This window comes from Odontesthes bonariensis, chromosome 5, assembly GCF_027942865.1.
Source record: "Odontesthes bonariensis isolate fOdoBon6 chromosome 5, fOdoBon6.hap1, whole genome shotgun sequence".
Taxonomy (NCBI): Eukaryota; Metazoa; Chordata; class Actinopteri; order Atheriniformes; family Atherinopsidae; genus Odontesthes; species Odontesthes bonariensis.
This window is the reverse complement of record NC_134510.1, coordinates 38,850,669-38,912,289: the sequence shown is the minus strand read 5'-3', so window position 1 is coordinate 38,912,289 and position 61,621 is coordinate 38,850,669. Positions and strand designations below refer to the sequence as shown.

General features: G+C 45.3%; 2 protein-coding genes across 2 annotated transcripts; both read right to left on the bottom strand.

Moving 5' to 3' along the window:
- Nucleotides 1-1,239: 1,239 nt before the first annotated feature.
- Nucleotides 1,240-11,447, bottom strand: LOC142380614 (uncharacterized). Its single transcript, XM_075466527.1, has 8 exons — nt 10,959-11,447; nt 8,933-9,048; nt 8,607-8,842; nt 6,932-7,106; nt 6,097-6,202; nt 5,915-6,003; nt 5,053-5,126; nt 1,240-1,553 (listed from the first exon to the last, which is right to left on the bottom strand). The coding sequence occupies exons 1-8, from the start codon at nt 11,445-11,447 to the stop codon at nt 1,240-1,242; spliced, it is 1,599 nt and encodes a 532-aa protein (XP_075322642.1).
- Nucleotides 11,448-19,401: 7,954 nt separating this feature from the next.
- Nucleotides 19,402-38,990, bottom strand: tektl1 (tektin like 1). Its single transcript, XM_075466526.1, has 8 exons — nt 38,718-38,990; nt 36,522-36,806; nt 36,274-36,378; nt 31,050-31,200; nt 27,698-27,864; nt 23,326-23,421; nt 23,132-23,245; nt 19,402-19,647 (listed from the first exon to the last, which is right to left on the bottom strand). Exons 1-8 carry the CDS (start codon nt 38,988-38,990, stop codon nt 19,402-19,404), a joined length of 1,437 nt encoding a protein of 478 aa, XP_075322641.1.
- Between the last annotated feature and the right edge of the window lie 22,631 nt (nt 38,991-61,621).

Genomic DNA, 61,621 nt, shown 5'->3' with positions numbered 1-61,621 from the left:
AAGGTGACTTGACTTGACCAAGAAAAAATTACTTGGGACTTGAAAGCTAAGACTTGAGACTTACACATGTGTGACTTGGTCCCATCTCTGATATCAACACAGACGGAATCCAAGTGAAGCCGCTCTCATCAACGTATTTGCCCGTTTCTTTTGTCCGACGGTGAAACGCATTAGAAACTGGGACTGATAATCCGCCCGTTAAGGCCTGCGATGCTCAATGTGAGCATTTCCAGACCTTCGCTCTGCTCTAATAAAAACCTGATTTTATAACCGCAGCCTCACCTGACAGAATCACCGTTAAAGCGACTTAAAGACGGCGTCTGAGCAGCGAACTCAGCTGGACTCGCATGCACCGGGATCTCCCACAGTTAGAAGGTTAGCATGTTCTCACAGTAATAACTTCATTCTGCTCCTGTGCACGTAGACCAGAGATGCTCACTGCGCGGCTCGCACAGTAGCTTATAACAATATGGTAACAATAACAATATTTTTTTTCAAATAACACACAGCGAATACTGCACAGTATAAAGTATTTGTATTAAGTTTGTGTTTTTGTAGTATTAAGTATTTTTATTAAGTTTGTGTTTTTGTAGTATTAAGTATTTTTATTAAGTATTAATTAAGGCCTAATGGTGTTTCCTAAAGGGGGCTTTGTTAAACCTGGCAACGCAGCCCGCTTAAACCACCGTCACACTTCACCGCAGAGCACGCTAGCTCCTTTAGCCAGCGCGAGATGCAGGCACAATGGATCGGTTTTTAATTAAAAAAGGGCAAAAACCAGCACAGAAACCATGCTCATCCTGAATGTCCACTATGATTACAACAACAAACTACAAATACAACATGAAGAAAGTAAAGAGGACATGCATGCCAGCTTCCACTCATCCCAGTATTAAGGTAAATGTGGTCTGAATTGAAAATGTATTGGCTGCGTTGTTTCTTTTTTTGTGGGATGTTTTATATGTAGACATGCATATTTACAAAAGGGGACTTTAGTATGTTGTCATAAATGTGGCTCTTGTGAGAAAAATAGTGAGTATCTCTGACGTATACTGAAGGCGTTGGTCCAGTTAAATGACCTGTAGTCGTAGCTCGACTTCACTGTGCATGTAACCCAGCTGAGCGTTGGAAGTGAAACAACTTTCATGATGCAGAAAACGTGTGAAGACGCATTCGTCCTGGAATGAAACCTCCTGCAGTCACCGTCCATCCACCAACTTTATTAGTCAAAAAACATCCTCACATACTCCATGGTTCTGCACCAGTCTCCTCTTCATCCTCCACAACAGCAGAGCCCTTCACCCGCCTCTCCTCACCTTCGTCCTCAACCCACGTCACTCCTCCGCCTCTGAACGGCCACTCCGTCTCGCTCTTCTCCACCTTCCCCTTGAGGATCTCTGCCGCCGCTTCAGGCAAAGACTTCCACATCCACTCCGTCCTCTCCGGCTGCAGTGCTGCCGCTGTGGGCAGGACGGCCTTCCTCTGCAGGGTGGATGTGCCAGGTTTCAGTTTGGACTCGATTTTCCAAGGTCTGCTGCTGACCATTTGTGTCTCTAGGAGAAAATCAAAGTAAAGCAAAAATCATTCATCAATAACAGATCGAATAAGTTAAAATAAGACAAATAACTCCCAACAATATTTATACAGCTGCATTTATATTGATCAGTTTTATCCATTTAATTCATGTTAAATGGATAAAAATCTTTACTCTGGCTTCCAGTCAGCCACATAATAGATTTTAAAAGCCTGCTGATGGTTTACATCTGTGATCTGTTCAGAGAATATAAAGCCAGCAGAGCTCTTAGATCCAAGGACTCAGGTCAGCTGGTCCAGTCCAGAGTCCAGACTAAACATGGAGAAGCAGCATTTAGCTGTTATGCTGCAAACAAGTGGAACAAACTGCCAGTGGAGATTAAACTTTCACCAAATGGAGACATTTTTAAATCCAGGTTAAAAACATTTCTGTTCTCATGTGTCTATGCATGAAATCTGCACGCTATCTTTAAACTTATCTGGACTGTTGCTGGTTTTTAAACTCATTTAAATGATTTTATTTGTTTCTCTTTATATTCTTTTATGTATTTTTAATGCTTCTTCCACTCCCTGCTGCAATGCTTTTATTTTATGTAAAGCACTTTGAATTGTTTTGTGCATGAAATGTGCTACAAATAAATTTGATTTGATTAAAACAAACAGTAAAAACAACACCTGCACAAAGAGGAAGCAGACCCACTGTTTCTGCTTATACCTTATTTTGTCTTAACATTCAGTTTCCATTATTTCCCACCAGCATTGAAACAAATCATTAAAAATGAGTGAAAAATATTTCATTTTTTAAAGTTTGTTACCGGAATATCACGTCAGACGATGTGAAAAGCATAAACACCTGTGGTACAAAGCAACTCGAGTTAGGAGCCGTTTCTCTGCTCAGGTAAAAGAACTGAAGAATACCAGTAAACCAAAAATCATCAACTGGGTTAAGGAAATATCCACAACTTTACCTATGGAGAAGAAAGCTTACATTATAAAACGGGGGGAAAAAAAAAAAAAAAAAAACTATTTCAAAAAATTTGGGGTCCTTTTATAGAATATATGGAGAGTGTAGATTTAAGTAATGTGAGTGACGAAGAGGCGTAGTTGTTGGTAGTCCTTTCTGTGATCCATTTTCTTTTGATATTTTATTATTATTTTTTTTTCTGTATAGATTGTACATCTGAATCTGTATTTTTTAACCATATAGGTACAATAGCGAAATAATATGGGCTTATTCTTGACAAGATAGAGAAACGTTTATTGTTCTGGTTGTTGTTGTTGTTGTTTCTTTTCTTTTTCTTTTTTGTACTAAGTGTTGCTCTGTATTATCTCATAAATATCTGACTTGCAAGGAAGTACAATTTGAATGTTGGATAATAACTTTGCCCCTGATGTCTCCTTGGATATGAGAGCACTCTTATTTCTGAATATATGTGTGTTTTGGAATTGCGTTTAAAACTCAATAAAGATAATGTTGGGAAAAAAAATAAATAAATAAAAAAAAAAAAAAAAGGACTGAAGAAGAGGGAAACAGCAGAAAATGTCCAAAGAGAAACTCTGAAAGAGCTTCAGAAAGCTAAAGAACTGTTGATCAGGACACTTTAAAGACTACAGGAAAGTCTGGCTGCTTGGAGGGAAACGGAAGGAAAGGAGGGCTGGACCGACACGTTTGCACTCTACACCAACTCAAATGCTCGTCATCAGGAGCTTGGAGCAGATCAGTTGTGTAGGCTCAGAGGCAGCTTCATGGAGGACAGGGCTGTGGCTTCATTAAAAAAAAAAAAACAAAACACTGTTCATAAGAGAAGGAGGAAGCATCCAGGTCTGAAAGGGCAAAGTTACATTCTCCACAGTCACCAGCAGGGGGCAACACCTCCTACAAACAGAGTCTCAGTGCATTTGCATCCTAGATGCAGGCAGAATATATGTGAGGTTTAATATAGCTGCAAAATATGTCCATTCTTTTTAGAAAGCTGTATTATAAAAGGTGTTTATTAGCAAGTGTCCATTTGGATTTAATTCAATTTCAGTGTGGGATAATGTGGCACTCGTCCTTTTCATGTCACAAAACCCAGAAAGACTCCCACAGAGGATACATCTGTGTGTCCTCACCTCGAGCTCCTTTCTTTTTCAGGTGCTTTTCAGGAACCGAGACATCGGCTGTGTTCGAAACCGCCTACTTCTCCCACTACTCCCACTACCTTTAACTTGTTTTAAGTTCCCGGATGCATACTAGATTCTCCTAAATGTTGGGTATGCATCATGAGGTTACTACTCGTACTCAAACTACCCAAGATGCAACGTAACGTGACGTCGCCGATCGTCATTTCCTGTCAAAACGGCAGTTTCAAGCTAGCTACAACGAGGGTAGGTTCACTTCCTGCTTTCAAAACAAAAGCACCAATTGTATGGTAATGGCTTTCCCTATGATAAAAGGCAACGGGTATTTTATTTGTGAAAATAACCGGAAGTGCATTAGCTCACTGCGGCTAGCTCTAGTAGCACCGAATTCGTGGGAACAAAATTGTAAACAGCCGGTATTTTGTCAGATTTCCATCCTCTTTGTTCAAAACCGCCTACTACATACTCCATTCTGCATACTCATCGATCAGACAGTATGCAGAGCGTTTACCCACAATGCATTTCGCTCCTGCCCGAGTCGAAATCAGCCGGCCTGAAGCTGATTTCGCTTAAGCTCTAAACTCTGTAAACTTTAGCAACATTTGAAACATTTTCAGGTGAGAAAGTAGTCGTTTAGATCCCCAACGTGTTAAAAACCTGACAAAATACCGGCTATTTATAATTTTGTTCCCACGAATTCGGCGCTACTGAAGCTAGCCGCAGTGAGCAACGCACTTCCGGTTATTTTCACAAAATAAAATACCCGTTGCCTTTTATCATAGGGAAAGCCATTACCATACAATTGGTGCTTTTGTTTTGAAAACAGGAAGTGAACCTACCCTCGTTGTAGCTAGCTTGAAACTGCCGTTTTGACAGGAAATGACGATTGGCGACGTCACGTTACGTTGCATCTTGGGTAGTTTGAGTATGAGTAGTAACCTCATGATGCATACCCAACATTTCGGAGAATCTAGTATGCATCCGGGAACTTCTCGCTCACTCAAACTCGCATACTAACTCAAACAGTTAGTAGGAGTAGTGGGAGAAGTAGGAGGTTTCGAACACAGCCATCCTCCGTGGAATGGATTTCTTATTCAGAGGCAGGTCAACCAATATCGCCGCCTGAGCCCATGCCATTCATGCTGCTAATACAGCCATTTGGGTGCATGCAGCGTCGTCAGCCGGTCAGTCGTAACGCCGCGTTATAAAGCGAATGGCAGCCAAAATGCTAAACTCGTGGCTTTAAAATTGGCAGAAAAATAACAAGCTTGGCAACAAACGCACGCAATATTTAGTCGGTTCTCCTCCTTATTTTGGCTGATGCTAATAATACGCCTCAGAATGATCCTTCTATCATTAAAAAACTACAAAGTGAAAACGAAGGAGGAGAGGACTCACCTGTGGGTGAAGCAGAGCTACACCTGGACTCACAGCAGTCACACACCGAGTCCGACCCAAACAGCTCCACCCATCTGAAGGAAACAGTAAAGAGAGCCCACAGGGTTCCAGATCAACTCATTAAGATTATTCTACGACCCCAGAAAGACGATATGAACCAAAAAAATCTTCTTTTTTTAATATATTTCCACATTTAAGACCTGTAGCACTTCTCCCACTTTGTGACGTTTCCTTCTCCCACTCTGTGACGCAGCACAGGGCATACGGAACTTGAACCGGGGCCAGCTGCAGCGAGGACTATAGCCTCTGTACATGGGGCGCCTGCTCAACCCACTACACCACGGACCACCCCTGTTTTATTATTTATGTTATTATTGTAAAAGTTTGTTGCTCACAGGCGTTTTATTTTGTAAAAGTCTGTTGCCGTCTGCTGTGGAAACGGAAAAGAAAGTAATTTGGCGGATCCACCAAACATGGAGAAGGGTACGGAACTTTTACAGACAGTGGAGCGAGGCTTCTACATAAAAACTACAGAAAGATGCTGATGTTAAAAGTGTGTTTGCACAACAAATGTTATGGCACTTTCATTCATATGGCAGCACATTTAAAATAAAGCTAAATGCTAAAAGCTATACACTACTTTTGGATTCATTTTTGGATTCTGCGTGCAAATGCGATTAATCAGGGAAATCATGTGATTAATTAGATTAAACATTTTAATCGTTGCCCTCCCCTAGTTTAAACACATTTGTGGACAAATCCTCAAATTTCTCCCCCAGCTTTTTTTCTTTTAAATGTGGTGTGGGGTTGAATGCAGGAATAGATGCAGCATCCTTTCTTTTCTTCCCCGTGAAAAACTCACCTTCTGAACTTAGTGTCGTAGCAGCAGGACTTAGCCGTTGGCGAGGGGACCAAACCTCCAACCGACATGGTGCAGTGCATGTAGAGCTGCTGCAGAGGGTTAAAGTCAGCGGTTTCCATCAGTTAAACGTTAAATAAGAGCTGCAGGAATACTTTTTAAAACCTCATAAGGACTCTGCTCACCTGACCGGTCATTCCTTTGAACAGGAAGCCATCCACAGAAAACCTCACAGCATTGTTTTTGTAGGGAAAGAATCTGGAGCAGCTCTCCTCGCTTTGAACCAAACATCTGTATCATCAGGAGGAGAGAAAAGCTGAGCGTGACACACGCCGGTTCAGGAATATTTTCCTCCTACTCGAGACTATGGCTGTGTTCGAAACTGCATACTACATACTTCCATTCTACATACTGATCGATCAGACAGTATGCAGAGCGTTTACCCACAATGCATTTCGCTCCTGCCCGAGCCGAAATCAGCCGGCCTGAAGCTGATTTCCCTTAAGCTCTAAACTCTGTAAACTTTAGCAACATTTGAAACATTTTCAGGTGAGAAAGTAGTCGTTTAGATCCCCATCGTGTTGAAAACCTGACAAAATACCGGCTGTTTACTATTTAGTTCCCACGAATTCGGCGCTACTAAAGCTAGCCGCAGTGAGCTAACGCACTTCCGGTTATTTTCACAAAATAAAATACCCGTTGCCTTTTATCATAGGGAAAGCCATTACGATACAATTGGGGCTTTTGTTTTGAAAGCAGGAAGTGAACCTACCCTCGTTGTAGCTAGCTTGAAACTGTCGTTTTGACAGGAAATGGCGATCGGCGACGTCACGTTACGTTGCATCTTGGGTAGTTTGAGTATGAGTAGTAACCTCATGATGCATACCCAACATTTCAGAGAATCTAGTATGCATCCGGGAACTTCTGCTTACTCAAACTCGCATACTAACTCAAAAAGTTAGTAGGAGTAGTAGGAGAAGTATGCGGCTTCGAACACAGCATATGTAACATCTTTATTACCCAGAATTCTTTATAACTGAAATCTGAGGCGTGGAGGTGTGGGACTTGTCAGGTGTCACATGACACGTGTGGACATACAGCCTCTCATCGTGGGACACACCCGGGATCTCTGCCTCGAAGTGTACGAGCTCCCCGGGCACGTAGTGGTCTGACAGAGCGAGCTTCTCCCACCGAGCTGAAACAAAAGGAAGCAGTCGGGCTACAGGAAACAGCTGCAACGCTCATTCATAGTTTGTGTGTTCACAAGAAATCCTGCTTTCCCACACGCATACAATTAAACTGGGATTTACTTTGATATAGCGTCATTAAAGCAGATTAAAACCTTATTTTGGAGCTATAATTTATTACATTTCTCAATGAATACATTGAGACATCTGAAGCTGTGTTTGGTTGTGTTTAAAACAAAAAAATAAAACTTTTTAAAGACATTTAACAGTAAATATTCATGACCTGAACGGGCTGCAACTTGAGAAAACACGTGAGCATAGGGCAGGGCTGCCTTCATGCACCGCACTGCTTTCCCATGAATCCCCAAAGTGTGGCTCATTGAGGCGGAACCGGATCCGTTCTGCTGCCAGTTGCTCTCGGGGGGCGAGCTCCACCGAATGCTTCATGCCGTTCTTTTCTGGTCCCAGAGGCGTTGCACGATGGCCTCGGCTCTGGTTGTGAACGGGATAAGGATCCCAAGCGGGCCGTACAACTGGCAGAGCAGCCGATGGTCGGCTCTGGGCTGCTGGTACTGCAGTGGATCGGTCTGTTGATCAGTCAGTGGGAGAACCAGAGTAAACTGCTCTCCGACTGGGACTCTACCAGCAGGTGACTAATGACTGTGGGAACATTACAAGCCCATTCCCATAGTTCGAATCCCCCGTCCACGAGGAGGGACTGCAGGCGGTCCACCAACCTTTTGGTTTGCACTTCACCGTATAAATTACGTTCAACGCACAGTGATGTGAGGTCTGACTTTTTCCTGGAGAATGATTTTGTGATCCAAATGTATTACTCGTTTGAACGCATATTGTTTTGAGAAGCAAGACGCTTTATTTTTTAAACCCCAGCCAACGAGCCGGACTACTTTTGTCAACACCAAAACGAGGCTGGAACTCTGCTCACAGGACGCAGCAGGGGGTAAGAAGATGTTCATAAATGATGTTGCTGATATGGGATGTCATACAGCTTCATGTCAAAAGAGGCGAACTGTCCCTTTAAGATCCTGTTCATCCTGTAGATAGTTCTTTAGGCCTGACATTGGAATCAATGAAATCAATGAAATCTTGGAATAAATGCAGAATATGGCTCCAAGATCTTAAAAAAATGTAAATGGCCTTGAAAGTAAATGCAGACCGCTGCATCATCTTAACATCGTTTAGCATCGGTCATGACAATACATAGGTGCTGTTTTTATGTCACAGATGCTGAGAAGAGAGAACACACATGTATGTATTTCTATCGTTCATAAAATATACAAAACGTCCTAAAAAGCAAACTGATGAACAGTGAAAAGGACTTAAAATGCATATTCTACCGCTAATATTCACCTTTAATGTTCACATTGTGTGTAAAAAGAACAATAAAGTAACTTTAAGATTATTAGAACTTTAAATTCTAAGAACCATTTAAAAATAAAAAATAGAAACCAGTTGTGGGTTAATGAGGAATAATCGTACAGGTTTACCATTCCGTGGAGTCAAAATGAATTTGGCTGCGTTCATCTGTCTGGAGACCTTTGGCGTCTGGACCTTTGGCGTCTGGACCTTTGGCGTCTGGACCTTTGGCGTCTGGACCTTTGGCGTCTGGACCTTTGGCGTCTGGACCTTTGGCGTCTGGACCTTTGGCGTCTGGACCTTTGGCGTCTGGACCTTTGGCGTCTGGACCTTTGGCGTGTAGCCAACCGTGTACGAATAAATGTACCTAAACAATAAAAACACATTATCCACAGTTTTAAGAATGTTAAAAACAAGACTTCGGTGCCATAAAGAATTGGTCTGGATCCAGTCTCACCTGTTAAAGTAACACGCAACAGGGAGGCTGAAAGGTGCAGTTCGCCTGATTGGTCCTTTAGGAGTTGGTGGGTCATAAAGCAGCATGTTAAAGTAGATAATCCGGTTGGAAATCATCTGTAAACATCCAACGAATTATCAGTTTATCCATGAGTCAGTGCACGGAGTTAAATTCAAACATCAGCGCGATGACGCAGCTGAAATGACGGCACTGACATGTTTGCAGGTTTGTTTACCACGAGACTGTTAGGAGGCCAACGTTTGCATACTCCTTCATACTCAACGTCGTCATCCACGCCATTAAAATCTGATAAATATCCCGCCATGTTACACAAAACTAGCAGCAGCAAACTCCGGCTGTGTTGAAGCCGCATACTTCTCCTACTACTCATACTAACTTTCTGAGTTAGTATGCGAGTTTGAGTAAGCGAGAAGTTCCCGGATGCATACTAGATTCTCCGAAATGTTGGGTATGCATCATGAGGTTACTACTCATACTCAAACTACCCAAGATGCAACGTAACGTGACGTCGCCGATCGTCATTTCCTGTCAAAACGGCAGTTTCAAGCTAGCTACAACGATGGTAGGTTCACTTCCTGTTTTCAAAACAAAAGCACCAATTGTATGGTAATGGCTTTCACTATGATAAAAGGCAACGGGTATTTTATTTTGTGAAAATAACCGGAAGTGCGTTGCTCACTGCGGCTAGCTTTAGTAGTGCCGAATTCGTGGCAAAAAAAATTGTAAATAGCCGGTATTTTGTCAGGTTTTCAACACGTTGGGGATCTAAACGACTACTTTCTCACCTGAAAATGTTTCAAATGTTGCTAAAGTTTACAGAGTTTAGAGCTTAAGAGAAATCAGCTTCAGGCCGGCTGATTTCGGCTCGGGTAGGAGCGAAATGCATTGTGGGTAAACGCTCTGCATACTGTCTGATCGATCAGTATGTAGTATGCAGTTTCGAACACAGCCTCCATGTGAAGTTAGCCAACTGTCACAGAGCAGCGGCGCGCGTTGATGACATCACCACAGTGTGTAGAGAGCCCTGGATAACAACAACACAGTAGCTCTGAGCTAACAGTGCAATAGTACGCGTTCATTCATTCATAGGTCGCAAAGTATAGGTGAAATAAAGACAGATAATGCCTTATTTAGAGGCTGTGTTGTCTCTGCCCTGTTCTCTCCCGTTATATGGATATATGCTACAGAAGCCCAGAGCGGACGTGGTACATATAAACTTTTTTTTGATGGTTTTATCGAGATAACAAGTTAATTTACTTACTGTGGCCACTTTTTGTCCCCAGTCCGACCCTGTTTATATGTGTTTTATGTGTTCGCAATTTGTTTGTCTTGTAGAGATAACTTTCATATCAGCCCGCCTCATTTAAGGAGACGGCCGGCTCGCCTGCAGCTCAACAGGCGTTTACACCTCAGTGATCCTGCTGATACAGTCGACTTCATCAGTGACCAGCTGAGGGGACCAGGCCGTCTCCATGGTTACCGAATGATGCACGAGAGGTGCCGTGAAATGCTTGTCACACCAGCGAGATTTTCACAAATGCTCCACATTCCATGTTTGATTCATAGGCTACTTTATTCAGTTTTCAATTTAAGGGGGTAAAAATGGGTAAAAACCTTTGCCAGAAATACAAATAAAACACATATAAACAGGGGCGGACTGGGGAGAAAAAGTGGCCTCGAAAACCATCGTTAAATTAACTCGTTATCTCGAGAAAACCATCAAAAAAAAGTTTATACGTACCTCGTCGGGCTTCCGTAATACGCGGATCTTAATCTAAATAATTTCCGAAGGACGCCGACTTTCAAACTGTTATCGGTGAGTAGATGAATTAATGCCAGAAATAAGGTCCAGGTTTAAAAAAAAACAAAAAAAACTAACTTCCCCTTTAATATAACTGTGCAATCAACCTCCAGAAGATGGTTGCAGCAGGTTTACAGGACTCAGTGAACACTGGACCGCCTGAAGATGGCGCTGCAGCGCCTGCTCTGACGGGTCAGGACTCACCGCGCGTTTGGTTCCACACAAGCTGAGGTCATATTCAAAGTAAAGATAGTCCTCTGTAGCTCTGCTGACTGGACATGTCCCCAGTTTGAGATGAGAGTCGGGCTCCCCGGCGCCTAAAATCCCCCTCTCCACCTGCAGCTGCAGCTTGTTGAGCTCGCATGAAGTCCTCAGGGTGACCCCCGAGCCGCCGGGGGGGCTGCCGCCGCTGGCCCGAGCCGGGAGCAGGAGCTGCCGGACGGGCTGGAGTAAAGGCTCCTGCCCGGTGCTTCTGGCCGGCGAGAAATACTCCTTCTCCCCCGGCGACAGAACCGAGTCCACAAACATGGGGAGGCTGAGGTGCCTCTCCTGCAGCAGGGTCGGTGTCTCATCCCGGGGAACTTTTCTCATCATCACCTGAGAGGTTTCATTCAAAGCCTTGGCCGACATCAGTGTGGCTCTGTCGGCCAAGGACAGGAGCAGAGGCAGCATCAGAGGCAGCAGCAGGGGCATCATGCTCAGACCTGGAACACAACCGAAACCGAGTCCACTCTCATGGTGTTAAAACTGCTGATGTTCTCTGTTGTTTGGATCAAATTAAGAGCACCTGGTGCCGAGGAGGAAGCCACCAGGCGCAGAACAGCGCCACTCACAGGCTGATAGGTGAACTACAACCAACCGACGAGTCCTGCTGTTTTAATCACCACAGAATGCGACAGTCACGCGCTTCAGTTTTAGAGTGTGTGTAAACATGTTTGAATAAAAACTATTTCAAGTCCATTTACATTTTTTAAGATCTTGGAGCCACATTCCGCATTTATTCCAAGAGTTTCCAAACATTTTACAATGTCAGGCCTAAAGAACTATCTACAGAAGATGAACAGGATCTTAAAGGGATAGTTCGCCTCTTTTGACATGAAGCTGTATGACATCCCATATCAGCAACATCATTTATGAACATCTTCTTACCCCCTGCTGCGTCCTGTGAGCAGAGTTCCAGCCTCGTTTTGGTGTTGATGAAGGTAGTCCGGCTAGTTGGCTGGGGTTTAAAAAATAAAGCGTTTTGCTTCTCAAAACAATATGCGTTCAAAAGAGTAAAACATTTGTATCAAAATCCTTCTCCAGGAAAAAGTCAGACCTCTTTGGGATGCCCTTCATGAAGCCTGGAGAACTATTCCTGAAGACTCATTAAAGAAAGGACAGAAAGCTGCTCAGAACTGAACTAACTCTGGTTCTGACTCAGATTCTGGGTTTATATCCATGTTTGAACACGTTTCCATGGAAACAGCTGCAGCTGTTTCCTGCTTTAATGTCAGCTTATAAAGAAATGAGGGCTGATCAATACTTCTGCACAGTTCTGCACTTAAAATATAACTTAACTTACTCCCACTGATTGCTGCTTTCATTACAGAAAACAAAGAAATTCTGAACCTGATATCATTTGTGATTCAAAACAAATCCAGAGTAAAGTGATCTTTTCTGTTTTCTTCTCACACTTTTGGACCCTTCTGTACATATTCAGAAAATTCCTTAAATTTTTCAGAAAGCCTCAAATAAAACAAAGCAAACTTGTCTTTATGTTGCACATAATCTGTTATTTATTTATTGATTTATCGGATTATTCATCATACATTGTTGTTAGGAGCAAACACAAAAACTTCACATTAACAAGTCAAACGTTAGACTCCAGCAACACAAATGATTAAAATTAGAAGAATTCCAGCCTTTTCATGCATTTATCCATCAGAAAACTCTGATTTAAATCTACGTCATGAGTAAAAAATCATGTTTGACTTGATTATTTTTCTCTCTCTGTGTGTCAGAGTCAAATGAAACCAGACCTGGATGTTGATGGTTCAGCATTAATGGGTTATCTCTTCATAAAGATGCAAATAAATTCATGATAATTGGAGATTTTATGGCCAATTTAGACACAAAACTAAAGTTAAACGTGTTTAAATTGAAAGAGTGAATGACACAAACATTTCTGGGGTCCAAATCTGTGGGTGTTCTTTATAAAATGTCTGAATAATTGGATGAGGAGTGTTTGTGTTTATTTTACACATATTTTACACATATTTTATGTGTCTAAAAATCATGAAAGCTGTGGTTTTTGTCATGAAAAACATCCTTTCTGTTTGTATCCAAAAGGTTCTTACATTAAGAAATAAAGAGGCTCGTTTGTGTTTGATAGATGTAAAGTTAGAACGAGTTTAGGGAGGTTAAACTGTGGAATGTGGCTCAGAGATGAGCTACAGTTAATTAGTTTACCATCAGAAAAGTGTATAAATCTAAGATAATTAAGCATTTTAACACAGACTGATAAAACCAGTGCAAACAGTGAGGATTTTAAGGTGCTGCAGATTGTAACTTCTTCTTAGTTTAGCAGATTTTCTGTTTAACTCTTTGTTTTCTCAGGATAAAAAAAAAGCACAAATGAGCTTCAGGTTCAACCTTTTCCTGTTTCAGTTATTTACTGCCATGGCATCTAAGCTGAAAGCTGATCATTAAGAGTTAAATATGAACCAAAATAAATGTTAATGTAGAATATATAGAGTTCTAAAATGTTTGCAGGGATAATTGGGCTCATACCTGTACTGATATGATGTTTTACTTCCATTGATCTGTCTCTGTGATATTTTTAATCGGTCTGATTACAGCTGATTTATACACCAACAAAGCTGCAAAATGAACCTTCAGCCTTCAGATCAGTGAGACTTTACCCACCACATCCTCTAACCCCGATCACATGCTTCCAACAGAAAGCATTTCATCTCATTTGCTAAATTAATGGGGGGTCTCTTTGATTGTTACAGGAAGCCCTAAACGGCCATAGATACATATATTTTATTCCAATCCGTTTTCCTGTGATAACGACATAATTTTCCTCCGTTTTCTTGTGATAACGAGATAATTAATTCGAGATCTCGAGAGAACCATCATTGTTTTCTATAACGAGTTAATTTAACGATGGCTTTCGAGGCCACTTTTTCTCCCCAGTCCGCCCCTGTTTATATATGTTTATATGTATTTCTGGCAAAGGTTTTTACCCATTTTTACCCCCTTTCATTGAAAACTGAATAAAGTCGCCTATGACTCAAACATGGAATGTGGAGCGTTTGTGTAACAATTCTGCTTGTGAAAATGCGCAAAGCAAATCCCGCTGGTGTGACGAGCATTTGAAGAATGGAATCAGGTTTAACACACACCAATCATGCCAATAACGGCACCTCTGGTGCATCATTTGGTAACCATGGAGACGGCCTGGTCCCCTCAGCTGGTCACTGATGAAGTCGACTACATCAGCAGGATCACTGTGTAAACGCCTGCTGAGCTGCAGTCGAGCCGGCCGTCTCCGGCTACTTTATTCAGTTTGCAATGAAAGGGGGTAAAAATGGGTAAAAAACCTTTGCCAGAAATACATAGGTTGTGTTCGAAACCGCATACTTCTCCTACTACTCCCACTACTCCTAACTTTTTAAGCGAGAAGTTCCCGGATGCACACTAGATTCTCCGAAATGTTGGGTATGCATCATGAGGTTACTACTCATACTCAAACTACCCAAGATGCAACGTAACGTGACGTCGCCGATCGTCATTTCCTGTCAAAACGGCAGTTTCAAGCTAGCTACAACGAGGGTAGGTTCACTTCCTGTTTTCAAAACAAAAGCACCAATTGTATGGTAATGGCTTTCCCTATGATAAAAGGCAACGGGTATTTTATTTTGTGAAAATAACCGGAAGTGCGTTGCTCACTGCGGCTAGCTTTAGTAGCGCCGAATTCGTGGGAACAAAATTGTAAATAGCCGGTATTTTGTCAGATTTTCAACACGTTGGGGATCTAAACGACTACTTTCTCACCTGAAAATGTTTCAAATGTTGCTAAATTTTACAGAGTTTAGAGCTTAAGAGAAATCAGCTTCAGGCCGGCTGATTTCGGCTCGAGCAGGAGTGAAATGCATTGTGGGTAAACGCTCTGCATACTGTCAGATCGATGAGTATGTAGTATGTAGTATGTAGTATGCAGTATGTAGTATGTAGTATGTAGTATGTAGTATGTAGTATGCAGTATGTAGTATGCAGTATGTAGTATGTAGTATGTAGTATGCGGTTTCGAACACAGCCATAAACACATATAAACAGGGGCGGACTGGGGAGAAAAAGTGGCCTCGAAAACCATCGGTAAATTAACTCGTTATCTCGAGAAAACCATCAAAAAAAAGTTTATACGTACCACTTGGGCTTCCGTAGATTTTACTTAATGAAAACCCTTATGATTTCAGATTAGTGCACGGTAACTTAAAGGGAGTTTAGAACAGCATCACTGCGTTAGCTGGAAGAAAACACCCTCACAACGCTTTAATGTTCTCTCTTTACCAAGCAGCGTGCACGGTAAGCAGGGTTAGTACTGCTGCAGTCCAGCAGGGGGCGCCAGCTGCTGCAGCTCTGTTGCACAGGTGCGTGTTGCAGCACTCATTGGTGAAGGTGAAGTTGAGTCCCATGGTGTATTTTTCCCCTGTGATGCCGCACAAGGCAGGCAGGACGCAGCTCTTCTCGTACAGCACCACACGGAAGTCTCCTGAAAGTTCACGAGAAACATCAGTTACACACCGACACACCGACTGAGCCTCTCTCAGTTCTGTTTCTCAGTTTTGGTTCGTTTAAATCTGGGCATGCTCACCTTTCTGGCCCACGGCTCGGCTGGACAGGCAGAGCTGCCCGGGCGGACACTTGAGAGGGAATCTGATGCAGTCCAGAGGTGAGATGGCGGGGAACACACAGGTGTAACAGAAGAGGGGAACTGCAGGACAGGCAGGCTGATTAAAACCCTCAAAATGGCTTTAAAGGGTACGGAAGCGTATTGCATTCACTTAAAAAACAAAACAAAAAAACTCTTTCTAATTTATTTTTTGGTTTGTTTTTCGGGGTAATTTTTTCTGCCTTCAGTTATCAGGCCCCTCTCTGTGGAACCAGCTGCCAGTTTGGGAGGCAGAGCCTTCAGTTATCAGGCCCCTCTCTGTGGAACCAGCTGCCAGTTTGGGAGGCAGAGCCTTCAGTTATCAGGCCCCTCTCTGTGGAACCAGCTGCCAGTTTGGGAGGCAGAGCCTTAAGTTATCAGGCCCCTCTCTGTGGAACCAGCTGCCAGTTTGGGAGGCAGAGCCTTCAGTTATCAGGCCCCTCTCTGTGGAACCAGCTGCCAGTTTGGGAGGCAGAGCCTTAAGTTATCAGGCCCCTCTCTGTGGAACCAGCTGCCAGTTTGGGAGGCAGAGCCTTCAGTTATCAGGCCCCTCTCTGTGGAACCAGCTGCCAGTTTGGGAGGCAGAGCCTTCAGTTATCAGGCCCCTCTCTATGGAACCAGCTGCCAGTTTGGGAGGCAGAGCCTTCAGTTATCAGGCCCCTCTCTGTGGAACCAGCTGCCAGTAAATGTCCAGGAAGCAGACACCCTTTCCACTTTTAAAACCAGGCTTAAAACTTTCCTTTCTGATAAAACTTATAGTTAGGGATGGCTCAGGTAATCCTGAAACATCCCATAGTTAAGCTGCTATAGGCCCAGACTGCTGGGGGAGCTCATCTGTCACACCTTTCCTCACTTTACTCTCTTTTTCCCCGTTTAATTTCTCAAATGATATTATGTACATGTGACATTATTGTGGTCATTAACTCGTGTTTCCCTGTTCTAACAGGTATCCTTTGAATGGTGTTACAGTGTTTTTTTCCCTCTTTTCTGTCTTCTCAAACCCCAGCTGGTCGAGGCGGATGGCCACCCTTCCTGGTTCTGGTTCTGGACTTTATTATTTAAGTGCCTTGAGATGACATTTGTTGTATTTGGCGCTATATAAATAAAACTGAATTGAATTGAAATTGAAATTGATTTGGAGCTGCGGACCAACGTCGGTTTTACACATTCTGGTGTCAGGCTCAGTTCAGCCAAACCGTGTTGATCAAAAACTACCTATTGTCCACTGATTGTTAATTCTAAGCCAAAATGGCAAATATTCACCAGTCTCTCCGTCTTTTTTTGAATTTCCCCCGTTGGGGGATGAATAAAGTATTTTTCTGTTCTATTCTATTGTATCACAGTCACATCATTATCTTTGGGTTTGGGACCACCAGAGATTCAAGAAAACCTGAACAGTTTCTAACATTTTAACCATTAAAACCATTAACCATTTAGGCCATGGATCAGTTAACTCAGAAAAGATGAATCATTTGTTTGGAACAAGTGTCTTAACACCAACTCCTGCTGTTAAACTCAGAATATTTGCTCACTTACCCACAGCTGGCAGTAAACACAGGAGGAGCACGGGATAAAGAAGCTTCGACATATCTGAGCGCTTCTGTCTCACAGGGAGAAAACCTTCCTGCTGCTCTGCTCTTCGGCCCTTAACGCTGACTTTTTTTTTTAGTGTTTACAAGAGCCAGTGGGCTGTTTTCATTTTGAATGCACAAAACCAGCAGCACGGCCTCTAAAATCTGCTGCAAATTCTTCTTCCAGTCGTCCTCCGCCGGCCCATCTGCAGAGATCTGAAGGTGAACCTCTGCTCGTCTCCCTTGATATTCTGTTGATTACATCCAAGAATCTCCACACCCCAGTGCATATGATTCAATTAGGCTGCTGGTGTCCTGCTCTTAGCCGTGACTTTGCAGAACTAACAGCTGTCACTTGTATCTCCACTCAAGAGAGAGTCAACATGGCTTTGTTTGGACCTTAGCGCCAGTTTAGATTAAAATCTATAAACATAAGGTCCCGTTTTGCCTTTTTCTTTTTGCAAAGAATGACATCACAAGTGTTTAGGTCCTAAAAATGGGGCAGGTTTATTGAATCATGCCTTATTTCTTAATGAAAGACGTTGAGTGAGGTGGGAGGGCTGTCAAGTGACCTGCGGTCCCATGACTCGCTGAGCAGGAGCCAAGAACAGTGCCACTGTTGATGGAAAACACGGTAAATTCACTGATTTTAAAGATGTGTCTCCATAAAAAGGCACTTTGTGAAAACACGTCGAAAAAACCCACAAATAATTAAGATTTCAGAGTAAAAATTACGATTATTTCTGTGATAAACTGTATAATCTGATTAAGGAAGATAAACATCATTCAATCTCTCTGTTTAACCACAGTTTCTGTACATATAGAAGATGATTGTTTCATGTCTCAAGCTCACGTCTGTTAGCCCCATCGTATAAGTTGGCTTGTTTTGTACAGAAAACACTCCACACTGTGGGATTTCTATCAGAAACCACACTGAAAAAAACAACTCAACAGTTTTAAAGATATTAAGTAACATTTACTTAATTACATCTAAGTTTTAAGTTGTATTTATTTAAACAAATAAAGTCTACTTGTTTTTCATAGGCAGGAACATCATTTTACTCAAAATTTTAAGTAAATTGTATATATATGTAGTATTTGCTGTTATGAAGTAACTTTTTTTTAACGATTTTAACGATACACTTTCAGAGTAAAGTTTATGTAGTATTTCTAGGTTTATGTACATACAACTATTAAACATTTAAATTGTATGAGGAAACCTAAGTAAAACTTACTCTTCCCCCATAATTCATGTTATTACGTTAATAAAATGTTTAATTTTACTTAAGAAGCTCGAGTTCTTACTGAATCTTAAAAATACAAGTTAGAAACTAGAAAGCTGCAAGCAGCTGTATGCGGGACCGAGATGTGCGTACGTTGGGGCATGCGCGGGACACCGTAGTCGCACAGCTCTGCCCACGCGCACGATACCCTCTGCGTACGTACGAAGACATAATAACCCCAATGCAGAGGGGTTTTTGAAAATTGAGCCACTGAGCCATTTATCTCTGCCCACACACGATACCCTTTACATACGTACGAGGTCGTCAGGGTGGACGTGTGTGCCAAGTTTCATGACTTTGCGTTTATGATAAGGCTTTCAAATCACAAACGCTATCACACGATTTTCACCGCCTGGCCACGCCCACACCGTTCAGAGTTTGGAAATGTTTTTCCATGTTTTTTCCCCCCATGGTGAGTCATCGAACTTTGAGTCGTTGCCACGCCCACGCCCTTTAAGTTTTGAAAAAGTTTCCCCATGAATCTTTCCCCCCATGTCCTAAGAGTAACCCGGCCAAGTTTGAAGTCTGTAGCATTAAATCTGTAGGACTAATTCGATCATATGCAAGGCGTGGAATCGGTCAAAAATGGCACCAAAACGCACTTTCCATCCAAAATGGCCGCCTTCCTGTGGACGTGGGACCAGATGGAATAATAAGAATCCTTACAAATACAATAGGGTCCTTGCAGTTTCACTGCTCGGTGATGAGCAGTGAGGAAAATGAGGAAACCACTTTTTTATAGACTTTGCTTTATATCTGGGGGGGATAACTTGTGCACAAAATGTGAATTACAGTCCAAACAAACAAAGAAAAACAAACAGTGAATATGCTTGTACACAAATGAGGGTCTGAACCCGTGCACTGTTCTCATTAAACTATCGCCTCTCTGCGCATGCTGCAGCTGTGCTGAGCTCCGAGCAGAGGCCTGTCGCCCCCTGCTGGAGGACAGAAGGCACGGCCCGCCTGTCCTCCAGCTGGCGCCTCATGCGGACCACGCCTGCATCCACCTGCGCTGCGGCCGTCTTGCCGCGCAGGTCGTCCAGCAGCTGCAGACATGCGCGCTGCAGCCTCTGCTGCTCGCCCTCAGAGGAGCTCAGACACCTCCTCAGCACCGCGCTGCCCTGAGACACACACAGGAAACACATGTCAGCCCGTTTCTTTGTGTGTGTGAGACGCTCTGAATGCAAACAACACGAGGTGTTAAAGCAGCCGGGCTTTCTTAAAACGTGTGAACATCTGCCATCATGAGAAAATCTGCAGACTGCAGCGTGTTGTATCTGTCCTATTTTCAGACTGAGATTGGACTTATTTAGTAAAAGGATAAACCTGTGCTCCAAATCTCCCTTTATGTATATAAATATTTATATATATAAATATACAAATATTAGGGCTGGGCAACGATTAAAATCTAATTAATCACATGATTTCCCTGATTAATCACGATTAATCGCATTTTTTACGCAAAATCCAAAAATGAATCCAAAAGTAGCGTATAGCTTTTAGCATTTAGTTTTATTTTAAATGTGCTGCCATATGAATGAAAGTGCCATAACATTTGTTGTGCAAACACACTTTTAACATCAGCATCTTTCTGTAGTTTTTATGTAGAAGCCTCGCTCCACTGTCTGTTTCCTTGAATGACTTGCTGCTATCAGTTGTGTGTTTTGCCTTTAAGTGATATTTTAGACTGGAACTACTACGCTGAGAAGACAATTCAACTTGGCAGTGTTTACAGATGACTTTGGTTCTGTCGACTCCGCCGTCTGGAAGAACTTTAAAATGAAAATGGCCGAGTAAAAGTTCCGTACCCTTCTCCCTGTTTGGTGGATCCACCGATTACTTTCTTTTCCTGTTCCACAGCAGACAGCAGCAGACTTTTACAAAATAAAAGCCTGTGAGCAGCAGACTTTTACAAAATAAAAGCCTCTGAGCATCAGACTTTTACAGAATAAAAGCCTGTGAGCAACAGACTTTGCTCAGGCGCCCCATGTACAGAGGCTATAGTCCTAGCTGCAGCTGGCCCCGGTTCGAGTCCTGCATCGGACGGCCCTGTGCTGCGTGTTGTTCCCCCTCTCTCTGCCCCCTGCTTCCTGTCTCTCTGAACTTTCCTATCCATTAAAGGCACAAAAGTCCCCCAAAATTAAAAAAATTAAAAAAATTCCCAAAAATAAATTACTAAAACCTGCGTTAATGCAAGATAAAATAATTATTAATGAGTTAACGCGATAATAACGAGTTAACTCGCCCAGCCCTAATATATATATATATATGTGTGTGTATGAATGAATGAACACAGGCTCCCTGTACATTTTAGAATAGATTTGAAGAATTTACTGATAAAGCTGATGTGTGTCGGGCCCCTTTCTACATATCAGAAATGCTGACCCTATATGAGACAGGGTGGGGCGCCCTTAAAGTGATACTCCGGAGTAGATTCACCCTGGGGTCATTTGAACGGTGATATCCAGCCAAGTAGCCCACCCGCAGTTTTTCTGATATTGGCTGAACATCAGCTGAGTTACTGAGTTATCCCGAATAGCTTAGTACAAGCGCTAACGGACCCTGGTCCGTATCTCCAAAATTACCACACTGAAATCACATGCCATGACACCAAACTTCTACAGTAGTACAAATATGGTCTGTACTCACAAAACGATGCATTTGGAAGTTTGTACATAGTCCAGGAGTTTATTATTATCAACACAAGCCTGATAGCTTCTCTGCAGCTAAAGCTGCGTCGACATCACTTCAGGGAGCTGGGAGCTTCAAAGTAAGATGAGGGTTGATCTACTACTGTAGACAACAAAGTATATGTTATATTCTACATGAATTTTTATGTTGTAGAGTTGTGAAATTATTTTATCAATGGAGAAACTGAGCAGCCTTGCTTTGTTGTCTACAGTAGTAGATCAACCCTCATCTTATTTTGAAGCTCCCAGATCCCTGAAGTGACGTCGACGCAGCTTTAGCTGCAGAGAAGCTATCAGGCTTGTGTTGATAATAATAAACTCCTGGACTATTTTCAAACTTCCAAATGCATCGTTTTGTGAGTACAGACCATATTTGTACTACTGTAGAAGTTTGGTGTCATGGCATGTGATTTCAGTGTGGTAATTTTGGAGATAATGCCAGGATCCATTAACCCTTGTACGAAGCTATTCGGGATAACTCAGTAACTCAGCTGATGTTCAGCCATCCATCCATCCATCCATCATCTTCCGCTGGTCCGGGGATCGGGTCGCGGGGGCAGCAGCTTGAGCAAAGAGACCCAGACGTCCCTGTCCCTGGCCACTTCCTCCAGCTCTTCTGGGGGGACCCCGAGGCGTTCCCAGGCCAGCCGAGAGACATAGTCTCTCCAACGTGTCCTGGGTCTTCCCCGGGGCCTCCTCCCAGTGGGACGGGCCCCGAACACCTCACCGGGGAGGCGTCCCGGAGGCATCCTAACCAGATGCCCGAGCCACCTCATCTGACTCCTCTGGATGCGGAGGAGCAGCGGTTCTACTCCGAGCCCCTCCCGGATGACCGAGCTTCTCACCCTATCTCTAAGGGAGAGCCCAGACACCCTGCGGAGGAAACTCATTTCGGCCGCTTGTATTCGCGATCTCGTTCTTTCGGTCACTACCCACAGCTCGTGACCATAGGTGAGGGTAGGAACATAGATTGACCGGTAAATCGAGAGCTTCGCCTTCTGGCTCAGCTCCTTCTTCACCACGACGGGCCGGTGCAGAGCCCGCATCACTGCAGACACCGCACCGATCCGTCTGTCAATCTCCTGCTCCATTCGTCCCTCACTCGTGAACAAGACCCCGAGATACTTGAACTCCTCCATTTGGGGAAGGATCTCATTCCCGACCCGGAGAGGGCATTCCAGCCTTCCTCCCCGTGAGCTGTCACCTTATCGTGGTGGGGGGGTTTGCGTGCCCCAATGAGTCTGGGAGCTATGTTGTCTGGGGCTTTAAGCCCCTGGTAGGGTCACCCATGGCAAACAGATCCTAGATGAGGGACCAGACAAAGAACAGCTCACAAAACCCCTATGATGAATAAAATAATTGGACACCGTGTTCCTTCGCCAGGACGCGGGTCACCGGGGCCCCCCCCTGGAGCCAGGCCCAGTTGTCGGGCCCAGGGGTCGGGCCCGCCGGCGAGCGCCTGGTGGCCGGGTCTGTGCCCGTGGGGCTCGGTCGGGCACAGCCTGAAGAAACGGCACGGGTCCCCCTTCCCACGGGCTCACCACCCGTGGGAGGGGCCATGGCGGTCGGGTACAGTGTGAGCTGGGCGGCAGCCGAAGGCGGGGACCTTGGCGGTCTGATCCTCGGCTACTGAAGCTGATGTTCAGCCAATATCGAAAAAACTGCGGGTGGGCTACTTGGCTGGATATCACGGTTCAAATGACCCCAGGTTGAATCTACTCCGGAGTATCACTTTAACCCACCAATAAGGATGCAGGTTGTTGCTGGATTGTGGGTCACCTTTTTGTATGGCTGCCATCTCTGACTTGCCCACTAGATGTCAGTAATAGTTACACAGTGTTCCGTTAAATGCACGGCAGAAGGACGATGGTATGAAAGATGAGTTTCAGTTGGTGCCCCGGCAGCAGGAGGTCACCTGAATGAGCCGGGCCGCCTCAGGCAGCTGGGTGCCCGGGTGTCTCTGGTAAACCTGCACCAGAGGCCTGTGGAGCTTCTCTCTGGACAGCATGTCACCGCTGTACTCTGGACCCTGGAAAAAAACACCAACCTATTACTCACATCGTCGCCGAGCCTGTGCTGCAGCGTCGGCCGTGCACTCTGACCTCTGACCTGTGCCCTGTCGTGGCTGTGGCGGATGCAGTCGATTTCCCTCTGCTTGCGAAACACGGCCTGCCTGGTGGCTGCGGACGTCACAGTCAGGCTCTGCTGCAGAAGTCCCAAATAAAGAAATATCACGTGTCACTAATGCATATTTAATGTACAAAGCAAGAAATAATCTGTCGCCAAAAAACATACAAGGAATGTTTGGTGATAGGGAGGAGGGATATAATCTAATTTAAAAAAACAAAGGTCCGAACACATATGAAAAGCATGTGCGTATGGAGCTGTGGGAGACAGAAATAAAACAAAGTGCAAATATAATTCTGTTTAAAATAAAGGTACAAAAAATATTTTTAAACAAGTACATGGAAGAGGAAGGACGATGAGGGATATATTTATGAATAGAATAAGGTTAATTGTTATATTGTAATTTAATTAGTATATAGTATATATTTATTTATGGGGATAGTTATATATATATATATATATCCCAGCCGAATGTGAAGCGGCTGGGATGAGAATCAGCACCTCCAAATCCGAGACCATGGTCTTCGGCCGGAAAAGGGTGGAATGCCCTCTCCGTGGTCTCCGGGTCGGGAATGAGATCCTTCCCCAAGTGGAGGAGTTCAAGTATCTCGGGGTCTTGTTCACGAGTGAGGGACGAATGGAGCAGGAGATTGACAGACGGATCGGTGCGGCGGCTGCAGTGATGCGGGCTCTGCACCGGCCCGTCGTGGTGAAGAAGGAGCTGAGCCAGAAGGCCAAGCTCTCCATTTACCGGTCGATCTATGTTCCTACCCTCACCTATGGTCACGAGCTGTGGGTAGTGACCGAAAGAACGAGATCGCGAATACAAGCGGCCGAAATGAGTTTCCTCCGCAGGGTGTCTGGGCTCTCCCTTAGAGATAGGGTGAGAAGCTCGGTCATCCGGGAGAGGCTCGGAGTAGAACCGCTGCTCCTCCGCATCCAGAGGAGTCAGATGAGGTGGCTCGGGCATCTAGTCTCCCCGGTGAGGTGTTCCGGGCCCGTCCCACTGGGAGGAGGCCCCGGGGAAGACCCAGGACACGTTGGAGAGACTATGTCTCTCGGCTGGCCTGGGAACGCCTCGGGGTCCCCCCAGAAGAGCTGGAGGAAGTGGCCGGGGACAGGGACGTCTGGGTCTCTTTGCCCAAGCTGCTGCCCCCGCGACCCGATCCCCGGCCCAGCGGAAGATGATGGATGGATGGATGGATGGATATATATATATATATTCATATTTACATTTATATTTACAAGGATATGTGTGTAGTATATGTTTATTTTTGTGATTATATATTTATTAATGAAGTGTATATATGGCATATTTATATAGTTAGGATATTTACAAACTGAAGAGTAGTTAAAAAGTTGTGGGAAACTAAAAAAGTATTGTACTTCTTCCCATTCCTTTTTCGAACAATGTGTGGTGTTTTGTTATGTATTAGCACTTTATGTGATTGAATTTTAATTTTTTTTTTTAAATGATGTGTACAAATAGTTACATACATTTTCTTTTTTATACATGTTCGAAAATAAAAATCTACCAATCATATTACGTACATCTCATACTCAGCAAGAATATCGGGAATGTAGCATTATGTGTTTTACTGAGACATGGCTGCAGGATCATATCCCCGACTCCAGCGTCTCTCTGCCGGGCTTCCTGACTGTACGAGCAGATCGACATTTAAAGAGTAGCAGGAAAAGGAAACGGGGTGGATTGGCAGTGCTTGTCAACAACAGATGGTGTCACCCAGGACATGTTACTGTGAAGAGTCGTCTCTGCAGTCCTGACATTGAACTATTGGCAGTAGGTTTTCGTCCATATTATTTGCCAAGAGAGTTCACCAGTGTTGTTTTGGTGGCTGTTTACATTCCACCCTCAGCTGTTGCCGACACTGCATGTGATGTCATCAGTTCCGTTGTTGCTAAGATACAGACACAACACCCCAATTCTTTTGTGGCAATATCTGGTGATTTTAATCATGGCTCACTCTCTGCTACACTGCCAACTTTTCAACAGTTTGTCAGCTGCTCTACCAGAGAAAACAAGACATTGGATTTGTTTTACACAAATGTCAAGGATTCATACATTTCCAAATCAAGACCTCCCCTGGGAAAATCAGATCACAACCTTGTTTTTCTCTGTTCAGCATATAAACCCCTTGTCCAGAGACTACCTGTCACAAAAAAGACTGTTAGAAAGTGGTCACAAGAAGCTGAAGAAGCCTTACAGGGTTGTTTTGATGCAACCGATTGGATTTCTCTTTGTAAGCCACATGGAGAGGACATTAATGCCATGACTGAGTGTGTGACTGACTATATAAACTTCTGTGTGGACAACACCATCCCCACCAGAACAGTGAGATGCTTCCCTAAAAACAAACCCTGGATCACCAGTGAGCTAAAGGAACTATTGAACAGGAAAAAAGAGCCTTTAGGGAGCGAGACAGAGTTACTGAGGAGTATACAGAAGCAGCTCAAAGTCAAGATCAGAGAGAGCAAGGAGGTGTATAGAAAGAAGCTTGAGAGTAAACTGCAGAGGAACAATATCAGAAATGTGTGGTCAGGAATGAAGAAGATCACAGGCCTCAAGCAGAGGGAGGATCGGATGGATGGAAGTCTGGACAGAGCAAATGAGCTGAACACATTCTTCAACAGGTTCAGTTCAGGAACAAGCTCACCATCCTCCCCTCCTGTTCCCAGCCAAAGAGACATCCCATCCTCCTCTGACCCACAGCTTTCCTGTAACATCTCCACCTCCACCTCAGTCATGGATTCTTCTGCTTCCACTAGTTTGTCTTCAACCCAATGAGGAGATGCTGCTGTCCCCTTTGCCTCCCCCTCCCACTTTTCTGTTTCTAGAAGTCAGGTGAAGAGGCAGTTGGAGAGACTGAACCGGAACAAGGCTGCAGGTCCAGATGGTGTCAGCCCCCGAGTCCTGAAGGCCTGTGCAGAGCAGCTCTGTGGGATTCTGCAACACCTTTTAAACCTTAGCTTGACCCAAGAGAAGGTACCACTGTTGTGGAAGACATCCTGTCTGGTTCCGGTACCAAAGAAAATTCACCCTTCAGATATCAATGACTACAGACCTGTTGCCCTGACATCCCACATCATGAAGGTCCTGGAGAGACTCCTGTTGACCCACCTGTGTAAGCAAACCAGCACATATCAGGACCCCCTGCAGTTTGCTTATCGCCATGGAGTTGGAGTTGAAGACGCTATCATACACCTGCTTCAACAAACCCACTGTCATCTGGACAAAGCAGGCAGCACTGTGAGGATCATGTTCTTTGATTTCTCCAGTGAATTTAACACAATCCAGCCTGATCTGCTTAGTCTGAAACTCCAGAAGACTCAGGTGGAGGCCTCAACAATCACCTGGATTAATGACTACCTGACAAACAGACCACAGTTTGTCAGACTGAAGAATTGTGTGTCTAACCAGGTGATCAGCAGCACAGGAGCACCACAGGGGACTGTACTCTCACCATTCCTTTTCACTCTGTACACTTCAGACTTCCAGTACAAGTCAGACTCCTGTCATCTACAGAAATATTCAGATGACTCTGCAGTTGTTGGGTGTATCAGAGATGGACAAGAAGCTGAGTACAGAGAGCTGGTGGACCGCTTTGTTGCATGGTCTGGGAACAATCATCTCATCTTGAATGTTAACAAAACAAAGGAGATGATTGTAGATTTCAGGAGAAACAGGGTCAGATCAAACCCTGTTTCCATCATGGGAGAAGAAGTGGAGGTGGTTGAGGAATATAAATACCTTGGTGTTCACGTGGACAACAGACTGGACTGGAGACACAACAGTGAAGCCATCTACAAGAAAGGACAGAGCAGACTGTACTTCTTGAGGAAGCTAAGGTCCTTCAAGGTTTGCAACAAGATGTTGCAGATCTTCTACAAGTCTGTTGTTGAGAGCGTCATTTCCTCTTGTGTCATCTGTTGGGGCAGCAGCATCAGAACCAGGGACCTAAAAAGACTCAACAACCTGATAAAGAAGGCTGGTTCTGTTCTGGGGACGACTGTGGAACCTCTGGAGACAATAATGCAAAGAAGGATTTTGCATAAAATCAAGAGAATTATGGACAACCCTGAACATCCTCTCCATGAGACTGTTATCAGAAAACAGAGTCTCTTCAGTCAAAGGCTTCTTCAGTTTGGATGCAAAACGGACCGCTACAGGAAATCTTTCCTGCCCACAGCCATCAGCATCTATAATAACTCCTTGATTTAATTGAGCTACATCAACATTTAATTTCCCTCTGGGATAAATAAAGTATTTTTGAATTTGAATTGAATTTGAATTTGAATCTAGCAGCCATTTTTACCGCAGTGTGTGGGTTTCTACCTGCAGACCGACGGTCTCTGCGATCTTCTTGACGAGGCCATCGTTGACGGTGCGGTGAGCCGCGTTCTGCCTGCTGATGGCGCTGCCGAGCGTCCGTCTGATGCTTTCCCTCAGCAGCTGGGACTGGCTGACAGTCAGAGAGGAGGACTCCAAAAGCCGTTTACACTCTGCACAAAAACACAAGAGACCGCTGAGTTTTCAACCAGCGGGAACACCGCGAGTGGAACCCAAACTGCTGACTCTCATCACGGCTGCTGCTTCAAAAGTAGAGTTATGTGACCTTGCTGTATATTTACGGTGGATTTACAACAGTATCCGACTGTATTTTACAATAATTGTAAAATACTGTTGAATATTCATCCCTCACATAAAAATTAACAGTTAAATCAGTCATTTAACAACACCAGTATCCATCCATCCATCCATTATCTTCCGCTGGTCCGGGGATCGGGTCGCGGGGGCAGCAGCTTGAGCAAAGAGACCCAGACGTCCCTGTCCCCGGCCACTTCCTCCAGCTCTTCTGGGGGGACCCCGAGGCGTTCCCAGGCCAGCCGAGAGACATAGTCTCTCCAACGTGTCCTGGGTCTTCCTAGCACCTACCTTAGTACCTTAGTACTTTAGCACTTACCTTAGTACCTTAGTACCTTAGTACCTACCTTAGTACCTTAGTACTTTAGCACTTACCTTAGTACCTTAGTACCTTAGTACCTTAGTACTTTAGCACTTACCTTAGTACTTTAGCACTAATACCTTAGTACCTTAGTACTTTAGCACTTACCTTAGTACCTTAGTACTTTAGCACTAGTACCTTAGTACCTTAGCACTTACCTTAGTACCTTAGTACTTTAGCACTTACCTTATTACCTTAGTACCTTAGCACTTACCTTATTACCTTAGCACTTTAGCACTTACCTTAGTACCTTAGCACTTACTTTAGTACCTTAGTACCTTAGCACTTACCTTAGTACCTTTGTACTTTAGCACTTACCTTAGTACCTTAGTACCTTAGCACTTACCTTAGTACTTTAGCACTTACCTTAGTATCTTAGTACTTTAGCACTTACCTTAGTACCTTAGTACTTTAGCACATACCTTAGTACTTTAGCACTTACCTTAGTACCTTAGCACTTACCTTAGTACCTCAGTACTTTAGCATTTACCTTAGTACCTAAGTACTTTAGCACTTACCTTAGTACTTACCTTAGTACCTTAGTACCTTAGCACTTACCTTAGTACCTTAGTACTTACTTTAGCACTTACCTTAGTACCTTAGCACTTACTTTAGCACTAGTACCTTAGTACTTTAGCACTAGTACCTTAGTACCTTAGCACTTACCTTAGTACCTTGGCACTTACCTTAGTACCTTAGTACCTTAATACCTTAGCACCTACCTTAGTACCTTAGTACCTTAGTAGTTTAGCACTTACCTTAGTACTTTAGCACTAGTACCTTAGTACTTTAGCACTTACCTTAGTACCTTAGTACTTTAGCACTTACCTTAGTACCTTAGCACTTTAGCACTTAACTTAGTACCTTAGCACTTTAGCACTTACCTTAGTACCTTAGCACTTACCTTAGTACTTACCTTAGTACCTTAGTACCTTAGCACTTACCTTAGTACCTTAGTACTTTAGCACTTACCTTAGTACCTTAGTACTTTAGCACTTACCTTAGTACTTTAGCACTAGTACCTTAGTACCTTAGCACTTACCTTAGTACCTTAGTACTTTAGCACTTACCTTAGTACCTTACTACCTTAGCACTTACCTTATTACCTTAGTACTTTAGCACTTACCTTAGTACCTTAGTACCTTTGAACTTTCCTTAGTACCTTAGTACTTTAGCACTTACCTTAGTACCTTAGTACTTTAGCACTTACCTTATTACCTTAGTACTTTAGCACTTACCTTAGTACCTTAGCACTTTCCTTAGTACCTTAGCACTTTAGCACTTACCTTAGTACCTTAGTACTTTAGCACTTACTTAAGTACCTTAGTACTTTAGCACTAGTACCTTAGTACCTTAGCACTTACCTTAGTACCTTAGTACTTTAGCACTTACCTTAGTACCTTACTACCTTAGCACTTACCTTATTACCTTAGTACTTTAGCACTTACCTTAGTACCTTAGTACCTTAGCACTTTCCTTAGTACCTTAGTACTTTAGCACTTACCTTAGTACCTTAGTACTTTAGCACTTACCTTAGTACCTTAGTACCTTAGCACTTACCTTATTACCTTAGTACTTTAGCACTTACTTTAGTACCTTAGTACCTTAGCACTTACCTTAGTACCTTAGTACTTACCTTAGTACCTTAGCACTTACCTTAGTACCTTAGTACTTTAGCACTAGTACCTTAGTACCTTAGCACTTACCTTAGTACCTTAGTACTTTAGCACTTACCTTAGTACCTTAGTACCTTAGCACTTACCTTAGTATCTTAGTACTTTAGCACTTACCTTAGTACCTTAGCACTTACTTTAGCACTTACCTTAGTACCTTAGTACCTTAGCACTTACCTTAGTATCTTAGTACTTTAGCACTTACCTTAGTACCTTAGCACTTACTTTAGCACTAGTACCTTAGTACTTTAGCACTAGTACCTTAGTACCTTAGCACTTACCTTAGTACCTTGGCACTTACCTTAGTACCTTAGTACTTTAGCACTTACCTTAGTACCTTGGTACTTTAGCACTAGTACCTTAGTACTTTAGCACTAGTACCTTAGTACCTTAGCGCTTACCTTAGTACCTTGGCACTTACCTTAGTACCTTAGTACTTTAGCACTTACCTTAGTATCTTAGTACTTTAGCATATACCTTAGTACTTTAGCACTTACCTCAGTACCTTAGCACTTACCTTAGTACCTTAGTACTTTAGCATTTACCTTAGTACCTTAGTACTTTAGCACTTACTTTAGTACTTTAGTACCTTAGCACTTACCTTAGTACCTTAGTACCTTAGTACTTTAGCATTTACCTTAGTACCTTAGCACTTACCTTAGTACCTTAGCACTTACCTTAGTACCTTAGTACTTTAGCACTTACTTTAGTACTTTAGTACCTTAGCACTTACCTTAGTACCTTAGTACCTTAGTACTTTAGCATTTACCTTAGTACCTTAGCACATACCTTAGTACTTTAGCCTTTACCTTAGTACCTTAGTACTTTAGCACTTACCTTAGTACCTTAGCACTTACCTTAGTACCTTAGCACTTACCTTAGTACCTTAGTACCTTAGCACTTACCTTAGTACCTTAGTACTTTAGCACTTTGAGATTTTGTTGTAAATGTAAAGTGCGTTATAACTAAAATGTATTATTATTATTATTATTATTATTATTGTTATTACCTGGTGTAAAGGGGCTGATGGGATCCGCCTGGCGGACGGTCTGAGCTACGCTGTCGCGCCCTCCTGCAGAAGCGCTGTGAGGCAGCAGCTCCAGCACACGAGCCCTCTCACATGCACAGTCCTGCAGCCTCCTGCTGCTCTGCCCCAGAGCCTGGAGGACGCAGCAAAGCAGGAGACACAACACGGTTCCAAAGGGTCACATGTCAAACAGGGTTTTTTTTGTGTTGTTTTAACTGGTCATTAGTTCCAAGTGATTTACACTGAGGCCACAGTTGTAAGCATCCTGGGAGCCATTTGGGTCGGCATCATGCACTGGAAAAAATCAAAGTCTTACCAAGTATATTTGTCTCATTTCTAGTCAAAATATCTCATTACACTTAATATAAGACCCAACTGCCTAACAAGTACTATTTCAGCCAGATATAGGGACTTGTTTGAAGACAATACATCTGGAATATCTTGTTAAGTGAAAAAGTCTTGAAAACAAATTGTTTTGAGTCACATATCATATGAAACAAGCTTTTTTTTTTCATTTGAAGAGGTTTTTAAGCTAATTTCAAGATCACTTTTATCTCAAAAGTCCTAAATATCACATCTTATTTCAAGAAATCTTGACAAGCCGATTTTCATTTGTTCCATTTTCAGATTTTTTTTTGCTTATTTCAAGCAAAAACGTCTTTTATTTGTTGTTTTTTTAACTTATTTTTGGAGGGGCATTTTTTCCAGTGTGTTGGGGTTGTTACCAGGGGCGTTGCTGGGCATACAGCTGTACAGGGGCCCAGGCCCCCAGCCAGAACCCCACCACCAACACTGCCTTACTGTATACAGAAAATGAGCCTGTACTGGATGTATAAGAACGTTTATTCAAATTTGCATGAACCTCAACAGGTTTAACAGGGCTACAGGCTATCTAAGCAAATAAAAACACTTTTGAGTTCAGCCATTTATCTTTTCAATTCCTCCTTCTGAAGCTCATCAAACATAATCAAGTTAGCCTTTAACAAGAGGAAATATTACTAAAAAACACAGTATGCCCAGTGTTACAGTTTTCAACAGGTGAACAGATACTAAATAATGAACAATATTTCAGTTCAGGTGCTGAACATGTTTTAATCTTAAAGTGATACTCCGGAGTAGATTCACCCTGGGGTCATTTGAACCGTGATATCCAGCCAAGTAGCCCACCCGCAGTTTTTTCAATATTAGCTGAACATCAGCTGAGTTACTGAGTTATCCCGAATAGCTTTGTACAAGGGTTAATGGATCCTGGTCCGTATCTCCAAAATGACCACACTAAAATCACATGCCATGACACCAAACTTCTACAGTAGTACAAATATGGTCTGTACTCACCAAACGATGCATTTGGAAGTTTGAAAATAGTCCAGGAGTTTATTATTATCATCAACACAAGCCTGATAGCTTCTCTGCAGCTAAAGCTGCGTCGACGTCACTTCTGGGAGCTTCAAAGTAAGATGAGGGTTGATCTACTACTGTAGACAACAAAGCAAGGCTGCTCAATTTCTCCATTATCAAAATAAATTCACAACTCTACAACATAAAAATTCATAAAAAAACATATAGAATATAGCATATACTTTGTTGTCTACAGTAGTAGATCAACCCTCATCTTACTTTGAAGCTCCCGGCTCCCTGAAGTGACGTCGACGCAGCTTTAGCTGCAGAGAAGCTATCAGGCTTGTGTTGATGCTAATAAACTCCTGGACTATTTTCAAACTTCCAAATGCATCGCTTTGTGAGTACAGACCATATTTGTACTACTGTAGAAGTTTGGTGTCATGGCATGTGATTTTAGTGTGGTAATTTTGGAGATACGGACCAGGATCCATTAACCCTTGTACTAAGCTATTCGGGATAACTCAGTAACTCAGCTGATGTTCAGCCAAGATCGAAAAAACTGCGGGTGGGCTACTTGGCTGGATATCACCGTTCAAATGACCCCAGGTTGAATCTACTCCGGAGTATCACTTTAATGCAGCACAGTCAATAAATACTTCTACAAGAGGGAATATTGCAAAATAAAAAGTCAGAATCTTAAATTAAGAGTCCCTGATATGGTCTGATAAGTTATTCCCCTGATTGAGTAGCCTTTTAAACTAGCCTACCCACATTTTACCCATTTATAATGCCTAAGGTAGTTTAGTAAATAGGCTATAAAAGGCAGAATAGGATATTGTTTCGCGTTTTTCATCTGCCATGGAACCCAACACTATTTATTTCCATCCATCCATCCATCATCTTCCGCTGGTCCGGGGATCGGGTCGCGGGGGCAGCAGCTTGAGCAAAGAGACCCAGACGTCCCTGTCCCCGGCCACTTCCTCCAGCTCTTCTGGGGGGACCCCGAGGCGTTCCCAGGCCAGCCGAGAGACATAGTCTCTCCAACGTGTCCTGGGTCTTCCCCGGGGCCTCCTCCCAGTGGGACGGGCCCGGAACACCTCACCGGGGAGGCGTCCAGGAGGCATTCTCACCAGATGCCCGAGCCACCTCATCTGACTCCTCTCGATGCGGAGGAGCAGCGGTTCTACTCCGAGCCTCTCCCGGATGACCGAGCTTCTCACCCTATCTCTAAGGGAGAGCCCAGCCACCCTGCGGAGGAAACTCATTTCGGCCGCTTGTATTCGCGATCTCGTTCTTTCGGTCACTACCCACAGCTCGTGACCATAGGTGAGGGTAGGAACATAGATTGACCGGTAAATCGAGAGCTTCGCCTTCTGGCTCAGCTCCTTCTTCGTGAACAAGACCCCGAGATACTTGAACTCCTCCACTTGGGGAAGGATCTCATTCCCGACCCGGAGAGGGCATTCCACCCTTTTCCTGTCGAAGACCATGGTCTCGGATTTGGAGGTGCTGATTCTCATCCCAGCCGCTTCACATTCGGCTGCGAACCGCTCCAGTGAGAGCTGAAGGTCACGGCCTGAGGACGCCAACAGAACCACATCGTCCGCAAAGAGCAGAGACCCGATTCTGAGATCGCCAAACCGGACCCCCTCAACGCCCTGGCTGCGCCTAGAAATTCTGTCCATAAAAATTAGGAACAGAATCGGTGACAAAGGGCAGCCCTGACGGAGTCCAACCCTCACAGGAAACATGTCCGACTTACTGCCGGCAATGCGGACCAAACTCTGACACCGGTCATACAGGGACCGAACAGCCCATATCAAGGAGTCCGGCACTCCATACTCCCGGAGCACCCCCCACAAGAGCCCCCGAGGGACACGGTCGAACGCCTTCTCCAAGTCCACAAAACACATGTAGACCGGTTGGGCGAACTCCCATGCACCCTCCAGGACCCTGCGGAGGGTATAGAGCTGGTCCACTGTTCCACGGCCGGGACGAAAACCACACTGCACCTCCTGAATCCGAGATTCGACTATCCGTCGGATCCTCCTCTCCAGTACCCCCGAATAGACCTTACCAGGGAGGCTGAGGAGTGTGATCCCCCTATAGTTGGAACACACCCTCCGGTCCCCCTTTTTAAAGAGGGGGACCACCACCCCAATCTGCCAGTCCAGAGGCACTGCCCCCGATGTCCACGCGATTCTGCAGAGGCGTGTCAACCAAGACAGCCCCACAACATCCAGAGCCTTGAGGAACTCAGGACGGACCTCATCCACCCCCGGGGCCTTGCCACCGAGGAGTTTTTTGACCACCTCGGCGACCTCAGCCCCAGAGATGGGAGGTCCCACGTCCGAGCCCCCCAACTCTGCTTCCTCATCGGAAGGCGTGTCGGTAGGATTGAGAAGGCCCTCAAAGTATTCCCCCCACCGACTCACGACGTCCCTTGTAGAAGTCAGCAGAGCCCCGCCCTCACCATACACGGTGTTGACGGTGCACCGCTTCCCCCCCCTGAGCCGCCGGATGGCGGACCAGAATCTCCTCGAGGCCGTCCGGAAGTCGTTCTCCATGGCCTCCCCGAACTCTTCCCAAGCCCGAGTTTTTGCCTCAGCAACCGCCGAGGCTGCGTTCCGCTTGGCCTGTCGGTACCCATCAGCTGCTTCCAGAGTCCCACTGGCCAAAAAGGCCCGATAGGACTCCTTCTTCAGCTTGACGGCCTCCCTCACCACTGGTGTCCACCAGCGGGTTCGGGGATTGCCGCCACGACAGGCACCAACCACCTTACGGCCACAGCTCCGGTCGGCCGCCTCAACAATGGAGGCACGGAACATGTCCCATTCGGGCTCAATGTCCCCCACCTCCCTCGGGACATGGTTGAAGCTCTGCCGGAGGTGGGAGTTGAAACTCCTCCTTACAGGGGATTCCGCCAGCCGTTCCCAACAGACCCTCACAATACGTTTGGGCCTGCCAGGTCTGACCGGCTTCCTCCCCCACCAGCGGAGCCAACTCACCACCAGGTGGTGATCAGTTGACAGCTCCGCCCCTCTCTTCACCCGAGTGTCCAGGACATACGGCCGCAAGTCTGACGATACAACCACAAAGTCGATCATCGAGCTGAGGCCTAGGGTGTCCTGGTGCCAGGTGCACATATGGACACCCTTATGCCTGAACATGGTGTTCGTTATGGACAGTCCGTGACGAGCACAGAAGTCCAACAACAAAACACCACTCTGATTCAGATCGGGGGGGCCGTTCCTCCCAATCACGCCCCTCCAGGTCTCACTGTCATTGCCCACGTGAGCACTGAAGTCCCCCAGCAGGACGAGGGAGTCTCCCGGAGGAGCACTCTCCAGTGCCTCCTCCAGGGACTCCAAAAAGGGTGGGTACTCTGAACTGCCGTTCGGTGCATAAGCACAAACAACAGTCAGGACCCGTCCCCCCACCCTAAGGCGGAGGGAGGCTACCCTCTCGTCTACCGGGGTGAACCCCAATGTACAGGCGCACAGCCGGGGGGCAATAAGTATGCCCACACCTGCTCTACGCCTCTCACCACGGGCAACTCCAGAGTGGAAGAGAGTCCAACCCCTGGTTCCGGAGCCCAAGCCATGTGTCGAGGTGAGTCCAACTATATCTAGCCGGAACCGCTCAGCCTCGCGCACCAGCTCAGGCTCCTTCCCCAGCAGAGAGGTGACGTTCCACGTCCCAAGAGCCAGCTTCAGTAGCCGAGGATCAGACCGCCAAGGTCCCCGCCTTCGGCTGCCGCCCAGCACTATTTATTTATTTATTTTATATTTAACACTATTTATTTGGTGTAAGAAATTACAGTGGCCTATAGGTAGTGTTGAAAATGTTGAAAGTCATGGATCACCTGGAGCTGGGTCAGTGTGCTTCTCAACGCTCCCTCCAGATCCCGTTTCAAATCCACCAGCTCTTTTCTCTCCCACAGCAACAAGCCATCAGCGCCGTCTCTCATCTGCAACAGGCCACACATGCAATACTCAGCCTTCCTGGAAGGATGCGACCCGGGTTTGATGTTGCATGATGATGTTATGACGCACGTTGGACAGTTTTGTGGCTTGCATGTGTCTGCGGGGGAAGTCCCGGCTTTAGTCTCACCGTCTCAGCGGTGGATGGCCTCCTGCTCCTGCCCTCCGAGCTCCTCCTGTTGACGGTCAGGTTGGTGGTGATGCTGCGCAGCGTCCTCTCCAGGTGACCCCGCTCCCTCTCCAGCTTGGTGCCCTCCTCGGTGACCCGGCCGGCCTGCCGGCGCAGCTGCCCCTCAACCTCCCGCACCCTCCGCATGTAACCGCCGGCCACAGCCACGCTGGCTGCTGCACAGTGCTCACGCAGGCTGGCAGGCGGGAACGGGACCACAGATGTCCTCCGGGAGCCGGATGGGAACTTTTTACAGAATTTTAAAAAGCATGTTTAAATAGAAAAAAAAATCACACATTGTCAAGTTCCTTAACCCTCATACCTGATTTAAAACGCAACCTGATTTATGAAAGGGGACATTTCAGAAAATTTCCCCTTGTGTCCCCTTAAGTTTTTTCTAAAACAACTTAAAAACATTATATGTTAATATTTTTCCCGCTTTTTTTTTCATAGATCTTTTATTCCACTTCAGTTCTGATCATAGCTACAAAGTTTTCAATTGTTTTCAAAAATTTAACCCTTTAAATACTGGTTTATATGATGTAAATTCCAATTTCTGTAAAAAAAAACAAAAAAAACCCCACAAAAACTGCTATATTTTCAATATATAGAATGCAAAGTGAAATTATTGACTGGGGATAATTATGGTCTGGGATATGTCAATGATCAGCAACAACATTGATTTTTAGGGATTTTTAAATTTTTTGCTATATCTGATTTAAAAAAGATTCAATTTCTGAAAAGGGACATTTTTGTCCCCTTTTAAAACGACCTAAAAACATAATATATTAATATTTTTTTTCCACTTTTTTTCATAAATCTTTTATTCCACTTCAGTTCTGATCATAACCACCAACTTTTCAATTATTTTCACAGCAGGCAGTGATACGAAGGGAGAGAAAATAGCGCCAAGAGATTGTGAGGTCTGACTTTTTCCTGGAGAACCATTTTGTGATGCAAATGTATTACTCTGTTGAACGCATATTGTTTTGAGAAGCAAAACGCTTTATTTTTTAAGCCCCAGCCAACTAGCCGGACTACCTTCATCAACACCAAAACGAGGCTGGAACTCTGCTCACAGGACGCAGCAGGGGGTAAGAAGATGTTCAGAAATGATGTTGCTGATATGGGATGTCATACAGCTTCATGTCAAAAGAGGCGAACTGTCCCTTTAATGTCAAAGTCAAATGACAAAATAAATGGGTGAGATTAAATTAGATTCAAACACATTTGTGAACAAACTGGAGATCCCCTGAATATCTTTGCTCCTCAAAGCCAGTTATATGTGTTTAGCTACAATATGTAGGGCTGGGCGAGTTAACTCGTTATTATCGCGTTAACTAGCTAATTATTTAATGCAGATAAATATTTCATCGCGCATTAACGCATTTTTTATTTTTTTTTTTAATTTTTAAATTTATTTTATTATTGTTAAAGTCTGTTGCTCACAGGCTTTTATTTTGTAAAAGTCTGTTGCTCACAGGCTTTTATTTTGTAAAAGTCTGCTGCTGTCTGCTGTGGAACAGGAAAAGAAAGTAATCGGTGGATCCACCAAACATGGAGAAGGGTACGGAACTTTTACTCGGCCATTTTCATGTTAAAGTTCTTCCAGACGGCGGAGTCGACAGAACCAAAGTCATCTGTAAACTCTGCCAAGTTGAATTGTCTTCTCAGCGTAGTAGTTCCAGTCTAAAATATCACTTAAAGGCAAAACACACAACTGATAGCAGCAAGTCATTCAAGGAAACAGACAGTGGAGCGAGGCTTCTACATAAAAACTACAGAAAGATGCTGATGTTAAAAGTGTGTTTGCACAACAAATGTTATGGCACTTTCATTCATATGGCAGCACATTTAAAATAAAGCTAAATGCTAAAAGCTATACACTACTTTTGGATTCATTTTTGGATTTTGCGTACAAATGAGATTAATCGCAATCAGGGAAATCATGTGATTAATTAGATTAAATATTTAATCGTTGCCCAGACCATCAACATTTTGAGGGGATTTTTCTGGTTCCCTGTCCCCTGAAAGAGCCCCAAACCCAAGGCTGGGAACTCCGGTCCTACTCCACATTGCAAAGTTGACATGAAAATAAAAACATTATTTCCAAAGTGACCATAACCCAGGCCTCTCTCTGTAAACGGTTTTTCTCACCCTGGCTCCTGCAGTTTGGGGCCTCCCCGTCTTATTTTTACAGATGGAGTCCCGTCTCAGTCCGGCTTCCTCTGCTGTGTTTTTATATTCGTCCGTTTCTGCGGTGCCGTTCGCGCCCATTGGGGCGAAACTCACGCTCCGGGGCCGGCCGCCAGCCGCGGAGCGACCGGCCCGAGTCTGCCGGACCAGGCTCTCCGCCCGCCGGATGGACCGGGCCGTCCCGTCGCGCCAGGACTGCGGTCCGATGGTGACCGAGCCGAGGGGAACCGGCATCATGTTGCACACGGACAGAACCACTGTGGACAGCTTTAAATGAGATGATCGCGTTTTTTAACCAGAGAAGCATCCAGGGGGGTAATTCTGTGTAAAGTATCATCTCCATGGCAACACGTGGGGTAACCAGAGACTCAGAGCTGATCGGTGATTGGACAATGAGGAGAAGACGGAGCACTCACTCAGCTTTGTTTCTCTTTCCTCCTCATGTGAAAGTTTTACAACAGAAGTAAATCAGTTTGAAACAGTTTGAACAAAAAAAAATTTTAATTAAATGAAAATGTGACAAAAAATGAACATTTTGGATATAAAACTTGGAGATTTTATTTTGGAATTTTGGAGATTAAACTTTCACCAAATGGAGACATTTTTAAATCCAGGTTAAAGACATTTCTGTTCTCATGTGTCTATGCATGACTGTTGCTTGTTTTTAAATTAATTTAAATTACTTTATTTGTTTCTCTTTATATTCTTTTATGTATTTTTAATGCTTCTTCCACTTCCTGCTGCAATGCTTTTATTTCATGTGAAGCACTTTGAACTGTTTTGGACATGAAATGTGCTATATAAATAAATTTGATTTGATTTATAAAATATATTACTTTGTGCTGAGAAGTGGTGGCTGAGGGCTCAACTGAAAATATCCGTTTAAACCGTCTTCAACGGGTGTGATTGTAGTGAGAGAAGTGTACAGGAAATAATCACGGTGGGTAAAAAGAGCACAACATAACTCTCATCCATATGCAGAGAGCAAATACCTTTTTCAGCGGATCAATTAACCGTACAGCTTTACCCTGGTTCTTGGAAGTCTGTGATGGCTGTAAAATTTGCTCATTTCTGCAAAAATTTAAATGTCCTTTATTTCTGCAGCCCTTTACAGACAATCCTTACGGTGTACCAAAGTGCTTTAAAGCAGGTAATAAATAAAGAGAAGAAGAAGTAAAAACAATAAAAGAACAGTGAAAGCAATAAAATACAACAAAATCGATTAAGATTAAATTGAATTATTAATAAAATAAAATTATATATTATTATAAATTATTAATTATATTAAATGAAAGATTAAGTTAAATTAAAGTCAGAAGTTACCAATTGCTGGTACGACAGCCAAGTGTGAGTGTGTGCAGTTTTTTTTTTTTTTTTTAAAGAATATGGTTAAACTAGAAGGTTGCTTTAAAAAAAAAAAAAACAAGATGGATGATTAGATTTTCTGTTTGGAGAAAGTTACATTCGTGCCAAAGAGCCCGATGTGCCCCACATGTGAAGCATGGTGGTGGTAGCCACATGGTTTGGGCCCCGTTTTGCTGAATCTGGGCCAGGTCGGCTGGAGAATTCATTCTGAATTAGATCAGTGAACTCTAATAGAAGATGTCAGGACATCTGGATATGAACTGAGTTCAATTCAATTCAATTCATTTTTATTTATATAGCGCCAAATACAACAAATGTCATCTCAAGGCACTTAGATAGTAAGTCCAATTCAAGCCAATTGGAATTCAATTAATTAATAATGATCATAATTCATAAAATAATCCAATTCGTTCATATAGAGCCAATTCAAAAACAATTTCCTAGCTAAGAAAACCAACAGATTGCACTGAAAACTTTTTGTTTTTCGGTCCAATCTCCCGGCCTGAGCCGCGTGCCTGAGGCGACTGTGGAGAGAAACGACTCCCTTTGAACAGGAAGAAACCTCTGGCAGAACCAGACTCAGGAAGGGTGGCCATCCGCCTCGACCAGCTGGGGTTTGAGAAGACAGAAAAAGGGGGGGGGGGGAAGGGGGGGGGGGATGGGGAGGGGGGCAGGGGGCCACCGCGACGGCGGCACTGTAACACCATTCAAAGGATATCTGTTGGAACAGGGAAACACGAGTTAATGACCACAATAATATCACATATACATAAAGAGAGTAAAGTGAGGAAAGGTGTGTCAGATGAGGCCCCCCAGCAGTCTAGGCCTATAGCAGCTTAACTATGGGATGTTTCAGGATCACATGAGCCATCCCTATTCAAGGTAAACACAAGAAACTTGTGCTAACGAAAAAATAAATAATAAAATAAAGTAAAGGACCAGACTCAGTGAGTAATTCCCTATACTCCCTATATAGATCTGCTCCTCACACCACAACAACCATCTTTTTACAGCCACAAGCTACCCCAGCCTCTCACCAACTGCACACCAGTCACAGCGGGGTGGGGATGCAAACCCTGGTTCGGGTAGGGGGAGAAATAAAAGAGGTAAGAGAAGCGGGAATGGGATTCAAACCCTGGTTCGGGTAGGGGGTAATGAAAGTATAGAGGGTGCCAGAGGTGGAGGCAGAACAAGACACACTAGCAGACACACTATCAGATTCAACAGACCTAACTATAAGCTTTATCAAAAAGGAAAGTTTTAAGCCTGGTCTTAAAAGTGGAAAGGGTGTCTGCTTCCCGGACATTTACTGGCAGCTTATTCCACAATAGAGGGGCCTGATGACTGAAGGCTCTGCCTCCCATTCTACTTTTAGAAACTCTGGGAACCTCAAGTAAACCTGCAGTTTGGGAACGAAGTGCTCTGTTAGGAAAATATCTTACAATGAGATCTTTAAGATATGATGGAGCTCGGTCATTAAGAGTTTTATATGTAAGGAGAAGAATCTTAAATTCTATTCTGAATTTAACAGGGAGCCAATGAAGAGAAGCTAAAACTGGAGAAATATGATCTCTCCTGTTAGTTCTCATCAGAACTCTGGCTGCAGCATTTTGGATCAACTGAAGGCTTTTCAGAGAATATGTGGGACAGCCCAATAATAAAGAATTACAGTAGTCCAATCTTGAAGTAACAAATGCATGAATTAGTTTTTCTGCATCACTCTGAGACAAGATGTTCCTGATTTTAACAATATTACGAAGGTGAAAGAAGGCAGTCCTAGAAACCTGTTTTATATGCGAGTCAAATGATAAGTTCTGGTCAAAAATAACTCCAAGGTTCCTCACTGTAGAACTAGAAGCCAAGGAAATACCATCTAGAGTAACTATATAGCTAGACAATTTCTCCCTGAAACGCTCAGGTCCAAAGATAACGACTTCAGTTTATCTGAATTTAGCAGCAGACAGTTCTGAGTCATCCAGGTCTTTATGTCTTTAAGACATGCTTGTAGTCTGACCAACCTATTGGGTTCATCTGGTTTTATAGATAAGTACAGCTGAGTATCATCAGCATAGCAATGGAAATTTATGCCATGCTGTCTAATAATGTTACCTAATGGAAGCATGTATAAAGTAAAAAGAATCGGTCCAAGCACAGAACCCTGAGGAACTCCATGACTTACTCTGGTGTGTGAGGAAGATTCTTCGTTTACAAGAACAAACTGAAATCTATCAGATAAATATGATTTAAACCAGCCTAATGCAGTTCCTTTAATCCCAATAACATGTTCAAGTCTGTGTATTAAGATACTGTGATCGACCGTATCAAATGCAGCACTGAGATCCAACAGGACAAGCACAGACACAAGTCCGCTATCAGAGGCTAAGAGGAGATCATTGGTAACTTTCAGCAGTGCTGTTTCTGTGCTATGATGCACTCTGAATCCTGACTGAAACTCTTCAAACAGATTATTTCTGTGTAAGTGATCACAAAGCTGAGCTGCAACTATTTTTTGAAGAACTTTAGACATAAAAGGGAGATTGGATATAGGTCTATAATGAGCCAACACTTCTGAATCAAGAGTAGGTTTTTTAAGTAAAGGTTTAATTACAGCAACCTTAAAAGTCTGAGGTACATATCCTGTCAACAAAGACAGATTGATCAAATCCAATATGGAAGTGTCAATTAATGGGAAAACCTCCTTGAACAGTCTGGTTGGGATTGGGTCTAAAACACAAGTTGATGGTTTAGAAGAGACTATTGCTGTTGTTAGATCAGAGAGATCAACTGGGCAGAAGCCGTCTAAATACAAATCAGGTTCTAAAGATACTTCTAAAGCTGCTGTACTTGATGATACATCACTGATAATAGTGGGAAGGACTCCATCAATCTTCTCTCTGATAGAAACAATTTTATTAATAAAGAAGCTCATGAAATCATCACTGCTGAGAGTTAAAGGAATAACTGGCTCAGCAGAGCTCGGACTCTTAGTCAGACTGGCTACAGCGCTGAAAAGAAACCTGGGATTATTCTTATTCTCTTCTATCAATGATGAATAATAAGCAGTTCTAGCTTTACGAAGGGCTTTCTTATACATTGTTAAACTATCTTTCCAGACTAACTGAGACTCTTCTAAATTAGAGGAACGCCACTGTCTCTCCAGCTTTCTTGCAGTCTGCTTTAAAGCACGCAGCTGTGAATTATACCAAGGAGCCACCCTCTTCTGACTGATTACCTTCCTTTTCAGTTCAGCTTTGCAAGGCTGCTGAGCAGCTGAAACGTTGGATTCAGCAGGAATGGACCCGGATTCCTCTGAAAAACTGCAACAAATCAGTGTCCTCAGTTCCCAGAGCGTTAAAAAGAGTCATTAAAGGAAGCTGATGGACTCTGGAACAGCTTTTACTGAGTGTTGCTGCTTCAGACTCAATAAAGTTACTCAGTGAACAATCTGAAAATTATGTTTTTTTAGACTTAGGCCCAAACAAACAAACAAACAAACAAACAGTTTGACTTTGTTGCATTTTTAAAAAACTTCTAACTATTCTGGAAACGGGGTTTTCACTCATCTTTTATCATGGTGCCTGGGTGCTGATTGCTGAAATAACTGGGTCTGAAGACCAAAGTCTTTTTTGCATCACAGAGTTTATTTCTCTTGAGCTAAAAAAAAAAAAAAAAAGAATTGAAAATATCTCCCGTAAGAAGTCCCAGACCAAAAATACAGACATGTAAACACCAGGAATGAGTCCAGAATAAAAGGAAAAAGGAGACGCATAAAAAGCAGAAACTTAAAGCAGCTAAAATTTTACTTTGGTTGTAGCTTTGCCCCTAAACTTGTGCTGGCACTGGAAACAAAAAGCAAAAAGAAACACACCTGCAAAGAGCTCCTTAAAGCAACATCAGAACAGCAACTAAACAATAATCCCAGTTAGAAATGTTCCCACTGCATGAAAGCAAGTCCCTGCCTAAAAATGACATTCTAATTGAACTGAATACAGTCATTTGCAGATCACGTACCAAACATCCAGCTATGACAAGCCTGACACCACATACTGAAAACAATGAGGCTGAAATCCCTGATGCGATGCAGGAAGTTCAGTTGTAACTGTGGAAAATTCAACTTTCCCTCAGCTCAAGTCCCCAAAAAGCAGGTCTGCAAACACAAACCGTATGAATGTGGGAAGAAAACTATAAATAGATCCAACGATCACAACGATAAATACGTTCAGGAGGCAAAACGGTGGTTCGGAAAAAGTGCAAAGTATTCCTCCTTCCTGTGCAGAGTGTGCACGTGGTGTGCACGTGGTGTGCACGTGGTCCGCACCGCTCGGCCCTCCTCCGTCACAGTGTGTGTTTGACGCCCATCGCCGGCTCACGTTTGTTCTGCAGGTTCTGCTGCAGCTCTCGGAGCAGATGGTCCCGCTCCTCAGAGTCCTGCAGGATTCGCTACAGTGAAGAACAATAAACACATAAATAAAGACAAAAATAAACACACAACTTCATTGGCTTTGAGTGCACGGAGTGTTCGGTGTTGAGTCTGTCAACAGGGGGTCATTCAGTAGACATCCGTTTGTGTTCCTTCCTTTAAGTGCATTAAAAATTCATTTGCTGTCATATATAGTTTATAGGGCCGGGCGAGTTAATTCGTTATTATCGCGTTAACTCGTTAATTATTTAACGCCGATACATATTTTAGCGCGCATTAGCGCAGGTTTTATTATTTATTTTATTCTGTAAAAGTCTGTTGCTCACAGGCTTTTATTTTGTAAAAGTCTGGTGCTCTTCTTTTCTTTTATTGACCCATTTATGTACTTCTTTTTTACTGTCTTTACTGATATGGATACTGATTGGTTGTAACTGAGTCGTTGTGTGTTGCTTAAGTTTTGTGTTTGTTTTTGTTGAAAAAGGAAAATCAATAAACACATTTAAAAAATAAAAGAAAAACACATTTCATAGAAACTATTTGATCATTTCTACAGTCGATAGCAGGAAACTACGACGGGTAAACGTGTCTGAAGCTTCCTGCTCTGCTGCCACAGCTTTGAGCACCTTACCTCTATGAGTTTGTCTCTCTTCTGCAGGCTGTCCTTCAGCCTCCTCTCCTCCCGCTCGCCGTCCTCTCGGCCGTTTCGCCGGCCTCTGTCAGCCTCCTTCTTCTCCTTCTCCGTCCTCCTCAGCTCCTGCTGAGCGTCTCTGAGCTGAGCCTTCAGAGAGGACACCGTCTGACTGTGACTCTCCTGCTGAACCTGGTGGGGAAAAAGAAACCCCCAGAGGTCAGAGGCGGCAGTAAAATGCTTCAGCGCCGCACCTGGAAGCAGGTGGAGTAATCGTCCTGCTTCAGGTCTGCAGCTTTTTGTTTATCAGGTTTCCGTCAGACGGGTAAAACTGTGATTTCTCACCTGCACCGTGTCCTGGTACTCCTGCAGGGCTGCGGTGAGTTTGGTGACCTCCTGACACAGGGTGGCGCTGTGCTCCACTCGGTCTTTCAACGACGCTGCCGGCTCAGCCGACTGCCGACCAATCGCAGAGCCGGAGAGAGCCTGGGGGAAAATGACACGTTTGCGGTCACCAAAGTCAATGTTTACCGACCAAGCTCAGCTCAGACGGACTCACGGAGGACTGCAGGACTCAGAGACACAAAACCATTTACAGCTCAGATTAGCGTGTTCACACATACATACAGACATAAAACATTCATACATAGAAACATACTGGACAGATTCAGACTGTAATCTGCACTCAGATGCCGATCTGAAGGTTTGTTTGAGCACAAACATTAACTTCTGGCTTCTTTGGTCATTTAATCATTCATCACTGAGATAATGGGACACTTTAACACTCAATCTTTGTCTGTGGATCAGCAGAAAAACATTTTCCCTCAGATTAGTTTCACTGAGTCATGCAGAAACATGCAGCTGATCTGGATTCATATTTTCTGCCTGTGGAGTAACAAGGCTGCCAAGTTCATGTATAAATGCATTAAAACACTTCACAACATGCAAATAACGTGATGGACCAACAAAGATGCAGCAGCTGGAGCTGCAGGAACACTCGGCTTTACAGGAGATAAGGGTGAACTCGCTGCTCTGCTCTCAGTCACATCAGAAGGCTGCAGATGGATGTTACATCTCCCCTAATCCAACCAGCTAAAGCCCAACACTGACTGGAGCAAACACTCAGTGAAAACTATCCAAGGTGTCGGATTGCTTGTTTAATTCAACAACAACAAAAATCTGAAAGAATTATCCTCTAAAACATTTCTCCGATGTGGCCAAAAAAAAAAAAAAAGAAGACGACGTTAGCCCGACAGTGGGACCTGGATTACCTCCACATCTGTCTGACACACATCCAGCTGCTGTTGGAGGTCCTGGATCAGAGCCTCCTTCTCCTGCAGCAGAGCAGCGAAGGCCCCATCCCGCTGTCTCCACAGGCCCCGCTCTTTCTCCACCTCCGTCAGCAGGTGCTCCTTCTCCTCCAGAGCCGCTCGCATGTCCTGTGAAGAGAACAAAAATAAAGATATATTCAGTCTAACAGAAACAGGTATTGAGCAGGTTTCTTTTTTGTTTGTTTTTTTTATAAATCTTTTTATTGAGAAAAAGAAACAAGAGTAGTGACAAAGACTTATCGGGAAGGTTACATAAGATTTATCTTTTCTTTTCTTTTAAAAAAAAAAAACACACAGAACACCACCCACTTCGACCGGACCAAAATAATAAGAAGGTTTTAGTAACAGGTAACTATAAATAGATACACTTGAATAAAATTAAAACACAAATAAATTAATAGGATTTCAATGAGGGATAGCATGACTACAGAGCTCAAGACTAAAGACTACTGACATCTTGCTAGCAGACGATCTTGCTAGCAAACAATCTTGCTAGCAAACAATCTTGCTAGCAGACGACCTTGCTAGCAAACAATCTTGCTAGCAGACGATCTTGCTAGCAGACGACCTTGCTAGCAAACAATCTTGCTAGCAGACGATCTTGCTAGCAGACGACCTTGCTAGCAAACAATCTTGCTAGCAGACGATCTTGCTAGCAAACAATCTTGCTAGCAGACGATCTTGCTAGCAAACGACCTTTTTTTCTCTCCCTCTTTTTGCTTTAAAATATACAAAAATAGTGCAACAACATGTTTTTTTTTTTTTGTTTTTTTTTTTAAATACACCAGCAAACGATCTTGCTAGCCATTATTGAATTCAATATTTATATCAGACACAAGTGCATGGTCCATATCACAATATGAATACATAGTTAAAAAAACATTTAAAAAAAATAAAAATAATTATAAATTGTAAAATAAAAGCTTAATAAATTAGCTTCACATATCATTGATATCACTCACCGGAGTTTCCACAGTAAGCTACAATTATCCAGCCCCGTCAGTGTCAGCGATATACACCATGCAGCACTCCCTCTCGCACACTTTATCCTCGATTCTTTTTTTCTTTAGAATTTCCTCTGTGCTTTGCATCTCACCGCTCACATGGCTGGGCTCTCTCCTTATGCTCGGTTTAGTCACACTCATTGAGCTCTGCCGCACATTTTTCTTACAAATTGCCTCTGAGTCCAGAGGTCGCCTCTCCATTTCCATTATAAAGGCTTAAAGTCATCAAATTCAGGTGAAAAATGATTTTAAAACTGCCATAAGAAACGAGCCGCACATAGTAGCCGGATGAAAAGGACACCGCTGGCTTCTGCCGTCTCTTGGGGCGCTGACGGTTCAAGAATGATTTGGACACGACTTTTACTTTCTGAGCAGCGACCCGTTTGTTGGAGACAGTCGAGCGCAGTCAAAGTTATAGAGTGCAGTTTTAAGAAGCCAAAGTGAGCGCACCTGTCAGAGACACAGGCGAGCCGCACGCGCTCCTGTTACCGGGGCAACGCCTCGTTAGCCGGCTGTCACACATCAGCAGTGACGTCAGCATGCTGAGAGACACGATGGGTCAGACTTTGCTGCTGGGACAGGGGTTACACTTTATTTAGAACAATGGCAGATTCAAAAAACTCATTCAACCTCGTCATATTTAGCTTCACTTCTTCAAGGAATTCTTTGTCTGCCATGAAATCATTTGATTCTCCTCGTAATGGGAGACATTTGTCCTTGCCCTGCGCACACGCGTCACTTCGTCCTCCATGTCCTCGACAGGCGTCTCGGTCTGAGGCTCATTTGAATCGGCCATTGTTCAAAATAAAGTTCCAAAAAGTCCCAAAAATAATACTTTTCTTTCTTTCAGATATTTCAATGTCCAATAAACTTCAAAACAGTTCCTCTAAGTCGCCCCTCTCCTATCGCGCACCGCATGTTTGTGGAGAACCTGCTGCCAAATCACTTGCAGACGCCCTGATTCTGGGTCAGGGTTTCGTACGTAGCAGAGCAGCTACCTCGCTGCGATCTGTTGAAAGTCAGCCCTCGATCCAAGCTTTTGTCGGCCGGACCCGACCCTCTCACGAGGGAATGGTGTAGTACCGGGGGCACGAGACTCAGGGATTGGCAGAGTCCCTGAGGCCGGGGCAGAGTGTGCTTGAGTGGGGGTGAGTGTGTGGGGCCAGAGGCCCTGGAGCCTGGGGACTCTTAAAAAAAAAAAAAAAAATTACATGGAGCTCCGGTCGGGAAGGACCAGAGTCCATGCCCGGGAAGGGCTGCTTGAGTTCGGGTGAGTGTGCCTGGACCAGGCAGCCTGGTGCCTTTAAAAAATTTCAGTGTTTTATAGTACCAGGGGCGTGGAGCTCCAGGCGGTGCGGACTGGATCGTTAGGCCGGGGAGGGGTGCTTAAGTGTGGGTACACAGGTGCGGATGGAGGGCCTGGAGCCCGGTTCTTTTTTTTTTTTATAGTACCAGGGGCGTGGAGCTCCAGGGGGTGCGGACTGGATCGTTAGGCCGGGGAGGGGTGCTTAAGTGTGGGTACACAGGTGCGGATGGAGGGCCTGGAGCCCGGTTCTTTTTTTTTTTTTATAGTACCAGGGGCGTGGAGCTCCAGGGGGTGCGGACTGGATCGTTAGGCCGGGGAGGGGTGCTTAAGTGTGGGTACACAGGTGCGGATGGAGGGCCTGGAGCTCGGTTCTTTTTTTCTTTTTTTTTACGGTACCAGGGGCGTGGAGCTCCAGGGGGTGCGGACTGGATCGTTAGGCCGGGGAGGGGTGCTTAAGTGTGGGTACACAGGTGTGGATGGAGGGCCTGGAGCTCGGTTCTTTTTTTTCTTTTTTTTTTTACGGTACCAGGGGCGTGGAGCTCCAGGGGGTGCGGACTGGATTCTTAGGCCGGGGAGGGGTGCTTAAGTGTGGGTACACAGGTGTGGATGGAGGGCCTGGAGCTCGGTTCTTTTTTTTTTCTTACAGTACCAGGGGCGTGGAGCTCCAGGGGGTGCGGACTGGATACTTAGGCCGGGGAGGGGTGCTTAAGTGTGGGTACACAGGTGTGGATGGAGGGCCTGGAGCTCGGTTCTTTTTTTTCTTACAGTACCAGGGGCGTGGAGCTCCAGGGGGTGCGGACTGGATATTTAGGCCGGGGAGGGGTGCTTAAGTGTGGGTACACAGGTGTGGATGGAGGGCCTGGAGCCCGGTTCTTTTTTTCTTTTTTTTTACGGTACCAGGGGCGTGGAGCTCCAGGGGGTGCGGACTGGATCGTTAGGCCGGGGAGGGGTGCTTAAGTGTGGGTACACAGGTGCTGATGGTGGGCCTGGAGCCCGGTTCTCCTTGCGCACAGACGCAGCGGTAGTCGGGCGGTAGCGGCGCGGGAGACGCCTCCGTCTCGCGCTGCTTTTGGAAAATAGAACTCGAGCGGAATTTGGACGGCAGCGGCCGGCGGTGTCCCGTTGAAATGAATGGGGAATGCAGACAGGGCTGGAGCGGAACTACCGCGGCCGCGGACTGTCCGGTGTGAAAAGCCAAGTAGAACACACCGCCTGATAACCGGCGTTAAAACTGCCGTTGTCTCGCTGCCGCACGCCACGCTGAAATCGGCGGGGTCGGCTTGTTTGAGAAAGAAACCCAGGAATAGCCTTCTTTTCCGGAGTTAAGACGAAATACAGATTTTTGGTTAAAAAATGATTTGTGTGTGTTTTTCCTTTCCTTTCAAACTTAAATGTCGGGTTTCCTTCCAAAAATAAACTGCGTTTGCTGCTTCCAATTGTTTGGTCGTTAATTAACTCACAAAAAAACACCAACCAAACTAGCTTCTAAATAATCCAAATATTTTTCTCCAACGAAAAAGTTCCTAATCTTCTGGCATTTTGCCGTACATACCCTCAAACGAGTGGTTCCTTTCTTCCTTTGTCTAACAATTGTCCGCGTGTAATGGCGACAGTTCCTGCTGTCATCCAGCGCGCAGTGGGAAAGTTTCTCCGTGGTCCAAGTTCCAAAGTTGTCTGTAATCCAAAGTTCCAGGAGTTATTGACTAATTGTACTGGTGAAAACAGGTTTTTGGCTTTTCCTGGAGCCCAAGTCCTGTCCGTTTTTGGTAACATGTCATTTCTCCGACGCCCCTTTGGTCCGACCCGTCAATATTCCGAAAATTTCCCATTGATCCTACAGCCCACTCGTCCGAAATGTCTTTGTTCCAGATTAAATTCACCCTTTGTTCCGACAGCTCAATGTTTGAGCCCACACGTACACACGCACGTGCACCTACACGCGTGCACACGCATAAACGTGCACACACACGTGCACTAGCACGTGCACATTAATACACATATGCACACATGTGCACACGCACGTGCACTAGCACGTGCACACACGCGCACACGCATTAACGTGCACACACACTCGTGCACATGCATACACATATGCACACACACGTGCACTAGCACGTGCACATTAATACACATATGCACACACACGTGCACCTACACACGTGCACACACACACACACACACCTACACACGTGCACGCACGTACACCTACACACGTGCACACACTTGCACACACACACATGCACAAACACACTTACACACACGTGCACTAGCACGTTCACACACATGCGCACACACGTGCACACACGTGCACATGCTACTACACACGTGCACACACTTAGACACACGCGTGCACACGCATAAACGTGCACACGCACGTGCACACGCATAAACGTGCACTAGCACGTGCACCTACACACGTGCACACACACGTGCACACACTTACACACGTGCACTAGCACTCCCACTGAGGAGTCTCTGTCTCAGGGGGAGGAGTCTCTCAGGGGGAGGAGTCTCTGTCTTAGGGGGAGGAGTCTCTGTCTCAGGGGGAGGAGTGTCTGTCATAGGGGGAGGAGTCTCTGCCTCAGTGGGAGGAGTCTCTCAGGGGGAGGAGTCTCTGCCTCAGTGGGAGGAGTCTCTTAGGGGGAGGAGTCTCTGCCTCAGGGGGAAGAGTCTCTTAGGGGGAGGAGTCTCTTAGGGGGAGGAGTCTCTGTCTCAGGGGGAGGAGTCTCTGTCTTAGGGGGAGGAGTCTCTGCCTCAGTGGGAGGAGTCTCTCAGGGGGAGGAGTCTCTGCCTCAGTGGGAGGAGTCTCTTAGGGGGAGGGGTCTCTGTCTTAGGGGGAGGAGTCTCTGTCTTAGGGGAGGAGTCTCTTAGGGGGAGGAGTCTCTGCCTCAGGGGGAGGAGTCTCTTAGGGGGAGGAGTCTCTGTCTTAGGGGGAGGAGTCTCTGCCTCAGGGGGAGGAGTCATAGGGGGAGGAGTCTCTTCCTCAGTGGGAGGAGTCTCTTAGGGGAGGAGTCTCTTCCTCAGTGGGAGGAGTCTCTCAGGGGGAGGAGTCTCTTAGGGGAGGAGTCTCTTAGGGGAGGAGTCTCTTAGGGGGAGGAGTCTGTTAGGGGGAGGAGTCTCTGGCTTAGGGGGAGGAGTCTGTTAGGGGATGGAGTCTCTTAGGGGGAGGTGTCTCTATTTTAGGGGGAGGAGTCTCTTAGGGGGAGGAGTCTCTGTCTTAGGGGGAGGAGTCTGTTAGGAGGAGGAGTCTCTTCCTCAGTGGGAGGAGTCTCTCAGGGGGAGGAGTCTGTTAGGGGTGGAGTCTTTTAGGGGGTGGAGTCTCTTAGGGGGTGGAGTCTCTCAGGGGGAGGAGTCTCTGTCTTAGGGGGAGGAGTCTGTTAGGGATGGAGTCTCTTAGGGGGAGGAGTCTCTTAGGGGGAGGAGTCTCCTTCTTAGGGGGAGGAGTCTCTTAGGGGAGGAGTCTGTTAGGGGGAGGAGTCTGTTAGGGGGAGGAGTCTCTTAGGGGGAGGAGTCTCTTAGGGGGAGGAGTCTCTATTTTAGGGGGAGGAGTCTCTTAGGGGGAGGAGTCTGTTAGGGGGAGGAGTCTTTGTCTCAGTGGGAGTAGTCTCTCTCTTAGGGGAGGAGTCTCTTAGGGGGAGGAGTCTCTTAGGGGGAGGAGTCTCTGTCTTAGGGGAGGAGTCTCTGTCTTAGGGGAGGAGTCTCTCAGGGGGAGGAGTCTCTGTCTTAGGGGGAGGAGTCTGTTAGGGATGGAGTCTCTTAGGGGGAGGAGTCTCTTAGGGGGAGGAGTCTCTTAGGGGGAGGAGTCTCCTTCTTAGGGGGAGGAGTCTCTTCCTCAGTGGGAGGAGTCTTTTAGGGGGAGGAGTCTCTGCCTCAGGGTGGAGTCTCTGTCTTAGGGGGAGGAGTCTGTTAGGAGGAGGAGTCTCTTAGGGGAGGAGTCTCTGTCTTAGGGGAGGAGTCTCTGTCTTAGGGGAGGAGTTTCTTAGGGGGAGGAGTCTCTATTTTAGGGGGAGGAGTCTCTGTCTTAGGGGGAGGAGTCTCTGGCTTAGGGGGAGGAGTCTGTTAGGGGGAGGAGTCTTTGTCTTAGGGGGAGTAGTCTCTGCCTCAGTGGGAGGAGTCTCTCAGGGGGAGGAGTCTCTGCCTCAGTGGGAGGAGTCTCTTAGGGGGAGGGGTCTCTGTCTTAGGGGGAGGAGTCTCTGCCTCAGGGGGAGGAGTCTCTTAGGGGGAGGAGTCTCTGTCTTAGGGGGAGGAGTCTCTGCCTCAGGGGGAGGAGTCATAGGGGGAGGAGTCTCTTCCTCAGTGGGAGGAGTCTCTTAGGGGAGGAGTCTCTTAGGGGGAGGAGTCTCTGTCTTAGGGGAGCAGTCTCTGTCTTAGGGGAGGAGTCTCTCAGGGGGAGGAGTCTCTGTCTTAGGGGAGGAGTCTCTTAGGGGGAGGAGTCTCTGCCTCAGGGGGAGGAGTCTCTTAGGGGGAGGAGTCTCTGTCTTAGGGGGAGGAGTCTCTGCCTCAGGGGGAGGAGTCATAGGGGGAGGAGTCTCTTCCTCAGTGGGAGGAGTCTCTTAGGGGAGGAGTCTCTTCCTCAGTGGGAGGAGTCTCTCAGGGGGAGGAGTCTCTTAGGGGAGGAGTCTCTTAGGGGAGGAGTCTCTTAGGGGGAGGAGTCTGTTAGGGGGAGGAGTCTCTGTCTCAGGGGGAGGAGTCTCTTAGGGGGAGGAGTCTGTTCCTCAGTGGGAGGAGTCTGTTAGGGGTGGAGTCTGTTAGGGGGTGGAGTCTCTTAGGGGGAGGAGCCTCTTCCTCAGTGGGAGGAGTCTGTTAGGGGTGGAGTCTCTGCCTCAGGGTGGAGTCTCTGCCTCAGGGGGAGGAGTCATAGGGGGAGGAGTCTCTTAGGGGGAGGAGTCTCTTAGGGGGAGGAGTCTCTTAGGGGGAGGAGTCTCTTAGGGGAAGGAGTCTGTTAGGGGGAGGAGTCTCTGTTTTAGGGGGAGGAGTCTCTTCCTCAGTGGGAGGAGTCTCTTAGGGGGTGAGTCTGTTAGGGGGAGGAGTCTCTGTCTTAGGGGAGGAGTCTCTGTCTTAGGGGAGGAGTCTCTCAGGGGGAGGAGTCTCTGTCTTAGGGGAGGAGTCTCTTAGGGGGAGGAGTCTCTGCCTCAGGGGGAGAAGTCTCTTAGGGGGAGGAGTCTCTGTCTTAGGGGGAGGAGTCTCTGTCTTAGGGGGAGGAGTCTGTTAGGAGGAGGAGTCTCTTAGGGGAGGAGTCTCTGTCTTAGGGGAGGAGTCTCTGTCTTAGGGGAGGAGTTTCTTAGGGGGAGGAGTCTCTATTTTAGGGGGAGGAGTCTCTGTCTTAGGGGGAGGAGTCTCTGGCTTAGGGGGAGGAGTCTGTTAGGGGGAGGAGTCTCTGTCTTAGGGGGAGGAGTCTCTGCCTCAGTGGGAGGAGTCTCTCAGGGGGAGGAGTCTCTGCCTCAGTGGGAGGAGTCTCTTAGGGGGAGGGGTCTCTGTCTTAGGGGGAGGAGTCTCTGTCTTAGGGGAGGAGTCTCTTAGGGGGAGGAGTCTCTGCCTCAGGGGGAGGAGTCTCTTAGGGGGAGGAGTCTCTGTCTTAGGGGGAGGAGTCTCTGCCTCAGGGGGAGGAGTCATAGGGGGAGGAGTCTCTTCCTCAGTGGGAGGAGTCTCTTAGGGGAGGAGTCTCTTAGGGGGAGGAGTCTCTGTCTTAGGGGAGGAGTCTCTGTCTTAGGGGAGGAGTCTCTCAGGGGGAGGAGTCTCTGTCTTAGGGGAGGAGTCTCTTAGGGGGAGGAGTCTCTGCCTCAGGGGGAGGAGTCTCTTAGGGGGAGGAGTCTCTGTCTTAGGGGGAGGAGTCTCTGCCTCAGGGGGAGGAGTCATAGGGGGAGGAGTCTCTTCCTCAGTGGGAGGAGTCTCTTAGGGGAGGAGTCTCTTCCTCAGTGGGAGGAGTCTCTCAGGGGGAGGAGTCTCTTAGGGGAGGAGTCTCTTAGGGGGAGGAGTCTCTTAGGGGGAGGAGTCTGTTAGGGGAGGAGTCTCTTAGGGGGAGGAGTCTCTTAGGGGGAGGAGTCTCTGTCTTAGGGGAGGAGTCTCTCAGGGGGAGGAGTCTCTGTCTTAGGGGGAGGAGTCTGTTAGGGATGGAGTCTCTTAGGGGGAGGAGTCTCTTAGGGGGAGGAGTCTCCTTCTTAGGGGGAGGAGTCTCTTAGGGGAGGAGTCTGTTAGGGGGAGGAGTCTGTTAGGGGGAGGAGTCTCTTAGGGGGAGGAGTCTCTTAGGGGGAGGAGTCTCTATTTTAGGGGGAGGAGTCTCTTAGGGGGAGGAGTCTGTTAGGGGGAGGAGTCTTTGTCTCAGTGGGAGTAGTCTCTCTCTTAGGGGAGGAGTCTCTGTCTTAGGGGAGGAGTCTCTTAGGGGGAGGAGTCTCTCAGGGGGAGGAGTCTCTGTCTTAGGGGGAGGAGTCTGTTAGGGATGGAGTCTCTTAGGGGGAGGAGTCTCTTAGGGGGAGGAGTCTCTTAGGGGGAGGAGTCTCCTTCTTAGGGGGAGGAGTCTCTTCCTCAGTGGGAGGAGTCTCTTAGGGGGAGGAGTCTCTGCCTCAGGGTGGAGTCTCTGTCTTTCTGTCTTAGGGGGAGGAGTCTGTTAGGAGGAGGAGTCTCTTCCTCAGTGGGAGGAGTCTCTCAGGGGGAGGAGTCTGTTAGGGGTGGACTCTGTTAGGGGGAGGAGTCTGTTAGGGGTGGAGTCTGTTAGGGGGTGGAGTCTCTTAGGGGGTGGAGTCTGTTAGGAGGAGGAGTCTCTTGGGGGAGGAGTCTCTTAGGGGAGGAGTCTCTATTTTAGGGGTTGGAGTCTGTTAGGGGGTGGATTCTCTTAGGGGTTGGAGTCTCTTAGGGGGAGGAGTCTCTTCCTCAGTGGGAGGAGTCTCTTAGGGGGTGGAGTCTGTTAGGGGGAGGAGTCTCTGTCTTAGTGGGAGGAGTCTCTGTCTTAGGGGGAGGAGTCTGTTAGGAGGAGGAGTCTCTTAGGGGAGGAGTCTCTTAGGGGAGGAGTCTCTTCCTCAGTGGGAGGAGTCTCTTAGGGGAGGAGTCTCTGCCTCAGGGGGAGGAGTCTCTTAGGGGGAGGAGTCTCTGTCTTAGGGGGAGGAGTCTCTTAGGGGGAGGGGTCTCTACCTCAGGGGGAGGAGTCTCTTAAGGGGAGGAGTCTGTTCCTCAGTGGGAGGAGTCTCTTAGGGGGAGGAGTCTCTTCCTCAGTGGGAGGAGTCTGTTAGGGGTGGAGTCTGTTAGGGGGTGGAGTCTCTTAGGGGGAGGAGCCTCTTCCTCAGTGGGAGGAGTCTGTTAGGGGTGGAGTCTCTGCCTCAGGGTGGAGTCTCTGCCTCAGGGGGAGGAGTCATAGGGGGAGGAGTCTCTTAGGGGGAGGAGTCTCTTAGGGGGAGGAGTCTCTTAGGGGGAGGAGTCTCTTAGGGGAAGGAGTCTGTTAGGGGGAGGAGTCTCTGTTTTAGGGGGAGGAGTCTCTTCCTCAGTGGGAGGAGTCTCTTAGGGGGTGGAGTCTGTTAGGGGGAGGAGTCTCTGTCTTAGTGGGAGGAGTCTCTGTCTTAGGGGGAGGAGTTTCTTAGGGGGAGGGGTCACTTCCTCAGTGGGAGGAGTCTCTTAGGGGGAGGAGTCTCTTCCTCAGTGGGAGGAGTCTGTTAGGGGTGGAGTCTGTTAGGGGGTGGAGTCTCTTAGGGGGAGGAGCCTCTTCCTCAGTGGGAGGAGTCTGTTAGGGGTGGAGTCTTTTAGGGGGAGGAGTCTCTGTCTTAGTGGGAGGAGTCTCTGTCTTAGGGGGAGGAGTCTCTGTCTTAGGGGAGGAGTCTCTGTCTTAGGGGAGGAGTCTCTGTCTTAGGGGGAGGAGTCTCTTAGGGGGAGGAGTCTCTTCCTCGGGGAGGAGTCTCTTAGGGGGAGGAGTCTCTGCCTCAGGGGGAGGAGTCATAGGGGGAGGAGTCTCTTCCTCAGTGGGAGGAGTCTCTTAGGGGGAGGAGTCTCTTCCTCAGTGGGAGGAGTCATAGGGGGAGGAGTCTCTTCCTCAGTGGGAGGAGTCTCTTAGGGGGAGGAGTCTCTTCCTCAGTGGGAGGAGTCTGTTAGGGGGAGGAGTCTCTTCCTCAGTGGGAGGAGTCTCTTAGGGGGAGGAGTCTCTTCCTCAGTGGGAGGAGTCTCTTAGGGGGACGAGCTTTTTTTCATTTGAAGAGGTTTTTAAGCTAATTTCAAGATCACTTTTATCTCAAAAGTCCCAAATATCACATTTTCTTTCAAGAAATCTTGACAAACCGATTTTCACTAGTTCCATCGGCAGATTTTTTGCTTATTTCAAGCAAAAACGTCTTTTATTTGCTGTTTTTTTACTTATTTTTGGAGGGGCATTTTTTCCAGTGTGTTGGGGTTGTTACCAGGGGCGTTGCTGGGCATACAGCTGTACAGGGGCCCAGGCCCCCAGCCAGAACCCCACCACCAACACTGCCTTACTGTATACAGAAAATGAGCCTGTACTGGATGTATAAGAACATTTATTGAAATTTGCATGAACCTCAACAGGTTTAACAGAGCTACAGGTTATCTAAGCAAATAGAAACACTTTTGAGTTCAGCCATTTAGCTTTTCAATTCCTCCTTCTGTAGCTCATCAAACATAATCAAGTTAGCCTTTAACAAGAGGAAATATTACTAAAAAACACAGTATGCCCAGTGTTACAGTTTTCAACAGGTCAACAGATACTAAATAATGAACAATATTTCAGTTCAGGTGCTGAACATGTTTTAATCTTAATGCAGCACAGTCAATAAATACTTCTACAAGAGGGAATATTGCAAAATAAAAAGTCAGAATCTTAAATTAAGAGTCCCTGATATGGTCTGATAAGTTATTCCCCTGATTGAGTAGCCTTTTAAAACTAACCTACCCACATTTTACCCATTTATAATGCCTAAGACAGTTTAGTAAATAGGCTATAAAAGGCAGAATAGGATATTGTTTCTCGTTTTTCCTCTGCCATGGAACCCGACACTATTTATTTGGTGTAAGAAATTACAGTGGCCTATAGGTAGGCGTGTTGAAAAACAAGATGAAAACAGAGCAGTGATGTCATGGATCACCTGGAGCTGGGTCAGTGTGCTTCTCAACGCTCCCTCCAGATCCCGTTTCAACTCCACCAGCTCTTTTCTCTCCCACAGCAACAAGCCATCAGCGCCGTCTCTCATCTGCAACAGGCCACACATGCAATACTCAGCCTTCCTGGAAGGATGCGACCCGGGTTTGATGTTGCATGATGATGTTATGACGCACGTTGGACAGTTTTGTGGCATGCGTGTGTCTGCGGGGGAAGTCCCGGCTTTAGTCTCACCGTCTCAGCGGTGGATGGCCTCCTGCTCCTGCCCTCCGAGCTCCTCCTGTTGACGGTCAGGTTGGTGGTGATGCTGCGCAGCGTCCTCTCCAGGTGACCCCGCTCCCTCTCCAGCTTGGTGCCCTCCTCGGTGACCCGGCCGGCCTGCCGGCGCAGCTGCCCCTCAACCTCCCGCACCCTCCGCATGTAACCGCCGGCCACAGCCACGCTGGCTGCTGCACAGTGCTCCCGCAGGCTGGCAGGCGGGAACGGGACCACAGATGTCCTCCGGGAGCCGGATGGGAACTTTTTACAGAATTTTAAAAAGCATGTTTAAATAGAAAAAATAATCACACATTGTCAAGTTCCTTAACCCTCATACCTGATTTAAAACGCAACTTGATTTATGAAAGGGGACATTTCAGAAAATTTCCCCTTGTGTCCCCTTAAGTTTTTTCTAAAACAACTTAAAAACATCATATGTTAATATTTTTCCCGCTTTTTTTTTCATAGATCTTTTATTCCACTTCAGTTCTGATCATAGCTACAAAGTTTTCAATTGTTTTCAAAAATTTAACCCTTTAAATACTGGTTTAGATGATGTAAATTCCAATTTCTGTATAAAAAAAACAAAAAAACCCCACAAAAACTGCTATATTTTCAATATATAGAATGCAAAGTGAAATTATTGACTGGGGATAATTATGGTCTGGGATATGTCAATGATCAGCAACAACATTGATTTTTAGGGATTTTTAAATTTTTTGCTATATCTGATTTAAAAAAGATTCAATTTCTGAAAAGGGACATTTTTGTCCCCTTTTAAAACGACCTAAAAACATAATATATTAATATTTTTTTCCACTTTTTTTCATAAATCTTTTATTCCACTTCAGTTCTGATCATAACCACCAACTTTTCAATTATTTTCACAGCAGGCAGTGATACGAAGGGAGAGAAAATAGCGCCAAGAGATTGTGAGGTCTGACTTTTTCCTGGAGAACCATTTTGTGATGCAAATGTATTACTCTGTTGAACGCATATTGTTTTGAGAAGCAAAACGCTTTATTTTTTAAGCCCCAGCCAACTAGCCGGACTACCTTCATCAACACCAAAACGAGGCTGGAACTCTGCTCACAGGACGCAGCAGGGGGTAAGAAGATGTTCAGAAATGATGTTGCTGATATGGGATGTTACACAGCTTCATGTCAAAAGAGGCGAACTGTCCCTTTAATGTCAAAGTCAAATGACAAAATAAATGGGTGAGATTAAATTAGATTCAAACACATTTGTGAACAAACTGGAGATCCCCTGAATATCTTTGCTCCTCAAAGCCAGTTATATGTGTTTAGCTACAATATGTAGGGCTGGGCGAGTTAACTCGTTATTATCGCGTTAACTAGCTAATTATTTAATGCAGATAAATATTTCATCGCGCATTAACGCATTTTTTATTTTTTTTTTTAATTTTTAAATTTATTTTATTATTGTTAAAGTCTGTTGCTCACAGGCTTTTATTTTGTAAAAGTCTGCTGCTCACAGGCTTTTATTTTGTAAAAGTCTGCTGCTCACAGGCTTTTATTTTGTAAAAGTCTGTTGCTCACAGGCTTTTATTTTGTAAAAGTCTGCTGCTGTCTGCTGTGGAACAGGAAAAGAAAGTAATCGGCGGATCCACCAAACATGGAGAAGGTTACGGAACTTTTACTCGGCCATTTTCATTTTAAAGTTCTTCCAGACGGCGGAGTCGACAGAACCAAAGTCATCTGTAAACACTGCCAAGTTGAATTGTCTTCTCAGCGTAGTAGTTCCAGTCTAAAATATCACTTAAAGGCAAAACACACAACTGATAGCAGCAAGTCATTCAAGGAAACAGACAGTGGAGCGAGGCTTCTACATAAAAACTACAGAAAGATGCTGATGTTAAAAGTGTGTTTGCACAACAAATGTTATGGCACTTTCATTCATATGGCAGCACATTTAAAATAAAGCTAAATGCTAAAAGCTATACACTACTTTTGGATTCATTTTTGGATTTTGCGTACAAATGAGATTAATCGCGATTAATCAGGGAAATCATGTGATTAATTAGATTAAATATTTAATCGTTGCCCAGACCATCAACATTTTGAGGGGATTTTTCTGGTTCCCTGTCCCCTGAAAGAGCCCCAAACCCAAGGCTGGGAACTCCGGTCCTACTCCACATTGCAAAGTTGACATGAAAATAAAAACATTATTTCCAAAGTGACCATAACCCAGGCCTCTCTCTGTAAACGGTTTTTCTCACCCTGGCTCCTGCAGTTTGGGGCCTCCCCGTCTTATTTTTACAGATGGGGTCCCGTCTCAGTCCGGCTTCCTCTGCTGTGTTTTTATATTCGTCCGTTTCTGCGGTGCCGTTCGCGCCCATTGGGGCGAAACTCACGCTCCGGGGCCGGCCGCCAGCCGCGGAGCGACCGGCCCGAGTCTGCCGGACCAGGCTCTCCGCCCGCCGGATGGACCGGGCCGTCCCGTCGCGCCAGGACTGCGGTCCGATGGTGACCGAGCCGAGGGGAACCGGCATCATGTTGCACACGGACAGAACCACTGTGGACAGCTTTAAATGAGATGATCGCGTTTTTTAACCAGAGAAGCATCCAGGGGGGTAATTCTGTGTAAAGTATCATCTCCATGGCAACACGTGGGGTAACCAGAGACTCAGAGCTGATCGGTGATTGGACAATGAGGAGAAGACGGAGCACTCACTCAGCTTTGTTTCTCTTTCCTCCTCATGTGAAAGTTTTACAACAGAAGTAAATCAGTTTGAAACAGTTTGAACAAAAAAAAAATTTATTTAATTAAATGAAAATGTGACAAAAAATGAACATTTTGGATATAAAACTTGGAGATTTTATTTTGGAATTTTGGAGATTAAACTTTCACCAAATGGAGACATTTTTAAATCCAGGTTAAAGACATTTCTGTTCTCATGTGTCTATGCATGACTGTTGCTTGTTTTTAAATTAATTTAAATTACTTTATTTGTTTCTCTTTATATTCTTTTATGTATTTTTAATGCTTCTTCCACTTCCTGCTGCAATGCTTTTATTTCATGTGAAGCACTTTGAACTGTTTTGGACATGAAATGTGCTATATAAATAAATTTGATTTGATTTATAAAATATATTACTTTGTGCTGAGAAGTGGTGGCTGAGGGCTCAACTGAAAATATCCGTTTAAACCGTCTTCAACGGGTGTGATTGTAGTGAGAGAAGTGTACAGGAAATAATCACGGTGGGTAAAAAGAGCACAACATAACTCTCATCCATATGCAGAGAGCAAATACCTTTTTCAGCGGATCAATTAACCGTACAGCTTTACCCTGGTTCTTGGAAGTCTGTGATGGCTGTAAAATTTGCTCATTTCTGCAAAAATTTAAATGTCCTTTATTTCTGCAGCCCTTTACAGACAATCCTTACGGTGTACCAAAGTGCTTTAAAGCAGGTAATAAATAAAGAGAAGAAGAAGTAAAAA

Coding starts and splice junctions, on each gene's coding strand:
- LOC142380614 (XM_075466527.1), bottom strand. CDS start 11,447: ATGCCCCTGCTGCTGCCTCTGATGCTGCCTCTGCTCCTGTCCTTGGCC. Junction 7,107..8,606: donor CATTTTGACTCCACGGAATG/GTAAACCTGTAC, acceptor CTTTTGTTTCAG/CTCGGTGGGAGAAGCTCGCT. Junction 6,203..6,931: donor TCAGTTATAAAGAATTCTGG/GTAATAAAGATG, acceptor CTGATGATACAG/ATGTTTGGTTCAAAGCGAGG.
- tektl1 (XM_075466526.1), bottom strand. CDS start 38,990: ATGCCGGTTCCCCTCGGCTCGGTCACCATCGGACCGCAGTCCTGGCGC. Junction 23,246..23,325: donor ACAGCCACGACAGGGCACAG/GTCAGAGGTCAG, acceptor GTTTTTTTCCAG/GGTCCAGAGTACAGCGGTGA. Junction 19,648..23,131: donor AGGCGGCCCGGCTCATTCAG/GTGACCTCCTGC, acceptor TGTGTGTCTCAG/GGCAGCGCGGTGCTGAGGAG.